The sequence below is a fragment of the Hemitrygon akajei genome, chromosome 9 (genome assembly GCF_048418815.1).
Source record: "Hemitrygon akajei chromosome 9, sHemAka1.3, whole genome shotgun sequence".
In the NCBI taxonomy this organism is placed as follows: Eukaryota; Metazoa; Chordata; class Chondrichthyes; order Myliobatiformes; family Dasyatidae; genus Hemitrygon; species Hemitrygon akajei.
The window spans coordinates 62024093-62080823 of NC_133132.1; the positions used below are offsets into that span (position 1 = coordinate 62024093).

Sequence of the window (56731 nt, forward strand, 5' to 3'; positions counted from 1 at the left end):
TAAATAAAATTAAAAGTGCAACAAGAGAGCAAAAAATAGTGAGGTAGAGTACATGGGTTCATTGTCCATTCAGAAATCTGATGGCAGAGGGGAAGGAAGAATCATTTCCTAAAATGTTGGGTATGTGTCTTCAGCCTCCTGAACCTCCTCCTTGATGGCAGCAATGAGAAGCGGGCATGTCCTGGGTGAAGGGGGCCCTTAATGACAAATGCTACCTTTTTGAGGCATCACCTTTTGAAGGTGTCCTCGATGCTGGCGAAGCTAGAGCCCATGATGGAGCTGGCTGAGTTTACAACCTTCGGCAGCTTTTTCCAATCCTGTGCACTGGCCCCTTCATATCAGACAGTAATGCAACCTATTAGAATGCTCTCCGCAGCACATCTGTAGAAAGTAGTGAGAGTGTCCAAGTCTCCTCGAGCTCCTAATGAAATTTCACCGCTCTTGTAACTTCTTTGTAATTGCTTCAATATGTTGGGCCCAAGAGATACCTTCAGAGACATTGACACCCAGGGATTTGAAACTGCTCACAATTTTCACTGCTGTTCCCTCAATGAGGACTGGTGTGTGTTTCCTTAACTTCCCCTTCCTGAAGTCCACAATCAATTCCTTACTGACATTGAATGCAAGGTTGCAATTGCAACACTACTCAATCAGCTGATCTACCTCACTCCTGTACACCTTCCTGTCACCATCTGAAATTCTGCCAACAGTTGTCATTGGCAAATTTATAGATGGCATTTGACTGTGCCTAGCCATACAATCATGGGTGTAGAGAGTACAGCAGTGGGCTTAGCACATATCCTTTAGGTTTGCTGGTGTTGATTGTCAGTGAGGAGGAGATGATGTGGAAGTGAAGGATGCGGTTGCAGAGATACAGAGGCCCAGGTTTCGGAGCTCACTGATTAGAACTGAGGGTACAATTGTGCTGAACGCTGAGCAGCAGTCAATAAATAGCAGCCTAAGATAGGAATTGCTATTGTCTGGGTGATCGAAAGCTTGGTGGAGAGCCAGTGAGATTGCATCCACCTTAGACCTACTGTGGCGATAGGTATATTGCAGCAGGTGCACATACTTGCTTAAACAGGAGTTAATTCTAGCCATGCCCAGCCTCTCAAAGCACTTCATCACAGTAGATGTGAGCACAACTGGGCAATAGTCGTTGAGGGAGCTCACCCTGCTCTTGGACACTGGTATGGTCGTCACCTTTTTGAAGCAGGTGGAATCTCTGCCTGTAGCAGTGCAAGATTGAAGATCTCCTTGAACACTCCCATCAGTTGATTGGCACAGGTTTTCGGAGCCCTACCAGATACACCATCAGGGCCTGACACATTGAGAGGGTTCACCCTTTTGAAAGATGCTCTGATGTCGGCCTCTGAGACAGAGATCACAGGATCACCAGATGCTGCAGGGATTTGCACGGGCTTAGTTTTATTCTCCATTTTAAAGCGAGCATGAAAGGCGTTGAGCTCATCTGGGAGTGAAATATCACAGATATTCAGAGATATTCATAATGTTAGGTTTTGCATTGTAGAAAGTAGTGGCCTGTAAACCCTGCCAAAGCGGACATGCCTTTGATTCCATCTCTAACTTCAATCCGAATTGGTTTTTTTGCTCTTAAAATAGCCTTCTGTAGGTCATACCTGGACTTCTTATATAGTTCTGGATCACTGGTGTTGAATGCCACTGATCTAGCCCTCACCAGACCATGAATCTCCTGGTTCACGGATTTTGGATCAGATATGTCTGGTATGTTTTCCAAGGCACACAATCACCCATACAGGTCTTGATGAAGTCGGTAACAACTGTGGCATCTTCATTGAGACTCATAGACGAATCCCCAATTCTGTCCATTCCACCAGCTCAGTGTAGTCCTGTAAGTGCTCCTCCTCCTCCCTTGAACATATCTTCTTGGTCCCCACCACTGGTGCTGCAGTCTTTAGTCTTTGCCTATACACGGAGTAGAAGTACAGGTGATGGGACTTTCCGAAGTGCAAGCATGGGATGATATGGAAAGCGTTTTTGATGGTGGTATAACAATGGTCAAGCGTGTTAGCTGCTCTGGCTTTATAGATGATATGTTGATGGTAGCTGGTCTGGTTGAAATCCCCCACAATGATAGGGAAGGGATAATGATGCTCTACTCCTTCAGCGGCTGCCTGATGCTGGCCTGACGTGGAATGTACATCACCACCAGAACAACAGAGGAAAACTCCCTCTGCAGATAAAATGTACAACGCTTGACTGCTAGATGTTCCAGGTTGGATGAGCAGACTGAGACAGATTGTCATGTCTATGCACCATGACATGACCACCTTTGATTTAACCATGAAGCAAACACCCTCTCATCTATCTTTAATAGACTCAGCTGTCCTGTCTTTATGGTAAATGGTGAAGCCATCAGGCTGCAGCACTGCATCTGAAATGGTGGTGGTAAGCCATGTTTCCATGAAGCAAAGTACACAGTAGTCGCTGATGTCCCTGTCATACTGCAATCTTGCTCTGAGGTCTCCAGTTCTGTTTTCCAGAGATTGTACATTCACCAGCAGGATAGCTGGGGGCTGGTGGAGGGGTGGAATTTAAGACTCTGCATTTTTATCATACCTGTGGACCGGCTTGTCTTCCACACTTCCATTTTCTTAAAAGGGGGTTTGCACTCACAACCAGAGTCTGCAGTCTGGGATCCATCAATTTTGAGTATCAATAGATCTTTTAAACATCTTAAAATGATGTTGCTTACTAAAGTACCCATGGCTGTGACTGTGGGTTTCAGGTGTAATACACCTAAACAGGAATATTTGATGATTCCAAACGGAGCTGCATGCAGAGTCTCTCCACTTATCAGCACCAGCTTGAGAGTCAACATCCCACTCAACCAGATTTTCAATCTCCCTCTTTCCTAGATGCTGATTTGACTTGGCTACAAAAGTGGTGTCATCAGCAAACTTAAATACGGCGTTGGAGTTGTACTTAGCCACTAAATCACAGGTATAAAGCGAGTAGAGCAGGGGGCAAAGCTCACAGTCCTGTGTTGTACCTATGCTAACAGTGAGTGTGGCCAATCAGTATTAAATTCGGTCTGCTAGTGAGGAAATCGATGATCCAGTTGCATTTTTAAGCTATCTCCACCTTAAATAGAATTCCAGAGATTTACAACACTTCGAGAGATGAAATTCCTATGCAAGTCATTTTGAAGGGAGCAGTCACTCATTATGCAGCTACATTACCTTGTTTGTGGAATCCTGCTGAGCAAATCACTGAATGAGCTTGACATCTGAACACACAACACTTCTGCGAGACAAGGCTAATCAATCATGAAGTCATACAACAAGGAAACAGGGCTTTCAGCACAATTCGTCCATGCCCACCGAGACTCCCATCCAAGCTAGTCCCACTTGCCTGGGTTTGGCCTGTATCCCTCTAAGCCTTTCCTATCCATCTACCTGTCCAAGTATCCAGTAAATGCTGTTAATGTACCTGCCTCAGTTACTTCATCTGGCAAGTCATTCTGCCAGGTTCACTGACCATGCTCTTGGTGAAGATATTGCTCCTTGGGTTCCTATTGAACCTCTGCCCTCTAGCTCTTGATTCTCCAAGTTCAGGGAAAAAGACTGTGTGCATTCAACCTACCTCTGCCCTTCTGCCCTCAGTCTTTGACACTCCATTGAGTGAAGTCCCAACCTGCCCAAACTCTCTCCATAACTCAGTCCTTCGAGTCGCAGTAGGCCCCGTGTAAAACTCCTCTGCACTCTTTACAACTTAATGGCATCTTTTCTATTGGAGGTGACCAAAGCTGAACACAGTATTTCAAACGCAGCCTCATCAACGTCTTGTACAACTACATCATCCCAACTTCTATAATCAATGCCAACATGCCAAACGCCTTCTTTACCTTATCGACTTGTGACAACACTTGTACTTGGTACTATGTACCAAGGGAACTATGTACTCGGTCCCTCTGTTGGCCAGCACTCTCCATGGGAGTGCTGTGACAGACCCACCCTCTTTCATGTCATAGAGACATCTGCATGGAAATTGGCTCTGCAGCCTACTGAACAGAAGCACAACCTTCCAGCACCACGGGGAGATTAAGATTTTAAGATGAGCTTTATTTGTCACATGAAAAACAAAATAAGCTTGTTTTTGTCAAATCAAATCAGTAAGGATTGTGCCAGGCAGCATCCAAGTGTTGCCATGCTTCTGGTGCCATTATAGCGTGTCCAAAGTTCACTAACCCTAACCGTTCATCTTTGGAATGTGGAGGAAAATGGAGTTCCTGAAGATTCGTACAAAGTCATGGGGACAATGTACAAACTTTTTACAGACGATGTGGAACTTGAAACCCAATCGATGATTGCTGCCACTGTAAAGCATGCTACCATGCCACTCTTGCAGAATGTGCAAACTCCACGCTAACAGCACCCGAGGCCAGGAATGAATCTGGTCTCTGAAGATGTGAAGCAGCAACACCAACTAGTGCCCAAAGCACCAGAGATGATAAACGGAGTTGGGGTAAGCATAAAGAAGCAGTCAAAATTCTGAAATGGGCTTTATGGGTGAATAATAGTTAATGAACCAGGAGCAGTGGATCACACAGTTCAGAGTTGCACTGGAAGCTACATTTTCTGTAATCTCAGTACTGGCTTGGTCAACATTAGGTGTATTTCTCCAAAACTATCACAGCCAGCAAAATCTCACATTGGAGACATGGAGAACTACAGATGCTAGAATCTGGAGCAAAAGCTTACCTGCTGAAAGAATTCAGCTGATGAAGTCCAGAAGAATGAAACGTTGACCATCTATTATCCATCACCGATGCTGCCTGACCTGCTGAGTTCTTCCAGCAATTCTTTTTGTTCAATATTCCAAACAGCCTGATTATGTTTTGGTGGTGATGGGATTAATATTTCTGCATGGTCACTCTCCGAATTCCCCTCTTCTCCTAAATAGGGCAACAGGAGTTATCACAATTCAGGTGAGGAAGGCCCTTTAGACAAAGGAGCACTGGGAAACCTAAATTAACAGGTCCAAGCCTTATGACACACAGGGAAAAGTGCTAACACGTCACATACACCAAGAGGCAGCAGGTTGGCATGAACCATGTTCATACAAAGGATTATCAGAATACATAATGGCTCCTCCCATCATTGGTAACATCTACAGAAAGAATGTGCTACCTCAAGAAGGCAACATCCATCAAGAAAGATCTCCACCATGCCACCTTCTCACAGCTGCCATCAGGCAGGAGCTACGGAAGCCTGAAATCCCACACCAGGTTCAAGAACTGCTACTTATTTACCTTCATTCACTTGGTTCTTGAACCAGTTAGCACAACTCTAATCACTACAGCTTAGCAACATTAAGATCACTTTGCACTAAAATGGACGCTGTTTTTATTTGTTCTAATTCTTTTTCTTTAAAAGATGTGCTTATATTTTTTTGTAACAGCAGAGACATGGGAATTAGGTTAATGTTTAAAGAAAATAATGATTGGGAAGGTGAGAAATCAGAATCAGATTTAATATAATTACCTATGTCATGAAAATTGTTTTTGCGGCAGCAGTACAATGAAATATATAATAATAGAAACAGTGAATTACAGTAAGTATATATATTTTAATAAGTTAAATTAAGTAGTGTGAAAAGAGAGAGTTAGTGTTCAAGGGTTCAATGTCCATTCCAGAAATCTGATGGCAGAGGGGAAGAAGCTCTTCCTGAATCATTGAGTGTGTGCCTTCAGGCTCCTGCATCTCCTCCCTGATGGTAGCAATGAGAAGAGGGCATGTCCTGGGTGATGAGGGTTTGTAATGAAGGGTGCTGCATTTTTTGAGGCATTGCTCCTTGAAGATGACCTGGCTGCTATGGAGGCTAGTGCCCATGATGGAGCTAATTTCACAACTTTCTGCAGCTTTTGATGCTGTACAGTGTCCGACACTGCCCCCCCCCCCCCCCAATACCAAACAGTGATGTAGCCAGTTAGAATGCTCTTCATGGTACATCTACAGAAATTTGTGTGTGTCTTTGGTGACTTACCTTTCTCCTCAAACTTCTAACGAAATATAGCCACCGTTGTGCCTTCATTGTAACTGCATCGATACGTTGGGCCTTGGATAGATCCTCAGAGATGTTGACATCCAGGAACTAGAAATTGCTCACTCTCTCCACTTCTGATCCTTCGATAAGGACTTTTTAATTTACTTATTTATTCATTTACAGGGTGTAGACGTTGCCAGCTAAGCCAGCATTTATTGCGCATCCCTAGTTGCCCTTGAGAAGGTGCTGATGAGCTGCCTTCTTGAACCACTGCAGTCCCTGAGGTGTTGGCTCACCCACTGTGCTGTTAGGGAGGGAATTCCATGATTTTGATCTAGTGAAAATGAACGAACAGCGGTATGTTTCCAAGTCAGGATGGTGAGTGACTTGGAGGGGGATTTCCAAGTATTGGTGTTCCCAGGATCTCACTCAGATATTTAAATTGAGAAAAGCAACACGCACCCATTTACTAATTTACAGTTCTCCATAAGAATGAACCTTAGTTTTACTGTGTAACTGGCACTCCACCCTAATTGTCACACGGTCATAGGGTCAAAGAGGCCTATCATGTCAATGCTGATCATCAGGTACCCATCAATACTAATCCAATGTACCAGCATTTAACCTTCCATGCTTTGGTGATTCGAGTCCAGCTGTCAACAGCATTTTCTCGCTGTCAAATTGAAAGTGGGAAGAGAAGTTGAGCAGTGGAGAAGAGTGTTACTGAAATGTGGGGCACAACTCTCAGCCTAGATGTTCATTATGGAATACATGGTACAAGACCAAAAGAAACAGCTGAATGGTGGGCACAGGTCAGCACATCACAGAAACCAGCCTCCCTTCCACGCACTCCATCTTGCTGCCTCAGTAAAGCAAGTAGCATAATCGAAGATCCCACCCAGTCCGGACATTCTCGCTCCTACCTCTTACCATAGGCTAGAAGAACCAAAAGCAAGTATCATCAGCCTCAAGGACAGCTTCTATCCCGCTGTTGGGCAGCCCTCTGGTATCATAAAATGGAGCCTTGACCTGACAATCCAGCTTCCAATGACCTTGCATCTTATTGTCTGCCTGCACTGCACTTTTTCTGTAACACTTTATTCTGTATTGTTATTGTTTCTTTCCTTGCACTCTCTCAAGGTGTCGACATGATGAAAAAATAATCTGTATGGACAACTTGCAAAACAGAATTTTTCACTGTACCTTAATACATGTGACAATAATAAACTGATTTACCAACAGTAAGGCAGCAACTCAGCTGAGTGTTAAAGCCTGTTGTTTTTGGGTTCAGCAGCACCCAACAAAAGTAGGCATGGGCTGACAACCAGGAGTGCAAGACCCTGGTGTCAGCACACTTACAGTCATCAGAAAAGGACCCTTTCTCCCCAGCAGCTCACAATAAATGGGTTTGTCGGCAGGCAACCCAGCTACAGTCCATGGAAAAGATCTCAAGAGCACAGAGGCCCGTGATCAGAGTTCTTCACTCCTAAAGAGGTGCTAAGTGGCGATCAATACAATCCTTAAACACATTTGAAAATGTCCTGAACACCCCTCTATGTCTTTTCTAATGTAATCTCCTTCAATGGTTAAGGACCATTAACTATGGAGTTAACTGACTTTTATTAGATTCATTTAACAGAGCAATCACACTGTGATGAGATCAACTTCCACATGGCAGCTCGGTTTTAAAACAGGAATCCGCCTAATACCCACTGCAAACTACATCAGCTGTTGCATCTTCCATCACAGCAAACACGAGGAAATCTGCAGATGCTGGAAATTCAAACAGCACACACAAAATGCTGGTGGAACACAGCAGGCCAGGCAGCATCTATAGGGAGAAGCACTGTCGACGTTTCGGGCCGAGACCCTTCGTCAGGACCGTTCCATCACAGTTCAGGTTGCCCATTGCAGGAAGTCCCGCTGAAAGGTCTCAGCCCGAAATGTCAACTCTACTCTTTTCCTAGATGCTGCCTGTCCTGCTGAGCTCCTCCAGCATTTTGTGTGTGCTGCTCAGATTTCCAGCATGTGTAGATTTTCCCTCATTTGCGACAGGAAGGACGTGCAGACTTCAGCGAGGGTATAGAGGAGGCTGATCATGATATTGAAGGTGATTGATTAGAGTGTATGAGCTATAGAAAGGTTGGACAAGCTTGAATTATTTTTCCAGAGCGTTAAAGGCAGAGGGCTCACCTGATAAAAGTTTATAAAATTATAGGAGGCATAGATGGGTCTTTATCCCAGGGTACATATGTCAAATATGAAAGGGCTTAAGGGGAACAGAGAGATCGTGATGTACGTAGTTTACTGAAAGTGGTGTCTCATTTAGAGAGGGGGTTGAAGGTGGCCTTTGACACATGGGCATTGGATATACAGGTCAGGATGTTATGCTGCACTTGCACGATATTAGTTAGGCTACACAATTGGGGTGCATTATGTACAGTTTTGGTCACCCTTTTATAGGAAAGGAATCACTAAGATAGAAGGTTTGCAAAGAAGATTTATGAGAATGTTACCAGGAGTTAAGGGCCTGAGCTATAGGGAGTCTATGGGTAGGCTGGGACTTTATTCCTTAAAGCACAGGAGAATGGGGGATGACGTTATGGAGGTTTATAAAATCATGAGGGCATTGAAAGGTGAAGTCACTCAGCTTTTTCTTAGAAAAAGAGCATCAAAAATTGGCAAGTATAGGTAAAATGTACCTTAGGGGAACTTCTTGATGAGATTTCTGGGTGCTTTGTCTATATAAAGATGAGATGATATTTCAGTCTCTGCCTGAAACGTTGACTATTTATTCCCTTCCATAGATGCTGCCTGTCATGCCAAACTCCTCCAGCATTTTGTATGTGTTACAGGAGATTGTTGGGACCTTGGCTGATATCTTCAAGTCCTCTCTTGCCACAGGTGAGGTCCATTATTCCAAGAGGTTAACAGGAATAATCCAAGAAACTATTGACAGATGAGTCACATGTTAGTGACAATTAAGTTACTGGAGAGGATTCTTAGGGATAGAGTTGACTGTATGAGCATATGGAAAAGCATGGTCTAATTAAGGCCAGTCAGCATGTGGGGCCAGTCATGCGTTGACTGAATTTTCAAGCAGGTGATGAAGGCGAATGATAAAGGTAGAGCAATGGACACTGTTTACATGGATTTTAGTAAGGCATTTGACAAGGTCCCTCTTTGGAGGCTCCTCCAGAAGATTAAGATACTTTGTAAGTTGGCTGTTTGGGTTCAGAATTGGCTGCCCAGAGAAATGGGATGAGACTTATTTTGGCTGGAGGACTGTGGCTAGTGGTGTTCCACAGGGATCCAACCTGGGACCTCTGCTGTTTCTGTTATGGATGAGAACTTAGATAGGCTGGTTATCAAGTTTGCAAGAGCATTAGAATGTGTGTTGCTCCAAATAGATACCCGCAGCATTTATTAAACTCCTTGGGCCAGGGTACAACACTGGCGCACTCATCTCCCAGTTAAAACATCAACAGACATGTTCATGTTCAAGTCCAAGTCCAATGCCAGTCAGGAACAAGCTTCTTTCCTTTGTTTTAAGTCCATTGCTCAGAGAGTAGCATTAACCAACCGGGATCTCCTCAGTACCCCCCCTCCCCACTGTCACTGAAGTCAACAGTGACTGCCACCCACAGGATCCACTGGGAATCAACAGTGACCGACACCCAAAAGGACATGCTCATCAGCAGTCAGTGACTGGCACCCAAATGATGCACCACAGCAGAAAAAAAAGCTGAGAACATAAAATTAAAAGCTAGTTTATATTTATTTTTTTCACCAATTTTTAAAAACTGAAGAGATGAACAACTCAGTCTCTGTTCAGAGAGCCTGGCTTTGCTCTGAAGCCCTGCTAACAGCCAGCATGAAGCACAGAATCCAAGAGTGAGTCAGATGTCCAAGCAATGCACAGAAGAGTGGCTCAAGTAGCCAGTGCCCACACACGCATGTTCAAACTGAAAACCATATTCCCCACCACACATCACAAAGTGTGGGTAAGCAATTCTGGAGACTCTGGAAAGAATCCCAGAGTGTAAACATGTCTGTTTCTTCACCTGCCCATCTTCAGGAGTTGGTGAAGAATTAAACGGTTCTTCATCTTTTCTTTCCTTTAGCTGGCTTGGAAAAGAGTGTAGGGTCAATCTGCTCCCTGGAAAGGCCCTTCACAGAAAAAAGTCTGGCAGCCCTCTCCTGTAGGGTCCCGCCACATTTTAACCCCATCTCCATCAGTTCACTTTTCAGCCTGTCCAGTCCCAAGCATTCAAGCTCCTCTGCAGAGTTAAATGTTCTCCAATCCTCCAGTCGTGGTTCCTGTGGAGGGGTAGGGAGAGGAAAAGTCACAGTCATTCAACAGAGGCAATGGAAAGGAGCCGAGGAGTCAGAGTCGCCAGCATTATATTATAACCAGACTCACTTGTTTCGGGGTTGGGAGGGAATCACTTGCATTGAACAAGTGTTACTTGGGCATTTTTAGCTTTACATTTAATGTACCAGGAGTGGGACCCTTGGTTCCTCAACCTTGCCCTGGCCATTCTCTTCTCTCCTCTCCCATCAGGCAGAAGGTTTAAAAAAAATTAAAGCATGTGCCAGCAGGCTCAAGGACAGCTTCGATCCTGCTGTTATAAGACTCTTGAATGAATTGCTCATGTGCTACAGAACATCTCCCAATCTACCTCTGCAGAGCCCTTACACTTTGTAACCACACATTATTCTACATTACGTTTTCTTTCTACTAATGTACGGAGCGATTTGTCTGGATAGCATGCAAACAAAAGCTTTTCAGTACATATGACAATAATAATGATCCAATTCTCCAATGCTTAAAAATCATTTCCTTCCCTTTAAACACTCCCAATTTCAAAAGACTGCCCTCCCTCCCAGTCTTATAACTATGATCCTCATTTGAGATTCTTCCACCAATAGAGCCTACTCTAGGTGAAGGGTCTCAACCCGAAACATTGACTATCCATTTCATCCAGAGATACTACCTGACCCATCCAACATCTGCTTCTACTTCTTACCTCTCCTGACTGGCCAAGTCTAGAACGCATTCCTGCACGGGCCACTTTGTGAAATAGTTGCTGCAAGCATTCAGATTTTACACCTCAGGGAGTCAGTGAGTCTGCTCCCCTGCACGGTGTGACTGCCACCTGGTGGACAATCCCTCCTGCAGCTTGTTTCACTCACACTGAATATACAGCCCCTGCCTGGCCCTTGGGAGTGCTTACACTACTGACAACAGCTTTCTCATTACAAACTTCTACAACATGGTAGCTAATGTATGCTACAAAATGCTTTACAGAGGCTTATTCAGAAAAGTGGACATCTATTTTATAACAAGAAAGAGAAAGTCTACAGGTGCTGAACATCCAAAATGCTGGAGGAACTCAGTAGGTCAGGCAGCATCTATGGAAAAGAGTACAGTTGATGTTTTGGGCCAAGACCCTTCAGTAGGACTGAAAAAAAAATGAATAGAGTTAAAAAGGGGGGGGGGGAGGGAAGAACAAACACAAGGTGATAGGTGAAACCACCAGGGGGAGGGGTGAAGTGAAGAGCTGGGAAGTTGATTGGTGAAAGAGATACAGGGCTAAAGAAGGGGGAGTCTGATAGGATGTCAGAAGGTCATCGAAGAAAGAAAAAGGGGGGATGAGCACCAGAGGGAGGCAATGGGCAGGCAAAGAGATAAGGTGATAGAGGGAAAGGGGAATGGGGAATAATGAAGGGGGGGTTCATTATTACCAGAGGTTCAAGAAATCAATGTTCATGCCATCAGGTAGGAGGCTACCCCAGATGAAATACAAGGCTGGGTGCTTAGCCCCCTGCTCTATTCGCTTTACCCTTATGCCTCTGTGGCCAAACTTGAAGCGTATTCAAGTTTGCTGATGATGCCACTGTTGTAGGCAGAACCAAAGACAGTGATGAATCAGCATATACAAGGGAGACTGAGTGATTGGTGCCATAAACAACCTTTCAAAGTCAGTAAGACCAAGGAGCTGATTATTGACTTCAGGAGCAGGAAACCTGAGGTCCACAACCCAGTCCTCATCAAAGTACCAGAGGAGAAGGTCAACAACTTTAAATTTCTAGTTGTTATTATTTTGGCGGATCTGTCCTGTGTCCTGGGCACAGCATATGAGCAATTACTAAGAAATCATGACAGTGGCTCTAATTTCTTCAGAGTTTGTGAAGATTTGATATAACATCTAAAACTTTGACAAACATTATAGGTGTGCAGTGCAGAGTATACTGACTGGCTGCATCACAGCCTGGTATGGAACAGCAAGTCCTATAAAAAGTAGTGGATATGGCCCAGTCCATCATGGGTAAAGCCCTCTGCACCACTGAGCACATCTACATGAAACACCATCACAGGAAAGCAGCATCCAACATCAAGGAACCCCCTACCCAAGACATGCTCTCTTCTCGCTGCAGTCATCAGAAAAGTGTATATAGAAGCCTCAGGACTCACATCACCAGGTTCAAGAACAGTTATTACCCCTCAACCAACAGGCTCTTGAACAAAAGGAGATACCTTTCCTCAACTGCACTTGCCCCATCATTGAAAAGTCCGCACAACCTATGGACTCACTTTCAAGGACTCTTCATATCTTGTTTTTGATACTTATTGTTTATTTATTTATTATTGTTATTTCTTTCCTTTTGTATTTGTGGTTTGTTGTCTTTTGAAAGCCCAAGTTGGTGCTGTCTTTCATTGATTCTGTTCTGGTAATTATTCTATGGATTTACTGAGTATGCTGGTTAGAAAGTGAATCTCAGGGTTGTAAGTGGTGACAATGATGTACTTTGATAATAAATTTACTTTGAACCTTGAATGGACGAGTTGGGCCAAAGGACCTGTTTCCATGCTGTATGACTCTACGTCTCGCTGCTAATTTTCCATGGCATTTATACCCTGTCAAAGTCAGATTCCTCACATGTACATGTCTTCAGAGGTGCAATGAAACTTACAGCAGCATCACAGGCACACAGTATTAAACATACTGAAAAACAAATTAAATTAAATTATACAAGAAAGAACACAATCAGAACAACATAAAACAATGTCACAGTGTTGCTGTACTGAGGTAGCTATTGGGGTTGTGCAGGCATTTCAACAACCAAACAGCTGAAGTAGCTGTTCTTGAACCTGGTGGCATACCTCCTGACCAAGGCACAAGATGTCAGGCCACTACGGTGTACTGAAATCCTATGCTGACCAGCTAGCTGGAGAGCTCAAGAAAACCTTCAACCTCTCACTGCTGCGGTCTGAGCCGACTTTGAAAGGACAGCAATCATACTAGTGCCAGAGGCAGGGTGAGCCATCTTAACAACTACCAACCAGTAGCACACAAATCTACCATGGAGTACTTCCAGAGGTTGGTTATCGCTAGAATTACTCCTGCCTGAGCAAAGACTTGAACCTGCTGCTTTTCAAATATAGTTCAGCATTCAATACCATCATCCTATTGGAACTAGTCTAGAAGCTTCAAACCCTAAACCTCTGTACCTCCTGCTGCAACAGGATCCTCAACTTTCTTAGTGGGAGACCACAGTCAATATAGATCAATGACAACATCTCCTCCTCACTGATAATGAACACAGGTGCACCTCACAGATGTGTGCTTAGCCACCACTCTGTCTGTGTGGCTTGGCATAGCTCAAATATCATCTATAAATTTGCAAATGAAACTGCTATTGTTGGCAGAAACTCAGATGGTGATAAGGAGGCATACAGGAATAAGACAGACTAGCTGATTGATGATTAGAATCAGAATCAGGTTTAATATCACATGACTATGTCGTGAAATTTGTTAACCTTATGACAGCAGTACCATGAAATACAGAGGAAAAAAAACTGAGTTACATTAAGTATATATATTCGTTGATGGTGGGGATCCTTAACGATGGATGCCCTTTGAAGATGTCTTGGATACGAAGGTTGGCATCCATGATGGAGCTGTGTAATTTAACAAGTTTCTGCAACTTTCTTCGATCTCGTGCAGTAGCACCCCCCCCCCCCCCCCAATACCAGATGGTGATGCAGCCAGTCAGAATGTTCTCCACAGTACATTTGTAGAAGTTTGAGTTTTTGAGTTGACAAACCAAATCTCAAACTCCTAATGAAATATAGCCGCTTTCTTGCCTTCATTATAGCTGCATTAATATGTTTCGTCCAGGTTAGGTCCCCAGTGATATTGACACTGAGGAATTCAAAATTTCTCACTCTCTCCACTTCTGATCCCTCCATAAGGATTGGTTTGTGTTCCCTTGTCTTACCATCTGAAGTCCACAAACAGTTCTTTGGTCTTGCTCACATTGAGAATAAGGTCATGCTGCAACACCACTCAACTGGCTGGTATATATCTCACTCCTCTACACCCTTTCGTCACCATCTGAAATTCTGCCCACAACGGTTGTATCATCAGCAAATTTATAGACGCTGTTTGACCAATGCCTAGTCACACAGTCATGGGTGTAGAGAGTAGAGCATTGGCTAAGCACACATCCCTGTGGTGTGCCAGTGTTGATTATCAGCAAGGTGGAAATGGAATGTTCAATCTGCACAGACTGTGGTCTTCTGGTTAGGAAGTCGAGGATCCAGTTGCAGTGGAAAGTAGAGAGGTCTAGGTTCTATAGCTTTTTGATCAGGACTGGAGGAATGATGGTGTCAAATGCTGAGAATCCAATAAACAGCATCCTGATATGGGTGTTTGCATTGTCCAGGTGATCCACGGCTGTGTGGAGAGCCCCTCACCTATTGAGGTCCAGGTCCTTCCTGAGACAGGTGTTGATTTTAGCCACAATCAACCTCTCAAAGCATTTCAAGACCATAGATGTGTGCACTACTGGACAATAGTCGTTATGGCAGCTCACACCGCTCTTCTTGGGCACTGATATAATTGTTCCCCTTTTGAAGCAGGAGGGAACTTTGTTTATAGCAGTGAGCGATTGAAAATGTCTTTGAATACCCCACTAGTTGGCTGGCAAAGGTTTTCAAAGCTTTGTACTCTTGTCAGGCCCTGGTGCCTTGCGAGGGTTCAGCACCGTGAAAGACAGCATAATGTTGTCTCTGAGACAGAGGTCACTGGATGCTGCTGAGATCCTCATAGATGGTTTTATTCTCCCTTTCAAAGCAAGCATAGAAGGTGTTGAACTCGTTTGATAGTGAATTGTCGCTGCCATTCAAGATGATGTTGGGTTTTGCTTTTTGAGAAGTAATGGCCTGCGAACGCTGCAAGTTGACATGCATCCGATTTTGCCTCTGACCTCTCTCGTAATTGTTTCTTGGCTCTTGAAATAGCCTTTTGCAAGTTGTAGCTGGTTTTCTTATAAACACCTGAGTCAGCGGACATAAACACCTTAGCAGACTACGAACCTTCTGGTTCATCCATGGCTTTTGGTTTGGGAATATACAGCAAGTTTTTGTAGGCACAAACTCATCCACACAGGTTTTAATGAAGTCAGTAACAAGTGGCACACTGCAATAACAACCTCAAACTCATTGTCAACAAGACCAAAGGAATCGATGTGGACTTCAAGAAGGGTGAAAACCAGGAGAAAATGCACCAGTCTTCATTAGGGATCTGTTGTGGAAAGGGTGAGCATCTTCAAGTTCCTGAGGATTTGTCCTGGGTCCAACACATTTATGCAGTCATGAAGGCAGCATGCCAATCGCTTTACTTCATTGGGAGATCAGCTATGTCACCAAAGACTCTTGCAAGTTTGTATAGATGTACAGCGAAAAGCATTCTACACTCTACACCACAGCTTGTTACGGAGCATCCAATATACAGCACCGCAAGAGGCTACAGAACTCTGTGAACAGCCAGCTCCATCACAGGCACAACCCTCCCCACCAGGGGATGTCTTCAACAGGCAGAGCGCCAAGGAAGCTGCATCCATCATTAAGGACCCTCATCATCTGGGATATGCCCTCTGTTTACTACCATCCAGGGGGAGATACAGAAGCCAGAAGACCCACACTCACTCAATTCAGAAACAGCTTCTTCCACTCCATCGTCAGATTTCTGAATGGACAATTAATCCTTGAAGACTGGTACTTCATTAAAACTTTACTGTGCTTTGAACAGCAGCCAATCGTGAGAAGATGTAGCTCATTCAGGTTTGCCAATTGAGTACATAGGCATTGCTTTGCAGTAGTTTGGTGTTTTGTGTAGTGGCCAATCAGCGATTGGGATTGATTGGCAAGAACAAATTAAAATAAGGGAGGAGCAAGCACAGCGGCCATTGCTGGAGTGGGCAGTGTTACAGTGGGGATTTTGAGGCTTCAGTCACTCCAGATCATTCAAGAGTCTGAGGGGATGATAGATAGGATATATATAGAGTTACATGGAATTTAAAGGAACAAAATTGTTAGAAAGATTGCAGACTGTTGCAAGAAACACAAGGTTGTTATAGTTGGTGATTTTAAACTTTCCACATATTGACTAGGACTTCTATCTGCAATAGGACTAGATGGGAAGCAGTTTGCCAAATGAATTCAGGAAAGTTTCCTTAATTGGTACATAGAAGTCCCAATGAGAGAATGTTCAATACTTAATGTCCTATTAGGAAATGACACAGGGTAGGCGACGGAGGTTTTGAAACTAATGGCATAGTAATCACTAGATGCAAAGTAACTGTGGAAAAAAAGATAAGTCTGGTCTGCAGGCCGAGATTCTGAATTGGAGAAGGGCCATTTTTGATGGTATCAGAAAGATTGGGACAGGCTGCTTTCAGGCAAAGATCTACTTGGTAAGTGGAAAAGCCTTCAAAAGAAAAATTCTGAGAGTACAAAGCTTGTATGAGCCTGTCAGCATAAAAGGTAAGAACAGGTTTGGGGAATCTTGGTTTTCAAGAGATTATTGAGGCCTTGGTCAAGGGAGAGAAAAAAAGGAGGTGCATAGCAGGTATAGGCAGGTAGGAACAAATGAGGTTGCTTATAGAGTATGAGAAAGGCAAGAGAACATTTAAGAAAATTAGGAGGCTAAAAGAAGGCATGAAGTTGCCTTAGCAGACGAGGTGAAGGAGAATCCTAAGGGATTCTACAGACTGTTAAAAGCAGAAGGTTCGCACAAGTGATTATGTGTTTCAACCCTATTCTTCCCATAATCCTAACCCTCTTACCAATCAAGAACCTACTGACCTCAGTTGTTCTCCATCCTAAATACACTCACTACTTGACCTCCAGTTTCCTCTGTGGCAATGAATTCCAGATTCTCCAACCACTGGCTGAAGAAATCCCCCTTCATCTCAGTTCTAAAGGGATGTCTCTTTATTTCAAGGCTGTGCCCTCTGATCCTAGACTCACCTACTAAATGGAAAAAACTGTGTGTGTGTGCGTATGCATGCATCTCTACTTACTTACTTTTCTAGATCCCTTATCAATTCCATGAGGGTGAATTTTATTCCGTTGCACAACCCTGAGGAATAATTTGTGGCTGGAACACAAGAGGATGCTCCCACTCATGGCAACTTGCAATTAGATCTCCAGCACAGCATCGGGATTCATATTATAGACTCAGAGTTACACAGCATATAAACAGGCCCTTCAGCTGGACTCACCCATGCATTCAACCCAAAAGCTCCCTAAACATCTACCATGTATGTAACTGCCCAAATACTTTTTGAATGTTTTAATTGCACTTGCCTTATACACTCCAGGGCATAAAAAATCCAGTCTATCCAATCTTTCCTTAAAACTCAAGACTCCCCAGACCGAGTAAAACCCCAGTGAATCTTTTCTGAACACATTCCAACTTAATGACACCCTTCTTGCAGCGAGGGGATCAGAACTTTGTACAATACTTCAAGCGATAAAAAAATCTGCCGGAGGAACCCAGCAGGTTGAGCAGCATGCTTGCAGCATCTGTGGAGGGAAACAAATTGTCAACATTTTGGGTCAAAACTCTGCATCGACCTGCTGAGTTCCTTCAGTCTCCTGTCTACAGAATACATGTAGCAACAACATCCCAACTCTTCCACTGCACAGTACATCAAAGGGAATAATGCAGAGAAAGATTCTGCCTTGATGTGAGGACATAAAAGATCTGGAAAAATTAAACAGATATCAAATACTGGGCGATAGTGTTCACCGTGATTTTAAAAAAATAGACAGGGTAGGTGGAAATGACCAACTTTTTCCTTTGACATAAAAACAGAGGTTCAGCTTGTCACCAAATACTCTATAAAAACTTCTACAGATGTACTATTGTAAGTATCCTTACAAGTTGTATCATGTGCAAATACAGCAATTTAAATGCACACGAACTGAGGAGCAGACTTAGCCTAATACACCCTGGGCACATTCCTCCATATCTACAGGAGGCACTGTCTTAAGGCGGCAACATCCAAACATCCCCACTATCTGGGCCATTCCATCTTCTTGCAGCTATCACTGGGCAGGAGGGACAGAAGGCTGAAGTCCCACACCACCAGGTCCAAGAACAGCAACATCCCTTCAACCACATGGTTCTTGACCACTTAATGCACTAAAATGTACTTTTGTTTTTGCTTTGCATTCTCCTGTAAAATCTCTATATAATTTGTGTTTTCTTTGAGAAAGTTGCAATGTACCTGTGATGCTGTTGCAAGTAAGCTTTTCATTGCACCTGTACAGACATTACTTATCCATATGACCAACTCAACTTCACGTTTGCAGCAGCCTGGTGTTACAGCCAAGGTCAACTGACCTTGACTCAACATCACTGGATCATATATTAAAGCCCAAGAGAAACAGAGTGCAATTCATTGTCAGCTGAGCGACCTGGTACCAAAACCAGCCACTTCAAAGTGCACCAGCTCCTCTACTTCATCAGGAGACAATCTTTACAGATGCACCACAGAAAGCATTCTGTTCGGATGCCTCATGGCTTGATATGGTAACTACTTTGTCCGAGACAGCAAGAAACTGCAGGAAGTTGTGGATGCAGCTCAGCACATCACTGAAACCAGCCTCTCCTCCGTGGCATTTTAACACTTTTCGCTACCTCAGTAAAGCAGTCAACATTATCAATGATCCTACCCACCCTAGATACTTCCTTCTGCATCAACCCCCCCCCCCACCCAACACTCTCAGGCTTTAGAAGGTATAAATCATGTACCATTTGAGGCTCATGGATAGCTTTCTTCCTGCTGTTGTCAGACTACTAAACATTAAGATGGACTCTTGACTCATAATCAACCTCATCATGGCTCTGCACTTACAGTAACACTATATTCTGAATCGGTTATTGCCTTTCCCTTGCACTACCTCGACATACTGATGTGATGAAATGATCTGTATGGATGGCAAGGGAAACAATGTTTTACATTGCACCTTACTACATATGGCAATAATAAACAAATTTAATGTAGCACATTTAGGCTTAATATTTGTTTAAATAGAACTTCCCTCTCCACCTCACAAAATGCATATCTATTTTCAGACCAGAGGTATACATTCAAACTATTTCCAACTTTGATGCATGAACAATGAAGACAATCTCAGCCTATTACTCCAGATTGCTAGCATGGAGGTTTAATGATAGACAAGACAGAGGTTCAGTGTATTCATGAAATAATGCGCAGAAACAAAATACAAACTAAGGGTTATAAAGTGTAACCCATTACTACTCAGCCAACTGTGGAAAGATAACAAGTAAATCGGTATGATAAATTGCCTAGAGACTTAGATCTGATGAGAACAGTTATCAGCTCTATGAGATCTGAAGAGAACAGTTATAAAACTCTGGTCTCTGCATTTCCTACAAGCTACAACTCCTAACAAATGTAAATGCTAAACTGACTGCACTATTGTTAAATACTGCAACATTAACTTTAATTGGTCACGTTAGAGTGCTGGGTTATGAGTCATTAGAGTCACAAAGCACAGAAACGAGCCCTTCGGTCCATTTACTCCATGCCAACCATTAATCATCCACTTACACCAATCCTAAATTAAACTAATACACTGGCTTATTATTGTCACTTGCACCGAGGTATAGTGAAAAAATTACTTGCATGCTCTATTAGAAGACTAGTAAACAATCGCCCAGTACAATAAGATAGATGATAATTGTATGTGCAGTAAGGAAGACAAATTTTTCCACTGAACTTTGGAACAAATGGCAATAATAGACCAATTTACCATCCAAGCAGATCATTTCATCGCATTTACACACCAAGGCAGTACAAGGGGAAAACAATCGCAGAATAGAGCGTACAGAGAAAATGCATTGAAGGCAGACAATAGGTCAAGATTCCATTTTGGGGTGTAAACATTTCTTCCCTCTTACATTTTTTTAAATGAATTTTATCTGCAGCAACATAGAAAACCTTAACTTGAACCATGGAACAGTGCTGTGGAAGTATGGTGGCTGCAGAGATCTTGCCTAGGATTGCACAATTTGTATACTAAATATTTATCTGTTAAACAGCTGGAGCTGAAACTCCACACATCTTTCCTTGGTTGCACACATGGACTCACTGCAGTTTCTAGTTACAATTGCTGACTCCGACGTTTGCATTACAAAGGCTGCTGGCAAATTCTGCGATCCAAAAGGATAAGCATTGCCCTGAGAAAGCTTGCAATCCACATATCCCACTACTCGGGAATTATCACAGTCTAAACCTGGAGTTCCTAGAATACACAACATCACTCCTGTGTTTGATGAGAGGCTGCGAGACATTAGCACCCAGTCTGACATTTGGATGGCAACTGATTCTGACTTGACTTTGGGATGCAGAGTGAAAAACAACACTGGGTACAAACAAGTTCTGTGAAAACATTACACTTAAGGGCAGTGTTTTCTCCTCACAGATGCTTCTCTCTGACAAACAAAGTGGCTGGGCAAGATGCATTTAAAACAACCTTTTAATTAAAAGTTACAAGGCCAACATTTAATGTTTCTGAATTGTGTGGCTTAAGAGATTGCAAGTACTAGGTTCAAGAGGTTTAAATTTTAAAATTGATTCCCCTGCTGTCTGGGTGGGAATGAATTTGTTGATCCTTACTCCAGGCCTTTCGATAAAACGAATGCTCTCGTGGGAAGGGCCACCATAGGTGGTGGTGGAAGCAGACACAATAGCAGAGTCTAAAGGGCTGTTACATAAGTTCATGAACATTCAGGCAGTGACTTTGATTTCACATGATGATGACACAGATATCATGGGTGATGGACCTACTCCCGTGATGTACACCATGGACTGACAGACCTACTCCCGTGATGTACACCATGGACTGATAGATCTACTCCCGTGATGTACACCATGGACTGATAGACCTACTCCCGTGATGTACACCATGGACTGATAGATCTACTCCCGTGATGTACACCATGGACTGATAGACCTACTCCCGTGATGTACACGATGGACTGATAGACCTACTCCCGTGATGTACACCATGGACTGATAGACCTACTCCCGTGATGTACACCATGGACTGATAGACCTACTCCCGTGATGTACATCATGGACTGATAGACCTACGCCTGTGATGTACACCATGGACTGATGGACCTTCTCCCGTGATGTACACCATGGACTGATGGACCTGCTCCCGTGATGTACACCATGGACTGATAGACCTGCTCCCGTGATGTACACCATGGACTGATAGACCTGCTCCCGTGATGTACACCATGGACTGATAGACCTACTCCCGTGATGTACACCATGGACTGATAGACCTACTCCCGTGATGTACACCATGGACTGATGGATCTGCTCCCGTGATGTACACCACAGGTGATGTATTGCTCTATATTCTATGTCTGGTTTCCAGCACGTGCAGAGATCCCCCCTTTTTGTATGACTTTATCTTCAGGTGTCTCAACCAGGTGGAAGCATACTGTGTGTATTCCAGCCAGGGGAAACAGATATTGCACATATCTCATCCAGGTTAATCCCATGTAAGCACTGGTAGAAGGTGTAAACTCCACACAAAGAAACAGCGTCTCTGCAGTTGGGAGGTAATAGCTGTGCATCACCATTTCACTGTGTGTATCTTCCTCTGATGCTGAGGAAAATTAATCAATCAGCATGTAGTTTGTCACTTAACACTGATGAGCAACTCAGTGACAAGCCCAAAGCTGCTGAACAATTCCCAACCAGTCCCCCCTTCCAAGTTTACAATGATTTTTAAACTCAAGTTTTTTTTTTTCCTGTGCTCTCCTCTCCGTATTAAGACCCCTGGCAGAGACATAAGTCCACAGATACCTCACAGAAGGTGCCTGGTTATTTTTCACTGCCCATTTTCTAATCCCCCATCCCCCACTCAAAAAAGAAAATGCAGTTTGTGATGATTGAGCCACTCAATAAAACTTTTCAGGAATTTTGAAGAGAACCACCGTACGATCACTTTGGGTCATTAACAATGTACACTAATGTAGTACCTGTAACAGAGCAGAACACCCAGAAGTAGTTCACAGAGCCATTATCAAACAAAGACCACCACTGGGCCTTACAGGGACAGAAACTCTGATTAAGGAAATAAGCATTAACAGTTTAACTGAGTTTGAAAGCTTTGTCCCTTGGGAGTATGAGGGCAGTCCCATCAATGACGTAGCAGTTAAACTTGGACTGCAGCTATCTCCAAGGATATAGGATAGAGAGAGTCCATGGAGATGAAAGGGAAAGGTCAGGAAAGGATTTTAAATGGAAGATGGAAAGTAATAGAGAAATGTGCTTCACAAAGATGGATTCTCTCCCTGATGGAGTTTATGGGCCAACGGGGGAATGGACAACGGTTGGTGTCCCAGTCGACAACCATTAATTCCACCGCTATGTGGCTTTGTACAGTGCAAACATTCATTGAATACATTCACGTATGCCATTGGCAAAGCGTTAAGCAGATCTTTATTACCCACAGTTTTAAAAACTTGATTTGAAACTGACTGTCATTAGATGGTCTAGTCCTTGTAACACTGTATATTTGAGCAATACTAAAGCAGCAATTTTCATTCAGTACATTGATTTGTAACTTCCTAACTTGCTGCCAGCCATCTATTTCTCTGCACTTAATTACTTTAATGAAGAATTAAGTCTGACAACATTAGCACCACATTCGGCTGACGAATGGATTGAGTTTGTAACTGTATATTCCACACTTTCCTGGGTCAGACACACCGAAACCATTTGAAGCATTCAAATTGTTTAACACAGGGGGTAGAAGAGGTGACTAACACATGGATTTCAGCTGAAGTACGAATGGAGTACACTGAATGTTTAGATTAAACAGTATAGCACTCTCAGTCAGAGCAGATGGACTCAATGGTCTGCCTCGTGGTTCTAGACTTAATGCACACTAACCTGTAATTCCTCATTCTGGTTCCTTTACCTTTCTCCCCAGTCCTGCAGAAGAAAGGATTCTCCACTGTTTTAGACCACAAGAACCTGACAATGCAAATATACCAGTCCAGTCTATATGAAAACCAGCCTTACCTCCGCAGACTGTGCCAGTATTTCCTGCTGAATCAGAAAAGCAGCCAACATAATCGAGGAACCTGCCATCATGGTCACTCTCTCCCCTGTTAAATGCCCACTGCCAAATCCCCTCCCCCAAGTCAGGCAGAAGATACAAAATTTAAGAACACAACACCTTCCACCAAGCTCATGGACAGCTTCTCTCCTACTGTATTAAGATCCTCGTACAGAACAAATTCTTGATCTTTCATTTTATCACGTCATGGCCCTACACTTTCTCTGTGATGTAACACCATCTCCATGCTATTGTGTTTCCTTTAGTTCTACTTCAATGTACTTATGCACACAAGGATCTTTCTGGATGGCACACCATAAGATTTTCACTGCATCTCAGTACATGCAAGAATAATTGGTCAACCACCAAAGCCAGTTATCCTGGAAATGTACTTTCAGTGACAGGTTTACAATGCACAAAACAGTTGATATCTGATGATTTTATCAATGAGAATGTTCTAATGCTCCACAAATGCCTGCTACAATAACAATGTCGGAAACTTATGTACTGCTCTTGATCTTGATGCAGATTGCTGTCATAAAGCCTTCCTAATGCCAATTGTGACTGCTATTCCCATCGAGGAGAGCTGCTGCTGTAAAACACCAGAAAGACGTGCTGCTGCTATATTCGCCAGAATAATGAGGAGCCTGTCAGGCTGCTCCAGCTTGGGACTAAAACGGACTGTTGAGGGCAAGGAGTTTAAGGGAGCTATGGGCAAGAGCATTTATGTTTATCTGTACAGATCCTCCCCAGGTTACAAATGCCTGAATTACGGACATCTGGTACACACGGACAACTGTTTGGGAGACTGGTGGGATGGATGTGCTGGCTGCTGTCACCTTCTACCAAGTGGGAACTTGACTAGCAACAATATTGTTGCATCTTGCAGAGAAATCTGAATAGTCAAGTTAAATGCCCTGATTTAACTACTCGTGGGTCACCCAGGGATAGCTACAACTGCATGGAAAGTATCAGCAACTCCGAGGAGCAACCTGAGCAGCTTGGATTTTACAGCAGCTCCTAGTGCTCATTTCACAGATACTGAGGTGGATGTGTTTGCAATTCTTCAGTCCACAGGATGCACCTCACACCATATTTTATTCTATGGCACCTGCAACTGAATTAGACTAAAGCAAACTCTCTGCTGAGAACATGCTCAGAAACTTGCACAAACCTCCACTGCACAATCCTGCATTGTCAAAATGGGGAAAACTGATTCGTTCTGAGTGCCCACAGTTTTCTTTGCCTTGTACTTTACCCATTTTGGTAACACTTTAAGCATCTGGGACAGTTACGTATGCCCTATAAGAGTTGTCCTGCAGCACTGCACCTCTTAAAGAGCATTGGTCACCAGTCTTAAAGCAAATAATCAGTCAGGGCAAAGATGAGAGATGGCCAGAATAAAAGAAACAAGCGCACATAATTTGTGGTTGTAATAAATTGCACAAAGACGAGTTTGGAGGTTGGAAATATGTTATATTTTTTTGCAAATTAGCCCATCCCCCTGATTAGTTTGCAATTTGCACATAACCTGGAAGGTGTCAATCAAACTGAATGGTGTGATTGAGCCAGTGATGTTTGATGTCTGCAGTCTTTATATAATCTGCTTAGTCTGGATGGCAGCTGCTACTATAAAAGATCAACAGCAATCATATATAGAGAGAGCACAGAGGAGAGAAAGAGCACAGAAGATTGAAAGGAAACAGAAAGAAAGAAAAAAGTGATTTTACCAGTAACAAGGGGTAAAATTCCTCAACCACCAGGGGGTTGCTTCAAGGAGATGATCAGAATCAACACCAGCCTGACCACTATGCTGCCTGTCTTTGTTCTGTTGGTGCTGCAGACAGCCCCAGTGAGTGGAGTCTCCCACGACAGCATTAAGAACGCTATGCTTCACAAGCTTGGCCTAAGTGAAGTGCCACAAATGGAGAAGAGGGACCTGGAGAAGGTGGTGGTGCCGACACATCTCCGGAACAAGTACATGTCCATGCTGAAGCTGCACAAGGAGAAGGAGAGGAAGCGGAGAGCCCTGCCCAGCCTGGCAGGCATCTTGCGAGGAATTACAGGTAATGCAGTTTTTAATTTGCTTTTGACTTTGAAACTAGAAATGCAATTATGTCCCTTCCTAGTGCTAACTTGTAATCTTTCTCTCCTACCCCTTGCCTCAATCTCTCCGAACGTTGCACTGTGCTGGAATGTTGCAGTACTGGTAATGAAGGGAGATGCTCACTTCTCCCTATTGTCACCCGTGCCCCACAGACTAAATGTAGTTTTGAGTTACACGGACAGGCAGGAATTTTTTCCCCTGGAGTGTTGGAGACTGAGGGGAGGACCTTGTAGGTGTATAAAATCATGAGGGGCATTGATAGGGTGAAAATGCCCCTCGTGATTTTACACACCAGGGTTGGGGAATTCCTACGTGGAAAGTATGCAGCCAGAGTTCTCGAACCATCACCACGTGTGAGTTCTGAGGTTTACTGTGGTGGTATTCGGTTTATCATATTCTATCTTTTTCCCATTTGTACTATCTCTATATTCTGATGCACAAAGCGGCCTTTCACTGTGTCTCTATACATGTGATAATAATAGACCAATGACCGATTATTTACCCACCACCCAGGCAATTATGTAATACAAAAGAGAATACAGATTACAGTGGTACAGTCAGTGCAGGTGGACAAGTGAAGTGCAAAGCTGAAGTACAATCCCAACAGTTAATCTACAATCACTTAACAAAGTGCACTTCCAGTTTCTGTAACCTGTACATTTATTGCCGGCAACTGATCAACTCAAGAACTCCCCAGCTTCTTTAACGATTGGGGGAATTCAAAGATGACAAAGGCCGTAGTTTCACACTGTGTGAAGTACAGATAATTTAGTATTTTTTTCCTCTGATGTAAGTAACCAATGTACTCAAGATGGATAGGGCAGTTTAAAATCTTCCAAGTAACCAGTTCTGTGTCCCCAGGCACAACCAGAGACGTGCTGTTCTCGGACCCCACCCGGCAGAGGCTGGTTTTCGACATGAAGGGGCTGATCCCGGACAACAGTGAGGTGACCATGGCAGAGCTCAAGCTCTTCAAGAAGGGCGTCCACAAGGGGGAGCTCCCTCCCAGGAAACACAGCCGGCCAGTCAACAACGCCAGGGTCAGTGTGTACTGGGTCAAGACCCTGGCCGACGGCACCAACAGCACCTCACTCATAGACTCCAGGTAAGGGCAAGACTAATGCTGGAATATAATCCAGGGATTTGCACAGCTGAGTCAAGACAATTTAAAAAATGTTAAAGTTGATCTTTCCCATAAGCTTTTTCCTCCCCAATCATAAATCAATAACAATTAAACATACAATAAATAATCACCACATTCTTTAAACTGACAAATACAAATTTGTTCTCAAGGCAGTGAGCTTCACTCACAAAGCTAGCTGTGCAGGTAGACAAATAAAGTGCAAAGCTACAATCACCATTAAGGTTATTGTAAAACATATTGTTTTACTGATATCTGGTATAAACATACTGACTCCCATGACCATCTTTACACCCAGCTTGTGAAAAGGCCATTCCCTTTTCTCAGTTCCTTCGATTCTGCCACATCTGTTCCCAGGATGAGGATTTCCTTTCCAGGACATCAGATATGTCCTCCTCCTTCAAAGAATGGGGTTTTCCTTTCCTCACCATTTACACTGCAATCATCTGCATCTCCTCCTTTTCCTGAACATCCATCCTCACCCTACCTTAACGGGGATAGTGTTCCTCTTGTCCTCACCTACCACCCCGTGAGCCTCTGCATCCAGCACATGGTTCCCTGCAACTTCCACCATCTTCAACAGGACCTGACCACCAAATGCATCTTTACCTCCCCCTCACTTCCTGCTTTATGGAAAGACCATTCCCTTCCTGATTCCCTTATCTGTTCATCCCTACCCACTAAGCTCCCTCCTGGTATTTAACTCTGCCAGCACAAGAGCTACACAAGCTCATTCACCTCCATTCAGGGCCCCAAACAGTGAGGCAACACTTCACCTGTGAATCTTTTGGGATTATCTACTATATCCAATGCTCCCAATGCAGCCTCCTTTGTAGAGGTGGGACCTAATGTACAATGGGGAATTGCTTTGTCAAACATCTTTGCTCCAATTACAAAGAGCTGGATTTCACAGTGGTCAACCATTTTAATTCCTATCCCTATTCCCATTCCAACATGTCAGCCCAAGGCCTCCTCTACTGCCACAATGAGGCCACTCTCAGGTTTGAGCAGCAACACCTTATACGGTATTCTGTCTGGGTAGCCTCCAAAATGATGGCATGAACATCAATCTCTCCAACTTCTGGTAAATTTGCCCCCTCCCCCTTCCCTCTTTTTCAAGTTCCAACTCTGGTTCCCTCTTACTTCTCCTCACCTGCCTATCATTTTCCCCTGGTGCTCCTTCACTTCCCTTTCTCCAATGGTCCACACTCCTCTCCTATCAGATTCCTTCTTTCCCAACCCTTTAACTTTTTCACCTCCCAGCTTCTTACTTCATGCTGCCTCCCCCACCCACCTGGTTTCACCTATCACCTTCCAGCTTGTATTCATTCCCCTCCCCTCACCACCTTATTCCAGCTTCTCCCCCCTTCCTTTCCAGTCCTGATGAAGGTTTTCAGCCCAAAATGTCGACTATTTAATTGTTGCTCTCGTCCAGCATCTGCAGAATCTCGAGTTTACTTTTAAAAATATAGCTGCTTTCACCTGTAAGCACTGCCATCTGTTGCTGACAAAGATCGGCTACAGCAGAAGACGCCTTATGGACTGATGTCTGGAGGGAAACTGGAGATTCTACAGATACTGAAAATCCAGAGTACTGCACACACATGACACACAATCCTGTAGGAACTCAGCTAGTCAGGCAGCAGAATAAACAGTTGATATTTCAGTTTGAGACCCTTCAGCAGGATTGTAAAGAGGCAGAAGCCAGAATAAGATGATGCAGGGTGGGGAAGGAGTACAGGCAGACAGGTGATAGGTGAGAAAGTGAGGGGAAGGTGGCTGGATGGATGGGGGGAGGGGAGAATGAAGAAAAAAGCTAACCTAACCCTCTCTGAACACACTTGCCCTCCACTCTCACCATACCAACTTCACTCAAACTTGCTGACAGGAAGGGGGGTGGTTGTTTTAATCTGGAGAGTGATCTCTACCTTGCTGAGGCTGGACAGCAGCTCTCATACATCTCCTCTTATTTACTCCTTGCACTGGACCCGACTAAGGAGCATCAGGTCATTGTTTCCCACACCGTCTCCACCTCATCAACTCTGAAGATCTCCCATCAACTGCAACTGAGCTCACAGTTCCCTTACTTTTGCGTCCTACCCAAGATCCACAAACCTGATTGTCCAGTAAGGCTATTGTTTCAACCTGTTCTTGCTCCACTGAGCTTGTATCCGTATACCTCAACTCCATTTTAACCCTCTTGGCTCAGTCCTTTCCCACCTATATCCATGTCACTTCATCACTTCAGTCAGTTTCAGTTCCTGGATCACCTTATTTTCACTTTAGACATATAGTCCCTATCAGAAAGGCCTCAAAGCACTCTGCTTCTGTCACAGCAACAGACCTAACCAGTTCCCCTCCACCTGGCTTAACTCTTCCAACTCCTCCCACTTTCTCCAAACCAATGGTATAGCCATGGGCAACCGCATTGGCTCCTGCTTTACCCTCCTTTTCATCACGTGGAACAGTCCATGCCCTCCAATTTTTTCTCGTTACATTGATGACTGCATTAGTGCTGCTTCCTGGGTCCATGCTGAGCTCAACTTTGCCCCCAACTTCCACCCTGTCTTCAAATTTAGCTGCCCATCTCTGACACTTCTCTCCCTTTCTGCTATCTCTGGCGACAGATCATCTACTGACATCTTTTACAAACCAACTTAGTCAGTTATCTTGACTACCCCTTCCTACCCTGTGACTTGTAAAAATGCTATTTCCATTCTCAGTTCCTCAGTCTCTATCATATCTTTTCTCAGGAGGCTTTCCATTCCAGAACATCTGCGATGTCCTTTTCTCCTCCCAAAGAATGGAGTTTCCTTGCCTGCATTTCCTCCGATTTCCTGCATATCTACCTTCACCCATCTTCCCGTCATAACAGGATTAGGGTTTCCCTTGTCCTTACCTACCACCCCACAAGCATCCATGTCCAGCACATCATTCTCTGTAACTTCCACCATCTTCCATTGGCAACACATTTTGAGTTTGACTTCCCATTCTGAAATGTCTATCCATGGCCTCCTCGACTACCATGATGAGGCTAAACGGGTTGGAGAGCAGCACTTCACATTCCATCTGGTAGCCTCCAATCTGATGGCATGAACATTGTTTCTCCAACTCCCAGCAGTTTCTCTCCTCTCCTTTACCCGTCCTCATTCTGGTTACCCTCTCGCCCCTTCTCTTCTCACCTGCCAATCCCACTCTGGTTTCCATTCTCCTCCTCATTCTTCCATAGTCCACTCTCCTCTCCTATCAGATTCCTCCTTTCATCAGCCTTTACTTCTTCTACTTATCTTCCATCTTCTTACTTCACCCCTTCCCTACTTACCCTCCTTCCCCCTAACCTGATCTCACCTATCACCTGCCAGTTTGAATTACTTCCCCCACCTTCCTACCTTATTCTGGCTTCTGGCCCCTTCCTTTCCAAGGCAAAGTGTCAACTGTTTACTCCCCATCCATAGACACTGACTGACTTGCTGAGTTCCACCAGCATTTTGTGTGTATAGGAAGGAAACACGTCAGTGTAGGACAAACTCCTTGGGTTTTATCTCTGGTAGACATTAGTTAAAAGAGCGGAGTAAGCTGCCAGAGGTGGCGGTGGAAGTAAGGACAGTAACAACATTCAATATGTACCTAGATGAGCACTTGAATAAGCAGGTCAAAGGGACATGGGATTAACACAAATATGATTGTAGAGGTAGGCGTGGACACGGTGGGCTGAAGACTTTGTCTCTATACAAGTCAGGTCCTAATTGATAGTGTTTTTACAACAATCTTCAACTTCTATGGACAATCACGATGAAAAGAGATTCCCATTCCAAATAAAACTAAATTTTAAAAAAATGGGACTATACTCTCTGGAATTCAGGAGATTGAGAGGGGATCTTATAAAAACATACAAAATTTTGAAAGGGATAGGTCAGATAGAAGTAGGAAAGTTGTTTCCATTAGTAGGTGAGACTAGAACTAGGGGACATTGCCTCAAGATTCAGGGGAGAAGATTTAGGTCGGAGATGAGGAAAAACTGTTTTTCCCAAAGAGTGGTGAATCTGTGGAATTCTCTGCCTAGGGAAGCAGTTGATAGGTTCTTCACTAAATATATTTAAGATACAGTTAGATAGGTTTTTACATAGTAGGGGAATTAAAGGTTATGGGAAAAAGGCAAGCAGATGGAGCTGAGTTTACGGACAGATCAGCCATGATTTTATTGAATGGCAGAGCAGGCTCGATGGGCTGGATGGCCTACTCCTGCTTCTATTTCTTACGTTCTTATGTTGAATTCTAAAATAACTCAGGGTGGGATTTTATCTGTAATACAAGAGCTGGAGGAGCTCAGTGGGTCAGGCAGCATTAATGGAGGGAAATGGACAGTTGACATTTGGGGTAGAGGTGACCCAAAACATTAACTTTCTGGGAGGATCTGGAGCTGAAACGTGATTGCCCACTTCCATGCACAGATGCTGCCTGACCTGCTGAGTTCTTCCACCACTTTTTGTGTTGCTTCAGTCACTCTGGACAACCACAACCTACTGTAACACCACTACACTAAATTTACTTTAGATGAAACTTCCAGCTTTAGTCCCTCTTCCAAAGGGCAGTTGATCACCGTGATGGTTATTCCCGGTCTTCCAGATGAGATCTCTTCACAACATTTTATACATTTTAATGAGATCACTTCTTGTTTCAGTTCCAAACCACACAGGCCTCACCACATGTACTCTCCTCATGGGGGAGGCTATACACCACAGCAAAACAACAATCTGGTGTTGTGGAGTCCAGATGTTTCCCTCTAATTTCTGCTGTTCTCCCCAACCCACCACCACCCACTTCCCTACTTCTGTTGCATGTCGTAGGATGCACATAATAACATCCTGTCAATTGTACCCATCTGCACATACATGCCTGGAAATGTATAAATGTTAATAAAATAGAACAAAATATTCAAAAGTAAAATTTCATGTAGAAATTAATTTTTAAAATTATGTTTTCAATCTGCTTTTGAAACAGCAGCTCCACACTATGCATATTCTTCACAGCTGCCTTACAAGCAAAGATCTATGAGTTGCAGAGCACAGCAGCTGGAACCAACCTTGCCCTCAAGTTTAATAGAATAGGATTGCAATCAGCAGCAGTAAACCCAAGTAGTTTATTCGCCTCCGCCCACAATGGAATCAGTGAAGGATACTTACAGTGGCACCCAGGATCAATTACCATGACTTTTAAGTCAAATCAGTATTAAAACTGAACCTTGATGGCACTTAAACACAGTTTGCACACAGCAGGTTCAGGGGACACTATTTTAAAATAAACTCGAGAAAGACATCCTTTGAAGAAAACCTGAGAACATGGGAGAACCTTATTCATTTGGCAAACTTAAGACATGGAATCCAATCCCAAATGAATAGTGGGACCAGCTAAAATAAGAGCTCTTGGACACACACAAGGAGGAAATGTGCAAGCCTGCAGTGAAAAGACAGGGCTTAGACTGAACGGTTGCTTCACATTTTGAATGAGCAAACCACCCAGCTTCTTATCCTATTGCTTAAATTTAATTATCCATTTGCAACATCCTTAACAATTTTCCATGAAAAATTGAGAGAAATAATTGACTATTACCGGGGGGGGGGGGGGGGGGTGAAGGAAGGCACCTGGAAAGACATGGTCAAAGGGACTGTTTCTATGATGCATAACTCTGTGACTACTCAACTTTATATAATAATGTACATCAAACTTTGTTCCTAGTAACCATTCCAATTAGCACTGGTTCAGCACAATACCTTTAACTGTGCAAAAGGAAGAGGCAAATTAATCGACTAATGAACTTTCTGCCTTGCATCATTTGCCAGGTTGGTTCCTATCCTCGACTCTGGATGGGAAAGCTTGGACGTTACACAGGCCGTGTACTACTGGATGAAGAATGCAGACACCCCCATGCACCTGGAAATCTGGATTGAGGCAGAGCGAATGGGCAGCTACGCAGCTGAATTGGCCAAACTGGTGCACTTCACCACTCAAAGCACTGCTGACCAAGTACTGGGCAAACCAGAATTAGTCCTCTATACTCTCAGCCTTGAAGAATATGGGTATATCTTAGTTATGGAACTTTTTCGGGCAGTAGGCAATTTTGTCTCTCTCCCCACACAGCTTATTCTGATAATCAAAATTAATCATTAACTTTACTGCACTGAAATTAAACAGGCATAGTCTAACTTTACATCCTATGTTAAGCTATATAGTCATTGCCACAAAATAATTAAAATCTAATAGATAGGGCGCACAGTATTAACAAAGCTGCCACATTTTATTTACAACATGGTAGAAACTCTTGTTTGTTACTACAATCAAAATAGAATCAGTTTTATTATCACTGACATACATCCTGAAATTTGTTTTAGGCAGCCAATAGAGAGCAAGACAAAAGCAATTACTACAAACTCACAATAAGCTCTACTTCTGCCATGTCACTTCAAAGTTAACGATTGAGACAGGAATTATGCCAACTTCCCATTTAACCAGGGGTCTACACACTGGAACACAGGGCTGGAAGTTATATTTGGAAGTACAGTGTTACCTCATCTCAGCTACAAGATGAATTAAAAGTCTTGCAGTTCTTATAAGAATGCGTGGAGTTTCCCTCTATCAGTTGACTGATAACACAATCAATTGATTAACATTTATCTTTTGAAACTCAACAGTGAAACTGAGTTTAAGAGATCAGGAATATTCATATTGGTCACAATCTCAATTAACTGCATGGAACCACAATAGTATACAATTCTTGACACCTTTTTTTCCAGACTAGTTCAATCAAGTTTCATGAACAAAAACTCGGCCTTCCTGCTGACACCCTACAGAAAATTCAGACTGCACTCTTTTCAGATCATCAGTAGACAGCTAACTGCTGACTGGAAAGTTGCTTAATCTGCTCTCCTGCCATTTGTGAGAGCCTCTCTCTCAGGTCACTTACACGATCCTATGACATCTGCATATTGGTATTAAAAGGACACTTCTTCACGTCAGAAAAGAGTATGAAAAGCTGCTTTTGATTCAGTTAACTAGCCAAACTAATTTGTTGCATCGAAACAATTTTCCCTACTTAGCTTTAACTCGGTAACCAGTATTTGTGTTCTATCATGTCCAGGAGCACTGGTGACTGTGGTGCAGAGAAAGGCAGGACATGCTGCAGGCAGGAGCACTTCATCAGCTTCCGGGACCTGCCGTGGACCCAGTACTGGATCATCGAGCCCCCTGGTTACCAGGCCTTTCGCTGCCTTGGAGGGTGCAAGCAGCCACGGTGGCCTTTTGACTATGGAGAGAGGAGCTGTGTGGCGGTGGAGAGTGCCTCGCTGCCTGTGATGTACCTGGTGAAGATGGGCAACTACACGGAGATCGAGGTGGCTGAGTTCCCCAACATGATCACCGAGAAGTGTGGCTGCAGCACCGACAATGTCTTGGTCGTATAGCAGCAACTTCAAAGGACTATACAACACCTGAAACCTATTTCTCTTAAATCTCCTATGAAAGCAGAAATCAAATTCAGAAAGCACTTTATGTAAATAGTGGGATTTGAAAATGTATATTTTTACTATTTTCTTTCTGTAAAAAAAAATTACTATCAATGGCATCTATTGGCTGGAGTCAATTCCTTACGAAGTTATGAAAGGACAGGTGAGACAGGTAAAACTTTTAAGTAGTATTCTCATGCTATTGTCCAGAGTACATTCTTACATATACAATATAATCAGCAATTGAGAGAGGGGCTAGAGAATCAGCCTGAATGCAAATAGGCAGAACTTGTATTAACATGACAACAATGATGAGAGTTGACAGATAGACAAAATGAGGAAGTATAGTGTGTGGAGAATTTTGGGTGAGGGGATGAACTAGAGGGCATGCATACAAGGTGGGAGAGGGAGAGTCCAAGGAAGATGGGCGAGGCAATATTTTTTTTAACTTCAGAAAGTAGTAGGTGTCTGGTATGAGCTACCAGCGGTAGTGGTGGAGGCAGATATGACAGTGGCATTTAAGAGGCTTTTGGATAAGCACGTGAACATAGAGGGATATGGATCACTAACAGGCAGAAGAGATTGTGTTTAATTTGGCATCACCTCTGACACTGATTGTGGGCTGAAGGGCCTGTTTCTGTGCTGTTCTCACGTTCTAAGCTGGAGGAGAGCAGTAACAGACAGAACTTCTACATTACTACCACTTAACTAGACAGGGTGAGGTCAGCTTCTGCATCACCAGGGCTCCAGGTTTGTCCTTCAAAGCATGTGGGATAAACCACATGGACCAGGGTGCCTTTTTCACTCCATCCCCAAAAAAGTGGCTACAACCATTACACACAGGGCTGAAGATCTGCTCAAAACAAAAATCAGGCCACAGCTAGTCCTAGCCCAAGGGCTTACAGTTTTAGTGGTACCCAGGTACTAGTCACACCTATCAGGTAAGGGTCAGAGATCCAGACTCAGGTGGGATGTGACCATACCTGCTAGATGTCAATAAACTATCACTAAACAGGTTTCCTTCTTTGCAAGTGTTTTCTGAACACCATCAGGATAATACAAGTCCCTGCCCCATCTCAAATTGATAGTTTTATCTCGGCCTGAGCTCCTAGCTGTAACTGAAACAGAAATCATAATAAAAATAGACAGTTACCTCAGATTCAGTGGTGCCTTTCCCTCTCCTGAAGGTTCCCACAATGGTGTAACATAACCTTAAGGATCATAACTGACCCATCCCTACATCAGACAATTATCATATGTTAACTGAGGTCAGTCATCCACAGTCCAAATTCCTAGGAAACAGGTTAGAGTGGCATTCTATGGGAGTGCCAAGGAATTGCTGCAATGGTGTACACGTCTGGTTCACCTGCAACAATACACCACAGGCTCCCAAACTTGGACAGAGGTGGTATCATCAGAGGAGGAGTCTAGACTTTAACCAGCCCACTGCATTTGTACTAGCCAAGAGAGTGACATAAAGATTTATCAAACAAATTCCTGGGATGGTGGGTCTTTCGTGTCATGAGAGACTGAGTAGATTAAATCTCTATTCTTTAGAGTTTCAGAAATGGGGAGGACATTTTGTGAAAATACACAAACTATAATATACAGTAAGGCTGTTTTCCATATCTGAAAACTAGAGGTCACTGTTTAGAAAACAAACCTAATGAAATATACAAAATTTTAAGGGGGCATGACGGTGTCGAGGTTGAATGTTTCTACGAGTGGAAGAATTTGAAATCAAACAAGTTTCAAGATCAGGGCCAATCATTTAAAGCCAATCTACCTAGAAATTTCTCATAGTATTATAGAATGGAAGCAGGTCCTATAGCCCCACCGGTCTATGCTGACCAAGATGCCCATTTGCCCTCACACGACCCTTCTAAATGTTGTTAATGCACCTGCCTCAATCACTTCCTCAAGCAGCTCACTCTGTATGCAAACCACTCTATTAAATCCCTCCTCTCTCACTTCAAACTTATGACTCCTCAACCTGAATTCTTCAACACTGGAAAAAAAGAAAACTGCATGTATTCACCCTTCCTAGACCCCCATGAATTTATCCACCTCCATAAAAATCACCCCCGATCAATGAAGTCCCAGCTTGTCGACTGTTGTCCATAACTCAATCCTCTGAGTCCTCACCAATATCCTTGTAAATATTTTCTGCGCTCTTTCTAACTTAATGACATCTTTTCTCTAGTAGAATGGCCAAAACTGAACATGATATTCCAGGTACAGCCTCATCAATGTCTTGTATAACTGCAACATAACATTCTAACTTCTACAGTGAATGCCTTGACTGATGAAGGGTAACATACTAAAAGCCTTCTTCACCACCCTTTCTAGCTGCAATGCCACTTTTGTGTAACCATGTACTTGTATTCCTAGGAACCAGAGACCTACTGTCTTGATTTGCCTTCCCAAATCTCCTAAGAGAAGGAATTTTCTGATCCAATGTGCTGTGACTTGGGAAATTACATTGTCAGATGTACTTAAAGTAGAGATAGATAAATCTTTGAAAGATTAGGGACATCTGAGGGCTAAGTTAAATCAGCCATGATCATACTAATGACAGTACAGGTTTGAAGGGCCCAGTAGCCTAGTGGTACTTCTAACTGTTTGTCATACACAATCTTAGAGTCAGGAGTAAGCCATTTAGCACTGAATTAAGAATTTTCTTCAGTCAGAGGTAATAAACCATTCATGTTTTCTGTTCCAGAGAGTTGACAGCAGGTTCATTCAAAGCAGAGACTACAGGATATTTGAGGAACCAGGCAACACAGAAATAGGGCAAGAAAATCATGTAAGAGGTGGGTGATTAATAAGGAGCTTGTTGAAAGTGGAACTTGCTGAAGAGGACTGAAGTTCTGACGTTCCTCTGGGGTTGATAATCACATTTTTGATATACGGGTTGATGAAACGTGCAATATCTTGAGAGGAGCCTCTGTGACACAGCTGGTGGTGCAGATGTATCACAACTCCAGTTGTCGGAGTTCAGTCCTGACGTCAGGTGCTCTCTGTCTAGGTGAGCAGTGGAAATCTGGGACGGGGCGAGCTGATGGGAACGTGGGGAGAATGTGATCGGCATAAATGGTTCCCGGGATTGGGGAACTAGAAGGCATGGATTCAAGATGAAGGGGAGAGATTTAATTGGAACCTGATGAGCAATCGTTTCACTCAAAGGTGGTCATGGTCAGTATGTGGAATGGGTTGCCAGAGGAAACGATTGCCACAGGAACATGTATAGGAAAGGTTTAGAGGGATACGAGCAAATGGGTTTGGCTCAATGGGCATCTTGCTTGGCATGGACTAATGAGGCAAAGGGCCTGAGTTCTGTACTTAATGGATCTATGTGATCAGTACTTACTGTTGCTGGTTGATTCACATTGTTTCCTTTATCTGCCAGCTTCTCCATTTCTTTGGGGCTATTTTCAGTGACCTCTTCTGTTTCAAGTTGTTCTCTTTCTTCTGAGACCAAATTCTCTGCTTCCACTTCATTACTGGGTCCTGGATCCACTTTTCCGGGTTCACTCTGAGGTTTGGAGATTGGCGCAGGCACACAAGGTTCAATACTGGGCCCAGGAGCACAGTCTCTCACATCATCAACAGCGCTGCTTTCAATGTTTACCTGCCCCACAGAACTCTCAGGGCAAGACAAAGACTTGGAGGAGCTGCACTCTGCCACACACTCCTCATCAGAACTCCCAGATTCTTCCAAATCCTCCACTCCCATCCTGCAAGGAAACAAGAACCATGAACTTTAAGTCAACTGCTTCAAGTTGTTCTGTTCTGTGAAGCTTAACCAATAATAGAGGCTCTAAACACAAGACGGTCACTATAATTTCAACAGATACAATTCAATGGGGTTAGAATGTGATTGAGACTGACAATAGTTCAGAAAAAGATCATACATTAAGAGACACACACATTAGGTACGAAAGATACATACACTGAAATAGAGAGTTTCAACATGGAAACAGGTCCTTCAACCCACCGAGTCAGTGCCAAACATCAGTCACCTATTTACATTAATCTTACAATTAGTCTTTTTTATTAATTCCCCCATTTCCTCACTCCTCTCTGAGTTCAACCAATCACAAATAGATGAAGGGAAATTTAAAACAGCCAATTTCACGGGCCAGCCTGCATGTGGTTGGGATGTGAGAGACCAGCGTACCTGGGGAAGCCCGAGTGGTCACAGTGCAAACTCCATGGAGAGCTCACCAGGTGCAAGGACTGAACACAGCAATCTGGCTCTGTGAGGTTGCACCACTCTATCTCAAAAACTCTTTCCGCAGAATGAGATGCAGTAAGATAGGAGGTGCACACGCAAAAATTGATTTATTCTTGTCATAAACTAACTCGCAATGTACCTTGGTACATGATTGTCACAGATACAGTGGAAAAACCACCCATACAGGTCAGTTCATCACATTAGTATGCTGAGGTAGTATAAGGGAAAAGCAATTAACAGAAAGCAGAATGAAGTATTAGAGTTACAGGGACACTGCAGTGCAGGTAGACAACAAGGTGCAAAGCAATAACATGGTAGAATGTGAGGTCACAAGTCCATCTTATTGTACGGGGGAACTGTTCAAGTCTTATAAGTGCCAGATTGTGGGGGTGGTTTGGAGAGAAGAGAAATGTCTGGGGTAAATGAGGTCTTTGATTATGTTTCTTGCAGTCACTGGCATAGAGCAGTTGCCATACCAAGTTGTGATGCATCCAGATGAAATGCTTTTTATGGTGTATCGATAAAAAGGTCAAATTTCTTTAGCTCCTGAGGAAATAGAGGCACTGATGCACTTTCTGGGCAACAAGGCTGTTCTCCATAATTTCAATGCAATGCAAGATCTGATACAGCAATAAGCAGAAAAATAAATGTCTATTTGCAGACTCTTGAATTTAATTGGAAGCAACATGTCAAGAGACTATGAGGTGACCTCATTCAAACACAGAAGACCTAATGGGACTTGACAAGATAGACACAGTACTCCACTCATAGGAGAATCATGAACAAGGGGCATAGTTATAAAATAAGGGGTAGGCAAATCTCTAGAGCTCTCTCCTGAAGTGGTGGATGCTGTATCATTGGATATATATAAGGTTGAGATAGAGAAATATTCGTCAAATCTCAGAATTAAGGGATATGGGGAACCGGCACAGAAAGGACTAGCATAAATCAGCCATGATCATATTGAATGGCAGGGCAGGCTTGAGGGGCCAAATAGCCTGCGCTTGCTCCAATATTCATGTGTTTTTGTGTTCCTGACAACACACGATGGTATGGCTTGGTCCACAATTATTATGCCAATCGCTGTGGAAATGAAACAGGTCATTTAACTGCATTTTCTCAACTACTGATATCTAACTGATGTGTAGATCTCCATTTTATCACCTTCTCTTCTTTGCAAATATTGGCATTACAATTTTTTACCTTCCATTCTGTGGGAGTTTTCAGAGAATTTATATAATTTGGGTTTGGAAAAAGAAATTACTGCAAGTTAGAGAATTCAATGTACATGTCATCAGGCTACCCAGATGAAATAGGAGTTGTTGCTCCTCCAACCCTCAAGTGGCCTCATCATGGCAGTAGAGCAGGCCATGGGTCAAGATGTCAGCATGGGAAGCAGAATTAAAATAAGTGGCCACAGAGAAATCTCACCTGTTATGATGGTAGGAGTGAAAGTGCTTGACAAAACAGCCCCCCAATCTACTTCGGGTCTCTCCTGAGTTGAGGAGGTCACAACAGAAGCACTGAATACAGTAGATAATCATGACAAACTCTCAGCTGGAAGGCCTGTTTGAGGCCCTGAATGGTGGTGAGACAGTAAGTGTATGGGCAACTGTAGCAATTGTCACACTGGTAGGGTTAAGTGCCAGGAGGAAAATCAGTGGGGAGGGACGAATGGACAGAGCGATCCCTGCGGAAAATGGACTGTGGGGTGGAGGTAAAGATGTGTTTGATGTCAGGATCCCATTGAAGATGGTGGATGTTCCAGAGAATCATGTGCTGGATGACAAGACTCATGGGCTGGTAGGTAAGAGCAAGGGGAACTCTATCCCTGTTATGGTGGCGGGAAGATGGGCTGATTGCAGATGTCTGGGAAATGATAGCAACACAAGACTTTTTCTAACCTTCCCATTCTTGATTCTTTCAATCTATTTTTAAGTTTCTCACCACATTAAAGTTCATAATTTACTTCCTCTTATGAAATGTCTTGGGACTAAGAGAAAGTATTTCAGGATGTATATTGTATACAGTTCTCTGACATTACATGTACCTTTGAAACTTCTGACTGCTTTGGCCGTAATCAGAATCATTTCGGATACTCAGGCTAGCTGACCACATTGGCAAAACAAGTTTCCTTCTGGGGTTCCAACCTGTGGTCCATGGACCCCTTTCTTAACGGTACAGATCATGGCATAAAGATAGATAGATAGATAGATAGATAGATACTTTATTCATCCCCATGGGGAAATTCAACTTTTTTCCAATGTCCCATACACTTGTTGTAGCAAAACTAATTACATACAATACTTAACTCAGTAAAAAATATGATATGCATCTAAATCACTATCTCAAAAAGCATTAATAATAGCTTTTAAAAAGTTCTTAAGTCCTGGCGGTAGAATTGTAAAGCCTAATGGCATTGGGGAGTATTGACCTCTTCATCCTGTCTGAGGAGCATTGCATCGATAGTAACCTGTCGCTGAAACTGCTTCTCTGTCTCTGGATGGTGCTATGTAGAGGATGTTCAGAGTTATCCATAATTGACTGTAGCCTACTCAGCGCCCTTCGCTCAGCTACCGATGTTAAACTCTCCAGTACTTTGCCCACGACAGAGCCCGCCTTCCTTACCAGCTTATTAAGACGTGAGGCGTCCCTCTTCTTAATGCTTCCTCCCCAACACGCCACCACAAAGAAGAGGGCGCTCTCCACAACTGACCTATAGAACATCTTCAGCATCTCACTACAGACATTGAATGACGCCAACCTTCTTAGGAAGTACAGTCGACTCTGTGCCTTCCTGCACAAGGCATCTGTGTTGGCAGTCCAGTCTAAAGTAAGGTTGGGAACCCCTGATCTAGTACATCCCTGTAACTTCTATTAGCTATTGTTGAACCACTTCCCTGATTTTTTGTGCGCTGTTTGAACTATGCATTCATTATTTGAATGTTAGTCACTGCTTGTTTACTGACACAATTTTAGAAACAGACAATCAATATAAATTAGGTTCACTTTTAACCTTCCTGATTTTCTAGCCTTGTTCAGTATGGTTCTTCCCATGTATCTTCCCATGCATTGTTCCTACCTGGGTTCAATCATTCTAAAATAGGACCACAAAGCATCTTTGCCCAGGTTGACTGCATCCTCAACAGGGCAGTGCCAAAGGAGCAAGAATCTGCCAAAGTTTGTTTTCTGCCAATTGTGGGGCTTGAATAATAAACAAATACAAAATCAGAACCAAGAGAAGCAGAGAACATGAAAGGATTTTCTCAAATGTAGTCTCACAGTTACCCCTTTCAATATGGTGTAACAGAACTCTTCCGCCATGGTTTTGCAGGGAGAACGACATTGTCCTGGGGTGAGTTTACCAGAACAATACCAAGGATGAGGGCCTGGTGGTTAAACGGAAAGAACAAAGCAGCTGGGACTTCCCTTCAGCAGTGGAAGGTTAAGAGGAGATTTACAGAGTTTACCATATAACATTTACAATATAGAAACAGGACATCTCGGCCCTTATAGTCCATGCCGAACGCTTACTCACCTAGTCCCACTGGCCCGCACTCAGCCCAAAACCCTCCATTCCTTTCCTGTCCATATACCTATCCAATTTTACTTTAAATGACAATACCGAACCTGCCTCTACCACTTCTATTGGAAGCTCATTCCACACAGCTACCACTCTGAGTAAAAAAGTTCCCCCTCGTGTTACCCCTAAATTTTTGCCCCTTAACTGTTAACTCATGTCCTCTTGTTTGAATCTCCCCTACTCTCAATGGAAAAAGCCTATCCACGTCAACTCGATCTATCCCCCTCATTATTTTAAATACTTCTATCAAGTCCCCCCTCAACCTTCTACACTCCAAAGAATCAAGACCTGACTTGTTCAATCTTTCCCTGTAACTTAGGTGCTGAAACCCAGGTAACATTCTAGTAAATCTCCTCTGTACTCTCTCTATTTTGTTGATATCTTTCCTATAATTCGGTGACCAGAACTGTACACAATACTCCAAATTCGGCCTTACCAATGCCTTGTATAATTTTAACATTACATCCCAACTCCTATACTCAATGCTCTGATTTATAAAGGCCAGCATACCAAAAGCTTTCTTCACCACCCTATCCACATGAGATTCCACCTTCAGGGAACTATGCACCATTATTCCTAGATCACTCTGGTCTACTGCATTCTTCAATGCCCTACCATTTACTATGTATGTCCTATTTGGATTATTCCTACCAAAATGTAGCACCTCACACTTATCAGCATTAAACTCCATCTGCCATCGTTCAGCCCATTCTTCTAACTGGCCTAAATCTCTTGGCAAGCTTTGAAAACCTACTTCATTATCCACAAAGCCACCTACCTTAGTATCATCTGCGAACTTACTAATCCAATTTACCACCCCATCATCCAGATCATTAATGTATATGAAAAACAACATTGGACCCAGTACAGACCCAAGGCACACCACTAGTCACTGGCCTCCAACCTGACAAACAGTTATCCACCACTACTCTCTGGCATCTCCCACCCAGCCACTGTTGATCCATCTACTACTTCAATATTAATACCTAACTATTGAACCTTCCTAACTAAACTTCTGTGCGGAACCTTGTCAACTTTCCTCGTAACCTCTTCAAAAAATTCAATAAGATTTGTCAAACATGACCTTCCACGCACAAATCCATGCTGACTGTTCCTAATCAGACCCTGTCTATCCAGACAATTATATATATCATCTCTAAGAATACGTTTCATTAATTTACCCATCACTGACGTCAAACTGACAGGCCTATAATTGTTAGGTTTACTCTTAGAACCCTTTTTAAACAATGGAACCACATGAGCAATATGCCAATCCTCTGGCACCATCCCCGTTTCTAATGACATTTGAAATATTTCTGTCATAGCCCCTGCTATTTCTACACTAACTTCCCTCAAGGTCCTAGGGAATATCCTGTCAGGATCCGGAGACTTACCCACTTTTATATTCCTTAAAAGCACCAGTACTTCCTCCTCTTTAATCGTCATAGTTTCCATAACTTCCCTACTTGTTTCCCTTACCTTACACAATTCAATATCCTTCTCCTTAGCGAATACCAAAGTAAAGAAATTGTTCAAAATCTCCCCCATCTCTTTCTGCTCCACACATAGCTGTCCACTCTGATTTTCTAAGGGACCAATTTTATCCCTCACTAACCTTTTGCTATTAATATAACCGCAGAAACACCTTGGATTTATTTTCACCTTACTTGCCAAAGCAACCTCGTATCTTCTTTTAGCTTTTCTAATTTCTTTCTTAAGGTTCTTCTTACATTCTTTATATTCCTCAAGCACCTCATTTACTCTATGCTGCCTATATTTATTGTAGATATCTCTCTTTTTCCTAACCATGTTTCCAATATCCCTTGAAAACCATGGCTCTCTCAAACTTTTAACCTTTCCTTTCAAACTAACAGGAACATAAAGATTCTGTACCCTCAAAATTTCACCTTTAAATGACCTCCATTTCTCTATTACATCCTTCCCATAAAACAAATGATCCCAATCCACTCCTAAATCCTTTCGCATCTCCTCAAAGTTAGTATTTCTCCAATCAAAAATCTCAACCCTGGATCCAGTCCTATCCTTCTCCATAATTATATTGAAACTAATGGTATTGTGATCACTGGACCCAAAGTGCTCCCCAACACATACCTCTGTCACCTGACCTATTTCATTCCCTAACAGGAGATCCAACACTGCCCCTTCTCTAGTCGGTACCTCTATGTATTGCTGCAAAAAACTATCCTGCACACATTTTACAAACTCCAAACCATCCATCCCTTTTACAGAATGGGCTTCCCAGTCTATGTGTGGAAAATTAAAATCTCCCACAATCACAACCCTGTGCTTACTACAAATATCTGCTATCTCCTTGCAAATTTGTTCCTCCAATTCTCGCTCCCCATTAGGTGGTCTATAATACACCCCTGTAAGTGTTAGTACACCTTTCCCATTCCTCAATTCCACCCAAATAGCCTCCCTAGACGAGCCCTTTAATCTATCCTGCCAGAGCACCGTTGTAATATTTTCTCTGACAAGCAACGCAACACCTCCCCCTCTTGTCCCTCCGATTCTATCACACCTGAAGCAACGAAATCCAGGAATATTTAGTTGCCAATCACACCCCTCCTGAAACCATGTTTCACTAATAACTACAACATCATATTTCCAGGTATCAATCCATGATTATTTTTTTTTTTTTTTAAAGTTTTTCCAAATTATGATGCCTTTGTTAGAGAAAACAAGGACAGTCGACTTGTAAGCACGGGTTTAAGATAGTTATAAAAACTAGAGGGAAATAAGGAGAAATTTGTTTAAAAAGGATGAGAATTTAGATCTGGGTTACAATATCGAGATTGAGGAAGAATTAGTTCCAATAGGATATCCAAAAGACAAGTATAAATTAAAGACTAACTTACAGTCTTATGGGGTAAAAAGTGGATTTCAGAATAAATACGACAAATATCTCAAAACGACTCCACAAATACAATAGAATGAATCGCAGTCTTTGTTGCTACAAGATTCACTAAGCTGTTAGAGAAAGTGGTAGCTATGGGCACAAGTAAAGTTCAAAGGACATTTACACAGGTAGCCAGATCAAAACGAGGGATATGAGTAAACACAGCAAATAGGACTAGTTAAGGAAGAATACTTGAATGGCATAGATTAGTTGAGATGAATGACCTGCTTCTTCTCTATGACCCTCCACGACCCTGTAAAATATCATAGCAGCACCCTGCTGCTTCAGCTTACTATGCTAAACAGCACAGAGGTGTGTGGCAAATAAATCTCTGTACATATGACACAACACGAGGGCTGGGATCACCATGCCCCCTCTTCCTCCAAAACTGGAGAAAAACTGGATGCAACAAAGTTGAGGACATTCACAGCATCATTGATATCAAGGAGAAAATTGTCAAATAATATCAGCAAACAACAAGTATTGCACACAAAATGACAAAACCAAGCTGAGAATAAGTCTTTCTTTACCAGAGACATCTTTTCTTCCCTTCTGTGGCCACCTTGTGCGCGTCTGGATGTGCACGTTTTTGACTTCCACTCTCCACTGCCACCACATCACTTGACGATGCTTGTAAACCTCAAGAGAAATACAAAATTTAAAGATACCTCACACAATGCCAGTGCCAGTCCAAGACATGGGAAATAGTGCAGCCAATTTGCAAACAGAAATATTCCAGAGCAAGAGTAGGCAAAGGCAACTATACCTTTAAGCACAGAGTCCTCCAGTCGCTCTGACATTTCGTCCAGCTGCTGCTCATACTGTGGGTCAGTGAAGTAGTGCTTGGGCTCAGCGAGCCTGCGCTGCAATCGTTCCAGTCGCCTCTGCTCTTTCTCTGTCTCCCGCTCTGCCTGCTTCTTTATCCATTCAGCCATTCTGCGCAGAAGCAGAAGCAGTCAATAACAGGCTGTTCAGCTTCCATCTTTATAGATGGTCAAGTTCATTTTGCCCACAAGTTGAAAATATACACAAGTATCACTCAACTTAGTTGGACTTTTGAATTTAACAATATTATGTGAATGCATTCATATCTACCATGTCCGTGAGCAGCTTTCATAACGCAGGGACAAGCTGTACACAATTATCAACTTATCAACTGTCAACTTCAAGTTATCAACTATCACTTCAACAGAATTATAGCAGATTTCCTGTCTCACTCTCCTCTCCTGCTTTTTCCTCAGTCAGGTAGACAGTAATGTAGCAAAGCTGCTTAACAACAAGCAATAAACACTGTAAACTTCAGAGAAAAGCCTATGTTTCTCAGTACTTGGATAACCAAGAGCAATTCATAGCAACCTGAAGTGTTAACTCAATTATTTCTTCACCACAGCAAACATGAAACTAATTACCATGCAGCAAGCTCCTACAAACAGCAGTGCAGTAATGACTAAATAACATTTATGCTGCTGTCCATGTGACCAAGGGATCTTCACAGAAGAAAGACATTGGTTTAATGACCTATTAAACACTGTCATTCTACAGTGTTGTACTGGCTCGTAACCTGAGATATGTCAATTGCAGAGTGTGAGGTTCTGACTTCAACTCAAGATGCTGGAGGAACTTAGCAAGTCAGGCAGCATCTATGGAAGGGAATAAACTAGGGGTCACCAACCTTTTTTGCACCATGGACCAGTCTAATTTTGACAATATTCTTGCGAACCAGCGGGGGGGGGGGGGGGGGGGGGTGTTAATCATGACCGGAATACAGCAATACTCGAAGGGGGTTCCTTATGCCCAGACTATTTCGCAATTTAGTTTTCGTGGCTCTCACCACTTGCTTCTATCCCGCTTGCTCATTTTTTTTTGCTCAAAAAACTCAAATGGCTTGTCTTCAAGTGCAGGGTGCTTGCGCTCAAGGTACTGAAGCAGTTTTGAGGGCTTCATTGCCTCATTAGACAGCCTCCCGCCTGCCTGCCGCCTTGGCCAGGTGTGGCTGGTTGTGGGTGGGGTGAGGTCCCCGTACCAGGGCCGCGGCAGTCGCAGTCTGAAGACAGCGACCGACTGACCAAGCGAGGAGTGCAACAGGGCGCGTGCCCGCCCCCCTTGTAGGTAGGTAGGATCTATCGGCCAGCAAAATTTTGGCTCGAGGGATGACTTTAGGTAGATAGCAGTGAGGTAGCTGCTCTGCTACTTACGAAACCCTGAGCTCAAATTAGGTCGTCTGCGAACATTTTGGCACTGAGTTCCCTACGAACATTCAGTGTGGTGAACAGGTTTAGAGGCGGCACCCATCTGTCCACGCTCCAGGCCAGTACCATTGGCACTTCTCACTGGCTGCGCGAGGCGGCCAGTAACTTGAGGCCAACCAGTGATCCCTGGCACGAGGGTATCACTGTGTTTAGGCGACTGATTACCTTGCATGCGTTCAAGCTCAACAGTGGGCATGACAGGGAATGAGGAAAGGTGCAGCTGACTCACATCGTTTCCTCGCGGCCCGGTGGTTGGGGACCACTGGAATAAACTGTCGATGTTTCAGGTCAAGACCTTTCATTTTGTGTATATTGTTCTGGATTGCCAGCATCTGCAGAATCTCTTGCGATTCTGCCTCAGAAGAGTGCTACTAGAGGACAACAATGACTGAGTTTAGTCAACTCATATCAGTCAGTGTTGTCCAAAGAACCATAAATGTTGGAAATCAATTCTGATGAAAAGTCTTCCATCTGAAGCATCAGTTTCTTATTCTACAAATGCAGACTACTTCCAGAATTTTTGTACTTCCAGGCAAGTACATCAGCAGTTCAACTCATGGATATTCATCTTGATTAGTTGACAAAAAGCAGTTAATCAGTTCACTAGATGAACTCCACTTGTACTCCTGCCCAAACCTTTTCAACAGCTGTTCACTGCTCAGTGACACAAGATGCCAAGTTATCTGCTTTCTCCTCCACCCAAGTATCTTCAGCTGTGAGAACTGAGTCAAGTCCTGTCAATGCATGTAAAATCAACCAGCAGGGTGCCACTTCAAGGCCAGTCAGTTCACATGAATGGACAGGAAATGGCAAGCTTTATCTTACCCTGCTGTCACGGTATCATCAGTGGAGTCCTCCCCTTGTCTAAGATGGCTCTTTCATGTCTGGCAAAACTGCCACAGAGGAAATCTGGGCTACCAGATTCAAGAACAGCTTCTTTCCCACTGCAGACTCCCGAACCAATCATCTCTTTCACACCCCTTTCCTGGTGGTGCTACCACTCTCTGGCTTCTCTCTCTCAGCTAATCTGTTGTCACTTCAGCATTTCTTTATGTACTACAATCCCTGTCATTTTGCATTCATTGTCATATTTGTTATCATTTATAACGTTTAGTCTCTGAACATGTAAGCAAGCAAATTTATCACACTGTGCGTATAAATGACAACAAACTAATCTGCATCTGAGACTAACAATGAGAGCAAACTCTCAACAGAAAACCTTACGCTTTTTCATGGTTTACATCCCGCAGCCTTCTTCCACTCAAATCTCGGCATGCCTCTCGATTTGTAGTTTTCTCAATCTGCGCTCCGAGTGCACGAAGCATTGACCCGAAACCTGCAGAATGGCAAAGACCGAAAATGTTATAAAAGCTGAAGGTCCTACTGTTACTCACATTGCAATTCAATCAGTTAAAGATTTACATCACTGCTGGAGATCAGCTGGCCCATTATAGCCGAGAAAGAACTACTCATAAACAAGGGAAAATCTGCAGAAGCTGGAAATCCGAGCAACATACTCATTATGCTGGAGGAACTCAGCAGGCCAGGCAGCATCCATGGAAAAGAGTATAGTCGATGTTTTGGACTGAGACCCTTCATTGATGAAGGGGCTTGGCCCAAAACGTCAATTGCTTACCCTTTTCCATAGGTGCTGCCTGGCTGCTGAGTTCCTCCAGCATAATGAATGCGTTATTCAGCCCAATCCCATTTCCGAACTGAGTTGGTAACCCAATAGTTTCACTCCTCTTCCAGATGTGCATTTCTGCCTCCACCTAGCTTTCAAGCAGAGAGTTCTAGATCACCACCTTCTTGTGAAATCATTTCCATTAACATTCCTCATTATGTCTTTCAATTACCTTAAATCTGGGCTTGTTAATTGACTGCTACGTCAAGGGAAATGTGAGGAATATGTCTTTCTGTTCATAACTAAAGCTCCTCAGTTCCTGGGAACATTCCTATAACCCCCTCTGCACCGTCTCTCATGTTTCCAGTGGTTCAGAAAATCCAGCATGATCTCACGATTCTTGTATTCTTTGCCATGGCTAGAAAGAGAAATACCTCTTACTTTAATGACCCCATTTACCTTTTGTATTATCACCAGGGACAAATGAACTCCAGGACTTCTCTGCCTGTGTATTCTCTAGCTTTGCTTGCATCCGACAAATACATTTACACTGAACTCCAGTTGCCACTTGTCTACCTATCTACTGACATCATCCTGCAATCTCCACGTTCCTTTTAATTATTAACCATATAGCCAATTTTGGGACCATCTATAAACTCCTTTCTCATTGCTCCCACAGCTAAGTCTAACTCGTAATGTGGAACATAGTAGAACATAGGACAGCACAGGATCAAGCCTTCTGTGCTGACCATAATAACTAACCGACACCAAAAGTGTTTCTTTGACTGGTGGTCGATCCACTTTACTGCTCTGCTTTCTGTCACTGACACAATTTTTTTTAACCCAAATGGGTCTTACCCTTTGGGTTTTTACAATGTGATATGCAAAACCTTGAAAAAACTAAAGTGTACTCACCAAAATGTGTATCCTTATTACCTTTAAAATAAGGTATCGTCAAGCTATGACGGTCCCTTGGCTGACTGCCCTTTATCAACATCAGTTCATTAAATGGTGATTTATGCTTTAACCAGAAGACATTCATGCCCACAAAGTTAACAACAGTCATACCACAGCAAAACAGGCCCTTCAGCCCAACTCATCCATGCCAACCAAACTAGTTCCATTTTCCTACATTTGTGTGGCCCATGTGCCTCTAAATCTCTCCTTTCTAAATGTCATTATTGTACCTGTCTCAGCTACACCCGCTGGCAGCTCGTTCCATTTACCCACACACAACCCTTTGTGGGAAAATGCTGGCCTTTTTAAATCTTTCCTGTGCCACTTTAAACATATTCCCTCAAGGTTTGGGTTCCCTTCCCCCGGCAGAAAGTTTGCCTGCATTCATTCTATCTTTACCTCTCATGATTTTATACACCTCGACAAGGACACCACTTAATCCCCTACGCTCCAAGGAATTAAACCCTAGCCTGCTCAATATTGCACTTTTACTCAGGGCTTTGAGTCCTGCAACTAGAAGACGATATGTTGAAGACAGGATGAGATTTACTCAATCTATTGCTCCCCTCACTTCTTACATAACAGCTCCCCCTCAGCAGTGTGTGTGCTCTGACAAAATCTACAGCAAAAGCATTTAGAAAATGATGGTCAGGGCCTCCTCTGTTTTTGCCATTGCTCTTTTTAAGCAATAAGGCAACAGAATTGGGTGCAGTTATACAAGAAATAATACAATGACCTTACATATCACACAAGATACTTGTAGTCGCTTAAGAGCAGCTAATGCTTCATATCTGGCATAGCCAGACCAAATACTCGCGCAGTTCAGAGATTAAATCAGATGAAATTCCAAAGGATGAGTATCAAGTTTAGACAGGAGAGGATATTATCATTGCATCCTCCCCCACCCCATCACTTTAATGCAATAATTTCTATGGAGTCACAAGACCTCACCACTCACAAGAACAGTGACACTAATGCAAACAGCAGACCCTCCTATTTTACCTCCTTTTCCTCCGACCAGTCTCGGTTCCACACTGTAAACCCCTCCATCATGAAGGTGTCCATCTTCAGTAACCAGCTTTCCATTACATTTTAGGTAAATATCGGCAGCAGGGAAGCCCTATATTCAGAGAGTATAGGTGGAATAAATCACATTTGGCTGAGTCCATACATGCACTTCACTTTGCTTATAACATACACACATTTATTGCAGAGGACACAAAACCAATAGGATGGGGAGGTGCAGGGGAGGGGGCGGGTGCACAGAACACGGACCAGAGACACTGGGAGGGGAGACAGAATGAGGGCACAAGATTAAACAAAAGAAAAATCGAGGAACATACTGTGGGTCAGGTAGGATGTAAAACTGTGAGGATGCTGTTAAAATATTTGAATGAGAACTCTCTCATTGGATTCCTTGGTTAATAACAAACAATCTGCAGAAGGAATTCAGCAGGTCAAACAGCATCTATAGGAGGAAAGGAATTGTCAAAGTTTCAGGTCGAAACCCCACACAGGACTCCAAGGTCCTGTTGCAGTGTGTTAAGAAGTTAGCATCTCGTAGGCCTCTTGTGACCCTGGCTATTTTGTAAGAGTCATAGCAGCTAAGACTTTGAAAAAAAAAGTACAGAAGCACAAATGTTTTCTTATAAGATAAGCTGAGCGGGTGACATCATCCTTGGTATGCGGCCTGTGCTTAACTTCAGTTCTTGCTTAGAGTAACTTGTACCATTGCTCGATTAATCGCTGTGAGAGACATACTCTGCTTTGTACTCACTCTGGCACCTGCAAGATAAGCATTAAAAGGAGTGGCTATTTCAAGGGCAGGAGGCTTTGAATGGTAAGCCTGTGCCTGTCTGTATCCAGGCAGAGTGGCAATTAAAACTGTTACACGAAAAATTTATGACTGATAAAGTTAACAATACTCATCTGTACAGAAACTAAGGGGATGAACCCACATGTATCTGTGTACGTGACTGCATGATACAAAAAGAACTGTATTTGCTTCAGAGGCGGGAGACCTCTGGAGCAGCCTCCCAGAGAGTGCTTAAGGAGGCTTCTCTCGGGTAACTTGCTAATAAAGAGTTAAAGTTCCATTCACCGTAGTACGTGGTGTCTTTGCATCGGGTAGATCGAAAGAAGTTTACAGCAGTAGGATTTGGACCCAAAACTTACAATTACTATTAGGCTGCATATCCTTGAGACATCCCATGTCAGGGCTACACTTCACTGGGAAAATTCATTTCCCACAAGATAGTATGCATAAGGCTCGCATACTCAAGTTGTTTTAATTGATAAAACCTTTGCTATAAAAGGAAAGGGACATATTGCATCGCACAGCAGATATTTTGGACATTAAAATTGTGGGCCACTATTCCATTACTATGGGTTGGATGAGATATTAAACTGAACCTCTAATGCTGCCTGAAGCATCTGAGAAACATCTGTAGGCACAACTGCGTGCTGAGACAAGTAACAGCCCTGGCTATGAACACACCGAGCTTGCAAATGGAGAGCATCAATCTGAAATGGCACTGCTTCTTGCTCCACAGATGCTGTTTGACCTGCTGAGTATTTTGCTGTTTACAGAAACTTGCTGTACATAAATAAATACATATTGTACAGCCACTTGAAACACAGGAGTTAAAATAGTTCATTGGCTGTAAAGTTGTGGGACAGTCAGAGGCAAGATCCTTTACAAACAAGTCTTTTGACACCTCCAATCTCTCCTGCACTATGCTCACCTCTCCTTTGGTCTCTGTGTTTCTCAGAGCTTTGATGCTCTCCCTTCCCACAGGTCACAGACCTGCTCCTAGACACCGTGTTCCCACGGCCCGACAGCCAATAAACACAGGGGCTGGCTCTCCTCCCTTCACTCCTAACCCGGAACATTAGAAGCAAGAGCTGGAGTCCTTTGAAACTGTTTCATCACCCAACATTAGTGCCATATTCCTGCATCATTAATTCCCTGGTATTCAAAACTCTGTTGATATCATATTTGAATGATCTGTGATGGAGAATTTGAAGATTAAATGTATCGTGAACAGCCTATCCCATATTTGGAGAACTCCTCCAATCGCCCTGTATACAGGTTAAACTACCCACGAATATTTTACACATCAATGAGTCATACAATCATTCACCAGCAAAACAGTCCCTTCGGCCTACTATGTTTATGCTGACCATTTTCCACTTAACTGTAGTAATCCCATTTACTAGCATTTAAAATGCAGCCTGCCAGGTCCCTTGGTGATGCAAATGCTCAGCCAAATACTTGTTAGATATTGTGAGAATGCCTGCCTCCGTCACTTTCTCAGTGTATTCATGACGGCAATCCCCTTCTGGGGAAACCAGTCAATCCTCACGTACAGTGGAGTATGTTGCTGGGACTGGAGTCTTCAGTTGAGGAAAGAGTGGCAGGCTGCAACAGCTTTGACAGGAGCACAGGAGGCTGAAGGGCGACCTTTCAGGGGTTTACATATCAGAAGGGCATCAGTAAGATGGTAGGTGTATGACTGAGCAACCAGAGGAAGTAATGGAGGTGGGCAGAAATACAATATTTGAAAGAATTTTGAGCAGGTTCATGGATGTGTGGGAAAGATTTTGAAGGATCAAATGCAGCCAAATGGGAGGAACGCAGATTTGCCCTTGGTGCGAGGTGTTCGACCTGAAATGTTAATTCATTTTCTCCCACAGGAGTTGCTCAACCTGCTGAGTTCCTCCAGCAGAATGGTTTGTTGCTTCAAACTCCAAGAGATCAGTCAAACTTGACTTTTCTTTCCTCGGTATTACGGCATAGAACCACACAGAAGTAGACCACATCCATGTCCTCCCTTTTTCCCCACCTAAACCCACTCTCATTTTCCCCACAATGGAACTGTACAGTCCCAAAGACCACTCAGCCCACAATGCTGTACTGATCTTAATTTACAGTAAATGCCCTCTTACAGTGCATCAGTCACATACCTCCAGCCTCAAACTCCAAACTGCCTGCTTCCACTACTACCCACAATGACCCATTTCAGGCACCTACTGCTGCAGAAACAAACACTTGTGAGGCACTTCTGTCTACAGCTTGTACATTTAGGTACCTAAAAGGCTTTTAATCATAGTGATTGTACCTGATCTCACCATCTCCTCTAGCAACGAATTCTAGAATTCAAAAACTCTCTCTGTTTTTGAGGAAAAAACTTGCTTCTCAAATATTTTTAAACTCCTTGATCTCACCCTAAGCCAGTGCCCTCTTGCTTCTGAACCCCTACCGGCGAAGAAAGATTTTATATTCTCTGTATCATAATAATACTGATTCACGGCCTATAACCAACCACCACTTTGTGCAGCTAGCTGCTGCTGCTCCCTGGTTGTCCCCGAACCAAAATTCACCCCAACACCCGCTGCCCCTCCTCGTTCCCGGCCGCTGACACCCTAAACACCTCAAGCTCGAATCCTAGGCCCCATCCCACGCTGCTCACTCACTTGTTGGTCGAGGCGCAGCTTCAGCTCCCGGCTGGAAGAGCCAGGCGGCAGCGTTAGAGCCACTAGGCCGGTTCCCCAACCGCGCACCCACACCTCCATGACAGGCCTAATCGACGTGCAGGCGCACCCGCACAATGATGGCGGAGACGTTACCGCGCAGGCGCACCCGCACAATGATGGCGGAGACGTTACCGCGCAGGCGCACCCGCACAATGACGGCGGAGACGTTACTGCGCATGCGCACCCGCGCAGAGCCGACAGCGCAAGGCGAATGCCCATGTATAAATACGGCAACGGGCGTGAAACAGTGCAGTGTCTGATCTGACATTGACGCGTACTGCCGACGTCGTTCACATGACGTCGCGGAACAATACGTCACGTGACACGGGTGACATTGCGCGGGAAAGGCTTTATTTCCCGCGCGGTAGGGAGATGAGCTTGATTTGTTACAAAGGGGCTGGGAACTTGTTCCAAACTTACAACACAAAGCTAGTACTAGAAAATTGAAATAAAAGCAAGGAAATGTTGTAAGTCAAGCAGTAGATGCTTTTTGCATTCTATACATCTTGCTAGTCTGAGACTGTATGAAGCAAAGCTAGTAAATATGGTTTGTTTTACATTCATACTAAATACACCAACATCTTTCAATGCTGTAAAGATGAATGTAATAAAAAGGAATTGGAAAATGATCTTAGCCAGCATCTGTGACGAGGGTTAATGTTCCACAACCAGCAGAGGTTGAAGATAAATACATAGTTTATGCAAGGCAACATACATGGAGAGAGAAAGATAACTTGTCAGAACTGAAAAAGAGACTTTAAGCTTCAGAGAAAGAGGCAGGATGCCTGGATGGAACAAAAGATTAGACCCAGGTGTCTGGCGCTGTGAGCCAGACTCTACCAGATGCACCAGCGTTGTGTCTCAGAGTAGAAACCTGAGTAAGGTGGAGTATGGCTGTTCATTATGAAAATTTGCCCTTACGGAATTCACAAATCACTACCTAATAATTTGAAATACAGAATAAAATTCACTCTTACTGAATTTACGTGGGGTAAAATGTAAGCAAATGTAAAGTGTATTTTGACAGTGTAGATTTTCTTTCTGGAGAATTGTTTTCTAGGAATTTCCTCAGATGAGCCGTGATGATATGGGTTGTAGACTGAGAACTGGGTAGCATTTTGGGACAGTGTAGACACATTGGGCTGAACAACTGCCTTCAGTACAATGACTAACGAGAAGTTGGTTTATTATTGTGGAACGTCAGCAGTGAAACCTACCGAGATAGGGTTTGCATTCCCTCCTCCCCAATCAGTGTATCGAGGTAGTGATGCAGTCACAGGGGAAGGGGAAAGGGCAGTGCAGGCTGGCAAATAAAGTGCAAGGGCAACGACCAGATTGAGTGAGTGACTGAGAGTTCATCCTAACCCCATGAGAGTCTTAGCACAGCGGGGTAGAAGCTGTCCCACTGCCTGGTGGTGTGTGTAACCAGGTTTTGTTATTTCTGCCCAATGGGGGGGAGGGAGATGAGGGAATAACTGGGCTGGGACGGGTCCTTGATTATTCTGGCTGCTTTACAGAAGCAATGAACATTGTAGACATAGTCCATGGAGAGGAGGCTGAACGGTGTCCAGAACTCTCTGTAGCGTCTTGCTAATAATAATTTCCTTTCTATAAGATCTTTATGGCATATATTGCATTGACCTAAGCCTTAATGTCTTTTCCAAATGACAATCTTGTGCATAAATAAACAAACATTTCTAACCACCAGCTGTCAGGTAGTACAACTTTGGTCTTCCTACATATTGAATTTAAAACTTTTATATCTTATTCCAAGACCCTGCTTATTCATTTCCTCCTTTAGTTCCCGTCGCTGTGCTCCAGCCTGTCTCCTAGGCCCAATAAAGGAAAGTCATAAATTCCCAAGGAAGCTTAATTAAGAGAACTAGCATCGGATCAATGGGCAGAATGGTTTCCTAGTTGTGAGGGAATACTTGACCAGGGGGATGTTTCCTTTTGTGGGAAGAGATAGAACAAGAAGTCAGGGTTGGGGGTGGGGTGAGCAAAGGGTCGGCAACGAAGAAAAAGATGAGACGACGGGTTTTTAGAAATCACCCAGCTGTGAGGGCAGTCTGGAATGGGCTTTGAACATCCCCAACCTGAAGAGTAAATGTAACCGTGTGCAGCTCAAACAGAGAGGGGACAGCCTAGCGCTCCGTTTCCAGGGAGTGAGTTTGTGCAGACGGGGAGGGGGGAGTCATGAGAGAACTTTCCGATTAGATTTAACTAAAGTCCAGAACTAAACAGTGGTGGAGCTGATGGAACTGCTGTCTCATGGCTCTGGCGACCCAGAATCAACCCTGACTTCCGGTGCTGTCTGTGTGGAGTCTGCACGTTCTCGCTGCAACAGGTCTCCTCTGAGGCCTCTAGCTTCCTCCCAC

General features: G+C 43.4%; 2 protein-coding genes across 2 annotated transcripts; one reads left to right on the forward strand and one right to left on the reverse strand.

The window, feature by feature from the left end:
* Window positions 1-9789: 9789 nt before the first annotated feature.
* sde2 (SDE2 telomere maintenance homolog (S. pombe)) lies at window positions 9790-54449 on the reverse strand. Its single transcript, XM_073056103.1, has 7 exons — window positions 54294-54449; window positions 50820-50937; window positions 48461-48572; window positions 45754-45923; window positions 45518-45626; window positions 37618-37984; window positions 9790-10350 (listed from the first exon to the last, which is right to left on the reverse strand). The coding sequence occupies exons 1-7, from the start codon at window positions 54390-54392 to the stop codon at window positions 10135-10137; spliced, it is 1191 nt and encodes a 396-aa protein (XP_072912204.1). The 5' UTR covers window positions 54393-54449; the 3' UTR covers window positions 9790-10134.
* On the forward strand, window positions 25362-34252 carry LOC140733166 (left-right determination factor 2-like). Its single transcript, XM_073056104.1, has 4 exons — window positions 25362-25566; window positions 26469-26712; window positions 32589-32825; window positions 33884-34252. Exons 1-4 carry the CDS (start codon window positions 25389-25391, stop codon window positions 34203-34205), a joined length of 981 nt encoding a protein of 326 aa, XP_072912205.1. The 5' UTR covers window positions 25362-25388; the 3' UTR covers window positions 34206-34252.
* Window positions 54450-56731: the final 2282 nt, after the last annotated feature.

What these genes read in the sequence shown, in the direction of transcription:
- LOC140733166 (XM_073056104.1), top strand. Translation starts at nt 25,389, where the DNA reads ATGCTTCACAAGCTTGGCCTAAGTGAAGTGCCACAAATGGAGAAGAGG. An exon ending in CATCTTGCGAGGAATTACAG is followed by an intron (nt 25,567 to 26,468) that starts GTAATGCAGTTT and finishes CTGTGTCCCCAG; the next exon opens with GCACAACCAGAGACGTGCTG. An exon ending in ACCTCACTCATAGACTCCAG is followed by an intron (nt 26,713 to 32,588) that starts GTAAGGGCAAGA and finishes ATCATTTGCCAG; the next exon opens with GTTGGTTCCTATCCTCGACT.
- sde2 (XM_073056103.1), bottom strand. Translation starts at nt 54,392, where the DNA reads ATGGAGGTGTGGGTGCGCGGTTGGGGAACCGGCCTAGTGGCTCTAACG. An exon ending in GGAGGACTCTGTGCTTAAAG is followed by an intron (nt 45,627 to 45,753) that starts GTATAGTTGCCT and finishes ATTTCTCTTGAG; the next exon opens with GTTTACAAGCATCGTCAAGT. An exon ending in GGGAAGAAAAGATGTCTCTG is followed by an intron (nt 37,985 to 45,517) that starts GTAAAGAAAGAC and finishes GTTTCCTTGCAG; the next exon opens with GATGGGAGTGGAGGATTTGG.